Source organism: Enoplosus armatus, chromosome 15, assembly GCF_043641665.1.
Source record: "Enoplosus armatus isolate fEnoArm2 chromosome 15, fEnoArm2.hap1, whole genome shotgun sequence".
NCBI lineage: Eukaryota > Metazoa > Chordata > Actinopteri > Centrarchiformes > Enoplosidae > Enoplosus > Enoplosus armatus.
In genome coordinates, this window is record NC_092194.1 from 18,566,475 (window position 1) to 18,633,269 (window position 66,795).

General features: G+C 41.4%; 8 protein-coding genes across 12 annotated transcripts in view; 5 read left to right on the forward strand and 3 right to left on the reverse strand.

The window, feature by feature from the left end:
- The window catches only part of zfyve26 (zinc finger, FYVE domain containing 26), a 21,837-nt gene extending 14,564 nt beyond the window's left edge, over positions 1-7,273 (forward strand). The window contains exons 30-42 of the mRNA XM_070919857.1: positions 200-336; positions 677-897; positions 1,535-1,682; positions 2,260-2,469; positions 3,239-3,454; positions 3,877-4,074; positions 4,363-4,443; positions 4,574-4,701; positions 4,800-4,983; positions 5,545-5,604; positions 6,504-6,686; positions 6,829-6,879; positions 7,061-7,273. Of these exons, the coding sequence (XP_070775958.1) occupies positions 200-336; positions 677-897; positions 1,535-1,682; positions 2,260-2,469; positions 3,239-3,454; positions 3,877-4,074; positions 4,363-4,443; positions 4,574-4,701; positions 4,800-4,983; positions 5,545-5,604; positions 6,504-6,686; positions 6,829-6,879; positions 7,061-7,273 (2,030 nt within the window). The remainder of the gene's footprint in view (positions 1-199; positions 337-676; positions 898-1,534; positions 1,683-2,259; positions 2,470-3,238; positions 3,455-3,876; positions 4,075-4,362; positions 4,444-4,573; positions 4,702-4,799; positions 4,984-5,544; positions 5,605-6,503; positions 6,687-6,828; positions 6,880-7,060) is intronic.
- A 3,025-nt stretch (positions 7,274-10,298) lies between these two features.
- Positions 10,299-15,333, reverse strand: rdh12 (retinol dehydrogenase 12). The gene is made up of 7 exons (XM_070919791.1): positions 15,245-15,333; positions 14,499-14,617; positions 13,563-13,718; positions 13,350-13,454; positions 12,536-12,745; positions 11,899-12,088; positions 10,299-10,401 (listed from the first exon to the last, which is right to left on the reverse strand). The coding sequence occupies exons 1-7, from the start codon at positions 15,316-15,318 to the stop codon at positions 10,299-10,301; spliced, it is 957 nt and encodes a 318-aa protein (XP_070775892.1). The 5' UTR covers positions 15,319-15,333.
- A 954-nt stretch (positions 15,334-16,287) lies between these two features.
- On the forward strand, positions 16,288-19,651 carry vti1b (vesicle transport through interaction with t-SNAREs 1B). The gene is made up of 6 exons (XM_070920485.1): positions 16,288-16,396; positions 16,521-16,579; positions 17,373-17,570; positions 18,036-18,209; positions 18,512-18,573; positions 18,797-19,651. Exons 1-6 carry the CDS (start codon positions 16,300-16,302, stop codon positions 18,888-18,890), a joined length of 684 nt encoding a protein of 227 aa, XP_070776586.1. The 5' UTR covers positions 16,288-16,299; the 3' UTR covers positions 18,891-19,651.
- Positions 19,652-20,190: 539 nt separating this feature from the next.
- Positions 20,191-26,769, reverse strand: arg2 (arginase 2). 3 transcript variants are annotated; one of them, XM_070919741.1, is made up of 9 exons: positions 26,572-26,769; positions 26,392-26,464; positions 25,171-25,180; positions 22,904-23,104; positions 22,573-22,732; positions 21,767-21,861; positions 21,578-21,682; positions 21,305-21,441; positions 20,191-21,184 (listed from the first exon to the last, which is right to left on the reverse strand). In XM_070919741.1, exons 1-9 carry the CDS (start codon positions 26,683-26,685, stop codon positions 20,994-20,996), a joined length of 1,086 nt encoding a protein of 361 aa, XP_070775842.1. In that variant the 5' UTR covers positions 26,686-26,769; the 3' UTR covers positions 20,191-20,993. The 3 variants fall into 3 exon arrangements, with proteins under 3 accessions (XP_070775842.1, XP_070775841.1, XP_070775843.1); XM_070919740.1 differs by lacking the exon at positions 25,171-25,180 and having other exon boundaries at positions 22,904-23,078; XM_070919742.1 differs by lacking the exons at positions 21,767-21,861; positions 22,573-22,732; positions 25,171-25,180 and having other exon boundaries at positions 22,904-23,078.
- A 2,212-nt stretch (positions 26,770-28,981) lies between these two features.
- rbm25a (RNA binding motif protein 25a) lies at positions 28,982-39,062 on the forward strand. Of its 2 annotated transcripts, none has more exons than XM_070919738.1 (18): positions 28,982-29,098; positions 29,380-29,486; positions 29,726-29,775; positions 29,985-30,155; positions 30,552-30,609; positions 30,904-31,064; positions 31,170-31,364; positions 31,467-31,550; positions 35,115-35,389; positions 35,470-35,581; positions 35,722-35,811; positions 35,973-36,046; positions 36,142-36,292; positions 36,828-37,236; positions 37,329-37,633; positions 37,754-37,852; positions 38,051-38,098; positions 38,598-39,062. In XM_070919738.1, the coding sequence occupies exons 2-18, from the start codon at positions 29,381-29,383 to the stop codon at positions 38,688-38,690; spliced, it is 2,481 nt and encodes an 826-aa protein (XP_070775839.1). In that variant the 5' UTR covers positions 28,982-29,098; position 29,380; the 3' UTR covers positions 38,691-39,062. The 2 variants fall into 2 exon arrangements, with proteins under 2 accessions (XP_070775839.1, XP_070775840.1); XM_070919739.1 differs by having other exon boundaries at positions 31,470-31,550.
- A 1,092-nt stretch (positions 39,063-40,154) lies between these two features.
- On the forward strand, positions 40,155-43,950 carry slc39a9 (solute carrier family 39 member 9). 2 transcript variants are annotated; one of them, XM_070920555.1, is made up of 7 exons: positions 40,155-40,250; positions 40,480-40,588; positions 41,557-41,760; positions 42,231-42,299; positions 42,657-42,742; positions 43,090-43,224; positions 43,717-43,950. In XM_070920555.1, the coding sequence occupies exons 1-7, from the start codon at positions 40,155-40,157 to the stop codon at positions 43,948-43,950; spliced, it is 933 nt and encodes a 310-aa protein (XP_070776656.1). The 2 variants fall into 2 exon arrangements, with proteins under 2 accessions (XP_070776656.1, XP_070776657.1); XM_070920556.1 differs by lacking the exon at positions 41,557-41,760.
- Positions 43,951-48,066: 4,116 nt separating this feature from the next.
- Positions 48,067-59,318, forward strand: plekhd1 (pleckstrin homology domain containing, family D (with coiled-coil domains) member 1). The gene is made up of 14 exons (XM_070920915.1): positions 48,067-48,125; positions 48,534-48,707; positions 50,773-50,866; positions 51,028-51,117; positions 51,575-51,651; positions 52,362-52,453; positions 52,544-52,596; positions 53,056-53,150; positions 53,252-53,345; positions 54,258-54,466; positions 56,098-56,230; positions 57,378-57,522; positions 58,622-58,765; positions 59,161-59,318. The coding sequence occupies exons 1-14, from the start codon at positions 48,067-48,069 to the stop codon at positions 59,316-59,318; spliced, it is 1,617 nt and encodes a 538-aa protein (XP_070777016.1).
- Positions 59,319-63,309: 3,991 nt separating this feature from the next.
- On the reverse strand, positions 63,310-66,308 carry ccdc177 (coiled-coil domain containing 177). Its single transcript, XM_070921019.1, has 2 exons — positions 63,775-66,308; positions 63,310-63,394 (listed from the first exon to the last, which is right to left on the reverse strand). Exons 1-2 carry the CDS (start codon positions 66,306-66,308, stop codon positions 63,310-63,312), a joined length of 2,619 nt encoding a protein of 872 aa, XP_070777120.1.
- Between the last annotated feature and the right edge of the window lie 487 nt (positions 66,309-66,795).

Genomic DNA, 66,795 nt, shown 5'->3' on the forward strand with positions numbered 1-66,795 from the left:
TCTTTTTTTCCAGGCAACCATTAATTTATGAGGATTAAAAGCAGGATGTAGGATTGACCTTGTATAAAATCCTAATACATGCATTCAGAAAAAGCACACCTACCACCTGGAATATCCAAAATGCAGCTGTTCTCAAATCCGTAATGTGTAGAGACTCTAATGATGATCTTTCACCCAGTCTCTCTCTGTCTTTGGGCAGTGGCTGGAAGCCCTGTAGTCACAGAGGAAGCTCTAGATGGGATGCTGCATTTGCCTGAAGTGGTCCAACAACAGATCCAGCTCAGCACAAACCCTGCAGAGAACCAGCTGCTGCGGAGCGAGTTCTACTACGAACAGGTCTGGATTTGAACATTTATCATTACACAGGATCAGTCATTTTCAGCTCATTGCAGGCGACTTGCATGAAGTACAACAGCAGTAAAGCTTTAATAATCTTAAATTCCTGTAATGCTACTCCAATAAACATGGATTAGCGTCCATGCCCTGTAAATACATTCTTGTTACAGTTAATTGAATTCATGATTGAGTGTGAGTATAGAAAGCCTAAAGTTGAGATTATTTCTACCAAATTCGAATAGTTGGCAGAGCACTGTACTGTTATTTGGTTGTCTTTATAGTAGAATTAACCCAGTGAATACAGTAAAACTAATCAAGGTCTTTTGCTAAAACCTGAAAGGCCCCCAGTGCGTACCTCTGCGTAGCGGTCTTGTCTCTGCACAGTGACCAGACAGCCTGTGGCCATCAGCTCATCAGCCACTGCCGCTCTCTGTCTCGTAAACTGACCAATCCAGAAGTGGACGCCTGCCTCCTCACCGACATCATGCGGCAGCTGCTGTTCAGTGCTAAGCTGATGTTTGTGAAGGTGGGCCGCAGCCAGGATCTCGCCTTATGTGACAGGTAAGATGTACAAAGGTTGGAACATTTGTTCTTTTGATGGTGGGAAAGTGAGTGTGAGGCTACAACTAAAGATAGATATGAGTGCAATGTTGCCAGTGCTGTTAATCAAGTGCACTCTGTACATGTGCAGACCTGTGTGGGTGGACCACAGGCTTTCATTTATAGGCACAGAAGACATTGTGACATGTCACAGTAGGAAAAGCACACTAATAAATAATAAAATGAATGGTGGCTGAATTCCATTTAGCTGCTTCAGTTTCAGGGTCCTGGTATTGTGCATGCTGGCTCACAATCAAGCTGTCATGGCTTACTGGGACACTTGACTGGAACAGAGCCATCGTTAATGTGATTAGTAACAGAAGGACCTGTAGTCATTGATTTATTGTTGATCTAAAACATATTAATTCATTCAGCTTTAGTTGTTAACTCACCACATGAGTCGAGTTCACCAAATTAGGACGGTTGAGGTCATGCTCCCGCGTGTCACTGCTAACTTAGTGATCTCATGCACTGTAGCCACTATGGGAGGGTCTCTGACTGTCTGTGTGTCTTCCTTTATCTGTCTCTCACACGAACACACATACACTTGATTTTTCACACTTTTGCTTCCTCTTTTATGTATTCTCTGTTTCCACAGTTACATCAGCAAAGTAGACGTGCTTAAAATTCTAGTGACGGCCAATTACAAATATATTCCCTCTCTGGATGACATTGTGGAGACTTCTGCAGTCACACGTCTCCGTAACCAGCTGTTGGAAGCAGAGCACTACCAGCTAGCAGTGGAGGTGAGGCAGTTGGTGATTTATTTATTTATTTATTCATTTTTTACATTTATTTGTGAGGGTGTGCAAAAAACATAATCTCAAACAAAGAGAAGAGATACATAGAGCCAGATTTAGCTACTAGCTACTTTTCACCTCCAGTTACTGGGCAGATAAACACAAGCACTATAAACATACAATCCATACTAAGTGCCAAATACAAAGACTCCCATTGTCATGTTGCAATTGTACACCCAATTGCAGTTATGCAGTATAAACACCATCCCCACCCAGTTCTGTTTCATTGGTTAATGCTACTAGCAGCTACCTGCCAAGATTTCTGACTGGTGCTGCCATTTAGGAGATTCAAAGTGGATTATATTTACACCAAAATATTTTATAATATTGACCCTGAGTCAGTGTTTGGATCATAATGTCTTATCTTTTCAAAGTGGAAAAGTCTCTTAAACAGCATGCAGACCATCTAGGTGCAGAAAACCTGTTACCTGTACCGTTCGGGTTGTTCGAGTAGTGCGGACTCCCAGAAAATAAAATTCCATGGCTGTTCTTATTGTCACTGGTTGTTTGGTTGCTATGCTAGGTGTCTACCAAGAGTGGCCTGGACCCGGGCGGTGTGTGGCAGGCATGGGGGATGGCATCTCTCAAGGCCGGAAACCTTTCAGGAGCGAGGGAGAAGTTTGTCCGCTGCCTGAAGGCTCCAGTGGACCGGAACCAACTCAACCTGGGTCCCTTACTGCTGCAGGAGGTTGTCCAGCACCTGGAGACCAATGTACACCACACTCTCACCACGGTAGGAAGACTCATAATGGTGGCAGTCTTATTCTTGATCCAACTGGCATCACTTCTGCAGTAGTAGTCGGGCTGTATCATTTCCCCCTTTGCAATTACTGTAGTTTAACCTGCATGAGACGAACACATTCTCAAATTCTAATATATGACCGAATTAACATTTTTAACACAAGCTTAATGTTTTTCATGCAGCCAGTCACCAAACTATTCTGTCCGGACTCTGGCTTTTAGCAGAAGTAAATTCACATCTTTCTTAAAAACGTAGTTTTAAAATAAAATAATATGTATATCAAATACAGTTTCCACTTTTGTCCATGTATAAATCGTTCTGCAGTATATGCTGTAATAACACAGTAGAAATCACGTAGAGTTACTCCTCTGGAGTTGTACAGAGTGTGCGTGACTTCTCCACCCCCAGCTCTGGTACATGACACCGTAGGAATCTCACATGTATTGTTTGGTGCCAGAGGGTCTTGGCTGCTTCACATTGAGCGAAAGCTAATAAGTGTGGTTCCTATTGGCCAGAACAACGTGGGAGTTTCCAGTATACGTGCTTCTGTATTCTTCAGGAACTACTGGCAGTGGTTCAGTGACACCTGTTCAAGCCGACTTTATCATACTGTACTTTGGATAAAAGCACCACAACAATAAGCTTTATGTGGTATAATGTTAAATTATAGTGAATTACATGTGCACAGTGTTTCTATACTTGCTTCTGTGCACATATAAATTCTTGACCTTGAATGTGATGTCTGTGTGCTGTCCGTCAGTCTTTTGGTGAGGACATCTTGGCGTCCCTGCGGGAGCTGGAGGACGCCCTGTGCGAGGCTGGTCCTGTGGATCGACCAGAGGGTCAGACACAGAGCAGCAACCTCCACCAGGAGTGTCTCTACTACCTGAACACATATGGCACTCACCTGTCACTGATCAGCTTCTATATGCGTCATGACTGCATGACGGAGGCCCTGACATACCTGCTCAACAAGGTGAGGCTTAGTTTTTTCAACAAACATTGAAGACATTCAGCTGACGGTCATATCCTGAAAGACTTTGGTCTGGAGGTGTTAATTAAACACCAAGTACGTTTTAATCATTTATTCGATATGTAGTCAAATCTGGCAGGATGTCAGTGTTACTCAAACTCTGTCCAGTAAACAAGGTGACAGTGACTTTGGTTTACCCCTGGTTCACTTTTAATTGGGCAAAAATGGCGACAAAGTACACTTTAGTACTCTGTTTGTACCAAAGAAACAAGCTGTAGGTTGATCAAACCCTTAGAAAGGTTGAACAAGTAGCAATGTATTGAGTATATCGCTCAAGAACAGGAATTGAATAAGCTGACCACCGAATATGACTTCTTCTAAGAAGAAGAAAATTTAAGTATGATGTTTTCTACTTTATGGCTCAGGACTGCCCAGATGAGGTGTTCCTAGAGGGTGTGTTGCAGCCCAGTCTGGAGCGGGGACGTCTTGGCACGCTGCAGGGGATACTGGAAAAACTTGACCCCGGCCTGGAAACATGCAGCCGCTACCTCATCGCCTCCTGCCAGTTCCTGCAGCGGCGGGCATACTACAACACTCTGTACCAGCTCCAGCAGTTCATGATGGTTAGAGTCTTTAATGTTTATTTCTCTCTCTTTTGTTGAAAGCATTTTAGATTATATTTATGATTTGAAAGTGAAAAGAGGTGTAATGAGTTGAGATGCAACTGGCCATCAGCACGCAAAATAAATTTCCATTCAGACAGGCCTTTAGTTTACCATATGAATGTCCCAAAAGGGGCATCCTGTTGGTTAAGAATTTTGCATTGACATTTCTGTTGTGATGATTTTTTTTTTACATATAATGAAATAATGCCTTTTTAGTAATATGTAAAATGCTGTTTACCTGGACAGGACCATGTGCGGGCAGCAATGACTTGTATTCGATTCTTCACACATGGAGCCAGTTCGTACCTGCAGCTGGGAGAACAGCAGGTATATCTCTCTTCTTCTCCACAGTTATGCAGTTCGTAAAACTTGGTTAAAATCTCCTTGCTCATATGAGAAAGCTGACCCTGAACTTGACCTTAAACTTGACCTTGACCTTGACCTTGACCTTGCACAGCGCTGGTTGGTCAGAGCCAAAGAGCACCTGAGGACGTACCTGCAGGAGCAGCAAGGTCGGGGTGCTGGGAGGAGAAAGTCTCAGGTCAACACCTTCAGGAAGATGATGTCGTCCAGTGATGTCTCCAGGTATCTTAGGGCCTTTGTTTCATACATGGTTACTACCTTTCAAATAGACTTTCAGGTCTAGTTTTTTTTTTGGACGTCTCCTGTCTTATTTTCGTTAGGCACATGAACACAATTGAGCTTCAGCTGGAGGTGACTCGTTTCCTCCACCGCTGTGAGACTGCCGTCTCCTCCAAGGACCAGACCACCACACAGACCAGTACACCTTCCTCAAGGTCCCCTGGATCCAGCTCACCACCTACACTGTTTGGAGGAAGCCCCATGAAAGTTGAGGTTGCCTGCAAGGTGAGGTTCCGGTTGTGATTATCCCAGTACTTAACTTCCTGTACTTAAAAACTCTATAATCCACTTAATATAGATTAAATTAGTCAAGATGGCACGCTGCTTTACTGCTGACTTTATTAATTTGTTAAAACCCTGGATTAAAGACGTGCGAGGCATGTGAAAGGTTAATAAAACCCAAACATCTCTAAGCACACTGAATATGCTTTTAGGTATTTGTTTAAAAGGGATACACTCCCAGTTTCGGATGATATCCAGCTCTTGCTCCTGTATTATTTGAATGCACTTATTTTAAGTTGTTTTGGACAAAAGCATCTGCCAAATGAATGTAATATAATATAACCATCAGTTTTACCTGTTACTTATTTTGAGACCTTAAATATAGATGTTTTTACAAATGATGCAACTAAATAAGGAGTAAACAGTGTTGTTTAATCTGTTGAGCTTGGAAACGTCTAATTAATGGAAAATATGAAATGCTTAATTGGGATTATTTTCTGTCTTTCATGTATATTATGGATATGGATATTATCACTAACATGTCTTTAATTTGTATTATTGCAGGTGATGCTCGGAGGAAAAAACATAGAAGAGGGTTTTGGCATTGCATATAGAGTCATACAGGTATGTTGTATATGAGATGATCTTTGCCATAGTTTCTGACTTTACCATTTGTTTTTCCTTTCATCCTTTCACTGCATATCTCTGCCAACAGATTACATTTGTCACCATTGTCGTGGGAATTTCAGGAGGAAGGGATATGTTGTATTTTCCCAATACAACCATGTGTCCTTTACGCATCAGATTTTCACCAAAATTTAATCGCACTGTGACAAATTTCCCCTGTAAATCTAATCAGAATTTTTTAAAATATCCTGCCAACAGAGACAAAAGAACAAAAACACAGCCCTCTGTCCAGATGTAATGGCAGAAGTAATTAATTTAATTTTATAATAAAACATTTATTTTGATTTTGACAGGCAAAAACACTAAAGAATAAGCATTAATAATCATAATAATAATATTTTTATAATAATATTTATTTATAGAGCACTTTTCTGAATCTATGTTCCAAAAAACTCAGCAATGGCAGCAAAAAGATCATCAGGTTCATCATCATCAAGAAAATAGATACCAATAGAGTATAGGAAAAGAAAAACACATGGGAGCCCGTGTAAATAGGAGTGATGTGATCACGTCTCTTGGTTCACGTTAAAAGCCTGGCAGCTGAGTTCTGTACGGTCTGGAGTCCATCAATAGGGTTTTGGTTCAGGCAAGTAAACAGGCTGTTGCTGTAATCCAGGCGGGATGAGATGAAGGCATGTAAAATGGTCTCTGTGTCTAACTGATTAACTCACCATACAAAAAATGCAATCAGACACACTGAAGATACATAGTGAATTTTATGTGTAGTCACACATTTGCCTCAAAGGGCAAACAACATGTTTGCTAGTCAGTGGTTTTCCATTTAAAAGTGGATAAGTGTTTCTCTTCTCTTTCTTCTTCTTCTCTTCCTGCCTCAGGACTTCCAGCTGGAGGCCCAGGCGGTCTACATGCGTGCCGGCCAAAGGCTCGTCCGACAGAGGCAGTACGGAGCCGTGCGGCAGCTGCTCAAATGTGTCGGCGAATCGGGCACCGCCACCAAAAACGACTGCGATGCCCTCATCCTCAGCTGCGTCTCCATTGCAGATAAGGGACCAGCTGATGTGAGTGACAGAAACCTTTGGAAGATAGTAGAATGAAGATAGACGAGGATGAGTGTGCTATGATAACACATCAGGGCCGTGACGTGGCTCCATGTTGTCTGTTTGGTCATGACTGCTCTTGTTGTTCTTTTATTCGATTCAGGCCAAGGAGCTGGAAAGTCTCATTCTAGAGGCAAAGAGCACAGAAAGCAAGGTAGTGTAAAACTCTGTCTGCCACTATCATTGCTTTTTTACCAATTCTATCACTGTGTTTTCCTGTGCAACCAAACCAACAGAGTGATACTCTTCTCTGTGTTCATAGAAACATCAGACATTTGTTTAAAAGAAAAATCATTGATGGACTAATTCTCATCACATCACCCCTCTGTCCGCAGATCAAAGCCTACCTGTTGTGCAGTAAACTGCGACCGGCGTACCTGCTGGCGGTGAAGCTGGAGCCGAGCCGAGCCGGCCCGTTGGTCCAGGATGTCCTTCAGGCCGCCGAGGGAGCACAGGACTCTGTGATGCTGAATATCTGTCGGCAGTGGCTGTCTGAACACCACAACAAGTCGTCTCAGCAGCGCCAGGGCCGACCCAATGCCAGGTAAAGGCACAGTCGGCATATCAAGGGATTACACGTACGGCACTTAAAAAAAGATGAGCCGCAGATGAAGCGCAAATAAGAGGATCTGGGGTTTCTCACGTAACACTGTGTGGGGAGGTGAATGATTAGTAAGCGTTCAGATACGTATGACTGCACAGTGTGTGTAACAGGAGAGCAGCTGTTGCACATGTTGTGTGTTGTGCAGCTGCAGATTATTATAAGTAATATAAGTTTCTATTTCAGTGGAAACATCTAGAAACCCTGATGATCACTTCCTCTTCCTGTCTGTGAAACTAACGAATCACCACCGTGCTTTATTTTCATTAAATATTTTGCTGTTTTCTCACACCTGTACAGTATTTGGGAGGGAACAATGTTGCTGCACCAGAGTGACAATAACTGTTACATAACAAAATTCCTTATGGAAAAGTAAACCGGTACAGTCATTCTTACACATTATAAGCATAACTCAGTATTTGACTGAGATTAATCTCCTACCTCAGCCAAAAGGGAAAATATCTGTAACTGACTGGAAGGCCTCTGACAAATGTGTTTGTGAGTCTTTGTTTTTTTCATTTTCATGTCCTCGTTGTCTCCGTGTGTGTGAATAAGGTTTTTACTCAGATGTAAATGTAATGAGGTGTCCTCCGTCAAAAACGGCACAGGTTCAATCCTTGAAGAAACTGAAAAATGTAGCTGTTTACCTGTTTTACCTGATATTGTATAGCACATTTTAAGGCCAGCTTTCAGGGTATATTCCCTTTTGGTAAGGGAAATTAATATCAAATAGAGTTTAAAGTATTTAAGGGCATTTAAGATGATGTTGAGGAATTTACAAGAAACAAAAGTTGTAGGTTGGATACAGAAAGGGACCCACATATAGATGAACTTTAAGTAATTATCCTGAAAATCAACTCTCTCGTCATTAGTTTTGTCTCGTGTGGCTAGTTTTTATGTCTCATCTTGTGTCTCCTGTGTGCTTCTCACCCCTATATCTGTCTGAACAATATAAATGCGTAATGATTAACTCACACAGATAATCAGTCAAATCTGTTTTTTTTAAAATAAGGGACTTTGCCATATTTTTTTCCTTTGATGTGTAATTTTGGTTTTGCCTTTTTATTCGTACGCCCTGGCCAAGACAACCACTGTCATCATGAAACGTGTTTTCAGATCACTTATGTGAAGAAGCTGAAGCTGCCTTTTCAAGGATACTACAATGTTTATTTTAGAGCAACTCCGATTACATGGTCAGGAAGTACATCGTTATTTAGAGGCGACACTGTGTTGTTCTGTTGTCCTGCTTCCCTCTGCTGCACTAGTTTGAAGACTGACACAAGTGTTGACCGGCAAGAGATGAAAAGACTTTTGAGTTGCACGCGTACGACATTCTTGCACTCTAATCCTCCTCAACCCGGACTGTTGTCTCATCACTGCCGCACTTTATACGTAGTGAGTTTAAAAAAATAGACTTCTTTTGGTAAAAATTGTAAAATATGTAAAACAGTAACTGCTTTGATGATGCAGGGACTAATGATTTTGAAATGTGACTGATTTCTCCATCCCCTGTAAAATAATATGAAAATGAAACAATAAAAAAAATGTATTATACAAAAATATGGATTATTGAGCTCAATGCTGCCCAGTTTCTTGAAATGAAAGGAAAAGTTTTACATTTTGGGAAGTACGCTTATTCTTTTTCTTGCCTTTAGTTGGTTATGTTTGTACACTAAATATGATGCTACTGCCACCAGCCAGCTAACTTAGCTTAGCATAAAGACAGGAAACGGGGAAACAGTTGGTCTGGCAAACTGCAGATTGTGTAACCTTTGGACTTAGCCAGGCTAGCTGCTAGACGTTTTCAGTCTTTATGCTAAGCAAAGTTACCCAGCTGATAGCTTTAGCTTCATATTCATAATCATACAGACAGGAAAGTGGTATTCTAACTTAAGTGAGTAAGCGTATTTCGTAAAATGTCAAACTTTTCCTCCCACGGTTACACTGTGAATCTGACTCTAATTTCAACATTTCATGGCTTAAGATGACCTATTTCTCTGTTTTAATGCATTAATCCAGTTCTTACTTCGCTGATGGCATTTTTAAATTTCTCAAACTAGAATTTCAAAGGATTAATACAAGCACCCTTATAGTAATATTTCCGTTTATTTACATCATATGTAAACATTCAACTCTTAACATGAATGTAAGTGTAGTAAAAGGCATGTTTCACTTGTATAAAACACAGAATGTAAACTCTTGGCAACCTTGCATGTGAATGCTGAGCGGAAAACATGAGTGGGGAGATCCTTATAAATGTAAAAGGAATGTGCAGTTTTTGGCAGATGGAAAAAATTCTTTGAAAATATTGCAGTGGCATGATTCTTTCTCTGATTTGGTTAAAATAGAAAAACCTTCTAATAATCTACATCGACTACAATTATCACAAAATACATTTATGCAATTCAAGCGGTAATCATGGCTCAGACTGACTAGTAGTAGATAGCTTACTAATTGTTTTTATCAACCTGGAAACACAGTAAGAACCCCTGCAATTGTTTAGGAAATGCTGGCACAAAAGTCAAGCAATTTAGCTGCAAATTCTGGAGAAATCAAAAAAAAACACAATATTTGATAAAGATGCTGGTCATTTACCCTGACTTGACCCTTCACAGTATCCTACAGCATTACAATACATTAAGTTGCTTTTTTGCCTACACTGTATTCACATTGTGTCACAAAAATATAGAGTCAAAAAGTTATTTGTGGTTACATGATAATAATGTTGAGTGGTTTTGGTTTGAGGGGCTGTAGTGAAGCACCAAAATACTCAAGTTATTATAATGTAATTACTGCATTATTACACAAAAAAGCAACTTCACATTATAGTACCTCTTACAGTATTACCTGACTGCGTATTAGGTAAGAAACGCTCAAAGTACAGAACATCGAACCCATAATGAAATGAATGATAACAGAAAGAATAAGGACTCCTTTTTGAGAAGTGAGATAGATGGTGTTTAAAAATGTAATCAGTCCCACTCGATGCCAAGAAGCTCACAGCTGACGTCCCACAGTCTCCTCGCTGTCTCCTCACTTCTTCCCTGTGGGGCTACGAAGGCAGGGGTGCAGTCACTGAAATGAAAGGAGGGGGGAATGATTATTACATAAGGGCTAATGATGGTGTGAGTCATCACTCTGGGTGCAGTGATCTCATTTCTATTTGACCTTGTGGATGATAATAATGTTAAGTATCATCATTTCTTTTAACTGTCAGCACTTTGGGAAGGGCAGACCCGGGCAGAAACAAGGAACTGCTTGTTTACAGGTTTGATTTTTTATAAAAAGGGGATAGCTGTGCTTGTAGGATTAGCAAAATCAAGGTTAGCTGCCTCATATCTGTCTTTTTTTGCCCTTCAGTGCATTTAAATTTCCAGTAAATTAACCAAACTGAATCATCACTTTCTTCTGTGGTGACTTACAATGATGCTAGACACAAGTACAAGAAACTAATAATAAGGATTGTGAAAAGCAAAAATACAGATACCCTGACAAGAGATTGAATAATTAGAGCTGAAACATGCCTTCCCCCGATTTTCAGTGGCTCTGAAATCCAGAGGGTAATTTCCCCACATCATTTCAGAAAACCCCAATATGAAAAGTTTAAAATATTGAACTGAACCAACCAGCTATGAGAGTTTACATTTTATAGACATGCTAGTGGAGTGTGGCTAGGGGATGGCACTGTCGGCCGCTCGGTCCTGAAATATTTCAACAATGAAATCTGATACAGATAAATTGAAATGTCTGGACAATTATTAGATGGGTTGCAATGAAATTTGGTGCATTCATCGTGTCCCCCTCAGATGAACTTTTCATCTAACCTCATTTACATTTGTCAAATTCTTTGGCTGCAGATCTAACAACATTCCCATCAGCCTCTGCTCTACTTTGCTTTTTTAGTGCTAATATGCAAGTGTTAGCATGCTAACATGCTAAACTAAGATGGTGAACATTATACCTGCTAAATATTAGCATGTTAGCATTGTCATTGTAAGCATGTTGCCATGCTAGTGTTAGCATTTAGTACAGCCTTACAGAGCTGCTAGCTTGGCTGCAGACTCTTAGTCTTGTCACTCTTACAATGATTCCTATTGTAAGAATGATTGTAAGGGTGTAACTGTTAACATTACAAGGAATATAAAAGGGGGTGAATTCATCCATAGCTTGGCTCCACATCTTACATGCCAGTCCATGTCTGTCTAACTCACCCAGCAGGGGGACTCACATTCCTTCCCTTTCCCCTCATTTTCACGAGTACATGACAAAACAATATAAACAGTCTAATCACAAAACCGTGTTGGAGTCATTGGTGTAGATTAAAGGTAACAAATGTTCCTCCTTTGGTCTTAAAGGAAAGTTTTGAAGCTTCTTTAATAAAGAAGTTGAGATCACATTACCAAACGGCTTCTCCAGGAACACATTTGTTGCACAATTTGATACCTCCTGGCATACTTCCCTTCAGCTGTTAAAATATAACTGTTAATAACTCCCTGTGAGAATAACAAATGGGGAATTTGCATCCCAGTCTTTGAAGTAAACCAAACACATCTCTAGCTTGTTGTCACCTACCTGAAGTGTTTCCCAGAGATTGAGTGCAGTTCGTCTGCCACAGCACAGTAGATGCTGGTCTGTGCTCCTTCCCGTGGGGTTTTTAGGAACGTGGAGAAGATGGTGAAAAATATCGTCATGAGGGTCGAGTGTCTTGTCAGGTCGGAGTTCACCGTCCCCGGGTGGACTGAGTTCACTGTCACGTTGGTACCTGAGAGAACAACAGATCTAAGTCACTTTCTAACCTGCAGTACCAGGCTGATTATTGGAAAATGCTGTTGTTTATTATAAATTGCCTGAAATTGAGCTCAAGGTAAAAGTTCCTCTGTGCTCTCTTTTACTTTTCTTCAAGATAATTTAATTCCAATTTTGTAACCTGATGTTTTAGGTACATACTTCTTCTTCTTCTTCTTATACTGAGCAAATAATAATGGGTGTCACATTTTAGAGCAGAGCTCTTCATTTACTTCCATGATTTTAAACTTCATAAACTTTTTTGCACTTGCTCTTGAAACACCAACATTACAAAACAAAAACTGGTTAAGACGAGTTGCTGTTTGTCTCCCTCCTACTCAAGACACACAACATCATTAATGTTTTGTGTGTGTGTGTGTGTGTGTGTGTGTGTGTGTGTGTTTATATGTGTGTGTTTGTGTACCTTTGAGTCTACGTGCCAACTCTCTGGCAAAGAGCACATTTGCCAGTTTGCTCTGGCAGTATGCTAATCCGCTGTTGTAGCTCCCCTGGCTGTGAAGGTCATGAAAACGGATCCAGCCGAAGTTGTGTGCCAGGGACGAGACCACCACGATCCGGGCCGGCGCGCTGCGCTTCAGCTGCCCGATCAGGAGGGACGTCAACAGGAAGTGACCTGCCAGAAGTAAGAAACACATACAGTCAGTGCTGAACACACACAGTCTGTGTTTCTGTAAACTCTCTTGATTATTAGCATTTATTTACTATAGTATTTTCTGGGTGAGCAAGAGATCCTGTCAACCAGACTTAATTAAGTGTAAACCTTCTTCAACTCATTTTATTGCTAAAATTGTATTTTCACATTTTCCATATAAATGGATAGTTGGCTACAGTAAGAAGCATTAGAGAGATGCGAGAGAAAACAACAGGCCAAAACTAAACAAAAATATTAGATATTTGTTAATAGCGATGGCTTCTTGTCATAGCAGAAAATGTCATAATCAACCACATTTAACTCACCACTAATAAAAATGATGCTTGTGAAATGTGAATGGCTATTATGTTCCCAACTCATCTACAGTATGTCCTGATATGTGGAGTAAATAAAATGTTAGGATTGGCAGCCTTAACATCAGAAATGTTTGCTTGATTAGGCTGATTAATTGTGCACAAAATGCCCTGATCCAAAGGATGAATCAATCAGTTGATCCCTCATGTTTTCAGTCCCGTTTAAGGTTTGATTTCTTCACTGATTCCAGTAAATTTCAGCTCAGTCTTACCCAAGTGATTGACTCCGATATGCATCTCAAAGCCGTCAATTGTTTTTGTGTAGGGGCACATCATCACCCCGGCGTTGTTGATGAGGATATGAAGATGGTTGACCTCTGAGGAAGACAACAAAAAAAGTAACGTGACAGCTGTGATACCTGTTAAACACGAACAAAGCCGGGCTGTGGGTACATGTGAGTATCAAACAGCTACTCTGTGCTTACCTCTGAGGAACTTCTGTGCGAAGGCTCGTATAGAGCAGGTGTCTGCCAGGTCGAGCTCTCTGACCTCCACTTGTGCTTTGGGGTACGCAGCTCGTATGCTGGCCGCAGCTTCTTCGCCCTTTTCCACATCTCGGCACGCCATAATCACCCGAGCCCCTGTCATGTGAAAAATAAGCAGCAGCTAAACTATGAGCAAAACAGAAACTACATGAATTCATAGCAGAGAGGACAGAGGGTGTTTCTGTTGGTCTGTGGTGCGTGAAGCTATTTATTGAAGGCAGTCTCTGGTTTAGGCTTGTTGCTCAGTGATGTAGGATAGTAGTTGTCATAGTTAACCTTAGGCAAAGCTAGAACATGGCAAGGTCAAGTATTGAGCTTTAGGGTCTTTGGTTGACACTTAGGATGATATTTAATTCATGCTATGGTCTTAATGAAGAGCGACACATTGACTTGAACTAAACACAAAAGATGCATAGCTGAAATGCACTGGAGTTGTTTGATACTTGTATACTTAAATACAGTGAAATACTTCCCATGTAATAAAAAGGTGAGCCTTATTTTTGTTGAGAAATGAAATTCCTACAGTAAGTTCCCACCAACATAGCCAAGGATCAGCCCTAAAGGCCTAAGGCAATAGATGTTTTAATGTAACATAGACACTTATATAACACCTTTAGTAAGAGCCAGTCGGTCTTTTATCACAGTGGACATTTTGACTTGTCCTAGTAGGAAAAGCACAGGTTACTAATGTTACTAATAACATTAACGATGGCTTCGTTTTATTCAAATGTCCCAATAAGCCGTGACAGTGTGACAGTGAGCAAGCATGCACATTACCAGGACCCTGAAACTGAAGCAGCTAAATGGAATTCAGCCATCATTAAGTTTTTTTTTTTTACTGCAACAATTCAGTATTATCATTTACTGAAAGGTCACCTCGCATTGCCATATCCAGGGCAGTCTCCTTCCCAATCCCTGTGTTGGCTCCAGTGATGAGGACTGTCTTCCCATCCAGGCCGGCTGTGGACATGCACACTCCTCCTGCTGCATATTTTCTGTTAATGCACAATGACCACTGATTAACACCAGAGACACTGAACAACAGAAGACACTTGAATGACGAGCAGCCCCTTCTGCAGGCGGTATAAATTATGTCCTCCTTGGGATTGGACATATGGACACCCTGGCTTAATTATTCATAGAGAAACTTGGATAATGAACAGTACAGAGCGTCAACTCGTACGACCCACGCCACTGAGCAGGGCCGCCCCATAGCCAATAGCTCTGTTAGAGTAATGCACACAGATATAACTCCTCCCACGCTCAGCCTCCTGATAGGCCCGAGCAGCTCAGATGGAAGACTCCCGGTTCATCTCTGTGCAAAAACTCCCACAGCTCCATCTTTCTGTATCATTGATTTTCTGCTTAGAAAATCAAGTCAGCGTCGTGTGAAATAACAGGTGATGGGCAAAGAAAAACCCTTTAAAATGACAATCAGTGGGGTTAAGTGGTCAGACTTATTTTTAAAAGAATCTAACTGAAGCTCATCGTTTGCATCAGTGCAATGTAATGCCCTGTCAACCAAGTAACAACCTACCCGTGATGTGTTAAACACTGCATTTATATGAGAATTAATGAGTGTATTAATAGCTAGTTACATTAGTGTATTAATTGCCGCTTACCGTATATGTGGTGCGAATAAAATCACCAGTAACGTCACCACTCCGAGGCCCGCGACAATTAATAAAAGCAACATCACACCACGGATATGCGCTTTACTGTCTCCTCCAGCAGGATGCCACTGCTCTGTGGCAGAACAGCTGATGTCAAAGCATAAAGGGGTGCAGAGCGTAGCACCGCGAACGGAATCATGGGATTGTAGTTTTTATAGCCCTGGTCAGAGAAGAATTGAGGATTAGACATGTGTATTATTTTTAAATGCATTCAGTGTAAATGTATTTATTGTAGTATGGCAAGACAAATCCTGTTATCCCAGGATATAAACAGTTTGGGGGAATTGTATTATTGTATTATGATTAATATAAGTAGATTTCATTTTCTTTCTAATAATAGCTATTAATTATTTTTTGCCTCCAAGAGACCTTATGATACAAATGCTTTTAGATATAATGCCTACCAAGAACAACACAAGCACTGAAGAAAAAGGAAAAACAACAAGAGTAAAGCAACAATAACCATGAACAAAAACAAAACAATAATCACACAAATATATAAATAACACAAACACATACACAATAAGTCTATGTTCAAGGTTTCCACGTACAAGTAAATAAATAACTTTCGTAAGTAGTAGTAGCAGCAATAGTAGTGTTTAAAACTCGTTGAAAACTCACTTCCCAGAAGGCACCGTGAAAGCTCTCCGCGTAGTGCCTGAATAGAATTGCGATCGGGGTGCTTTTCAAGTCTTTTTCACCGAGATTTGTCATTATTTTAGTAAGTTGTATTCATATTGGCAATCTTGTATTTAGTCTGTTTTATTTTTTGTAATTAAAAAAACCCCAAACAAAACATAGTTGTGTTTGATTTTTGGTCTGGAGTTTCAGGAAGTGGATCACGAGGGCCCATTATGCGGAAAAGTCTCGGGGATGTGATTATCACCAAAGCAAAAACTGCTAGATTAACAGCTCGCACTCGTGACTGTAAATAGTGCCGTATTTTACAGGAAAAGACAAAGTCGATTCTCAAGAAAGGGCAGCTGAGCTAACGTTAAAGCAAAATGTCGTCGGAGGAATTCGAGAAGTTGCACGAAATCTACAGATCGCTGTACGATGAGCTCAAGCTAATGCCAGAGAGAGTTCTGAAATGTCACGGAGGTAAACGGTTTATATTGTCGTTTCACCAGCTAATGTTAACGTTAAGCTAACTGCGTAACCAAAGTAAACCCTCTGGTGTTTTGCTTTTCTGTGCTGTAAAACGGGAACTTTGTTGTATCCTCAGAGGAGAGGAAGAGGATGGTGAGAAGCTTCGATGAGAGGCAGGGGGAGGCGGAGGAAGTGGTGAGCTGCTCTCCTGTTTATGTGTTTTTGGAGGTGATATCTGCTAGCTACGAACTTTAATAAAACATTATTGAAGTAAACAGCTTCATGTAAAAATTGCTGCAATCCCTGCATTCATTGCCTTAGTTAAAGTACCAAATATTATCAGCAATATGTATCAAAGTCTCAAGAGTAAATGCACTAAATTAAAAAGAGTAAATCATGTAATATGCAGAATGGGTACTTTTTTGTTACACTCACTTACACTTATTAGGTATAAACTAATGTAGTCACATACACAGCAATAAATCCCACCTTCATGGTAATGTTCAGGTTCTTTAAACTGTGTTAGAGAGGTGTTGATTCAACTTTATAGTCATTTTTGGAGGTTGTAGTTTGTTGAATCATCACCTCTTAGTAACAGTTTCAGAAGCTAGATAATAAAGATTAAATTATTTTAAAAAATGGTGGAAGTGGAGCTAATTTTAGCTACTTTATATGCCGTTGGTAGTTACATTTACAACAATGCATCATCTTTTATAAACTAAAATATATTTTATGTTAGGAATCATTCTGTAAAGTAAATATAAACAATAGCTAAAAATATTTCCCCTTTGAAATGCAAATATCATGAACATGATTTGACAGCTTTATACATCAAGATATCACTATAACATTTCCTAACCCAGTAGTTACTCCGTCAGTGTCCTCTGCATGGGTATGTCATCGTTATTGTGTCCACGAGTACTTTACGAGAAAGATGTTACCTCTTTCTCTGGAATAAACACAATACAATTTTATTATCTGTCTCCAGTTACAAGGAATGGAAGAAGAGCTGCGTGCTGCCCCTTCCTCTCACCGAAATGCTATGAGTACAAAGCTGCGTCTCTACCGCCGGGATCTGGGAAAGCTGCAGAGGGACATGAAAAACTCTGCTCCTGGCTTTGGTTCTTCTTTCCAGCCAGTGGAAGGAAGTCATCAGGGCATCTATTCATCACAAAATCAACAAAGTGTGAGTGTGGGGCTGTGGACTGCTGGTTGAGCATGGTGTGGGGTATATATATATATATTTTTTTTATTCCTGTAAATATTGGCTGATTGTACAATGTGACTACCTGCAGAGACATTTCCAGTGTAATTACAAGGACATTTAAAAGTAGGAAATGTTTCAGCTATCTAAACTATGAATAGAAAATGTCAGCTTTGGTTGTCAGTCTCACAGATTGAAAGAAAGAAGCTTGCGTCTCTTTTCTGCTTTTTGTAAAAATAAATTCTGGGGAAATGCAGGAAAACAATAAATCGATTAAGCAGAAGTTTGAGGAAAAGTTGGCACACTAAGGAGGAAATTTCACTTTGAAATAAACCTTGTGTTCAACAAAACATATTGATATCTGAGGGAGTAAGAGTATCTGCGAATTTATTCTTTTTCTTTTCTCGTTTTCTCTTCTTCTTCTGTCATTTTTGCCCACCTATGCAGACACACCTGCAGTCCCAGAGGGCCTTACTACTCCAGGGCACAGAGTGTCTGAACAATGCCAGCCAGAGTATCGAACGAAGTCAGCGCATCGCCAATGAGACGGAGCACATTGGCACAGATATCATCGAGGAGCTGGGAGAGCAGAGGGAACAGCTGGACCGCACCAGAAACAGAGTGAGCTGTGAATTGTTATTATGCTACTCTACGAGATGAGATTGTGCTGCTGCATTACTTTTAATCTGCTATGGGTAGATATTGTATGTTAGACATTTTAGTCACTTGATTCAGTTTCTTATATTTTATTGAATTTCTTAAAGTTAAACTTAGTTTAGGGAAAAAATAGGTGGTACATCTCAGGTTTGGGTCAATATGAATTATATTAGTTGGATATTGGGAGAAGTAAAAAAAAAACAAAAATGAGTTGTTGTCAGACCCTGATTTTGTTAAATCTATTCTGTCTTTTGTTTATGTTGTAGTTGGTGAATACTGGAGAAAACCTTAGTCGAAGTAGAAAAATTCTTCGTGCCATGGCACGGCGGTAAGTGAGGTTATTCATTTAATCTTGTTCTTTTTTTATTAAATTATTATTAAAACATGGATTTGGTGAAAAAACGTTTTTCTCTTGGCAGTCCTGCTGTATTTTACTTAAATGTGATAAAATCATTTACAGTGAAAATTTCATGAAGTATGATTTATGTCTTCTGTAAATGCTTGTGGAACAATGAGCCTCTGCTTATTGTCGTTACTGTTTTGTCTTGCAGGCTGGTGACGAACAAGTTGCTGTTAGGTGTCATCATTTTAATGGAGTTGGCCATTTTAGGTGCTGTGGTTTATCTGAAGTTCTTCCGACGATGAGCAAACTACCATCTGAAAACAGTCTTAAGTTCTGGATCCAGCGCAAACCCAGACTCTCTGCATCTGTCTCCACTGACTGTCCAGTAGCAATAATACTGTTCTGCTGCATTCAGCCATCGGTTTCTATGAGTTAAAATCAGGACGATGAGATGGTTCAGTCTTAAAGTGACCTTTACTGAGAGAGGATTCTGCCTGTGGGAAGCTGAAGTTCATTTGACTGGAAGTTTGAACTTGTTAATGGACCAAACCTACAGAAACTGCATGGACAAACTGTGAACTGGGATTTGCACTGTTAATGCCCGTGATGCCCTGCAGGAAGTGTGTGCTGGCTGCTGCCGCCCTCAGAGATGAATCTCTGTAAGAATTTATTGAAGCCTGGGTATGTTTAGATTCTCCGGTGACAGTACTTGTGAAGTGTTACTGATAGACGTTGGCGCAGCAGTTCTGGGTGGTTTATAAATTCTCAGATTGGGATACTCTCAAAACAATTGTATTGTGCGATTATCTTTATAAAACTAAACAACAGTATGCGATGAAACAGTTGAAGCTATTTTTGTTGTGTTGTCATGCCCTGAGTTCTGAGACCTGATGCCAAATTTGGCAGTCAGAGGTGTGAGTGGAAACTCTTAATACATGCAATGTTCTTAACAGTTAATAATGTTGTCTAATCACTGTATAACACAATCACTGTTTGAAGTAGGCTTCAGTATTCGTTATTTGACAGTCCGCATATCATTAAAGCTAATCTTCTGCAAACCTCAGTTTGCATTGTATCTGATATTTCCTTGGACGGCAGCCAAACTGGCCAAAGTTAATAAAACATCCGCTGTGGAGCTGACGTCACCACAGTTTGTTACTGGCTGAAGTGCCAGACCAGGCCATGTTGGTTCTGGGTAAACAGCATCTGTTACTATTGAATTCATTCTCAAATAATAGGTGATAAGGTTATTTTTAGTGCCGTGTTTTTGACGAGGCACATCTGCCACAATGTTTTTCTTCCGCATAGATATCATGCCTTTGTGGCGTGATGCCAAGTACGAAAACATGTTTGGTGACCTGCTTGTGTGGATCAGGTGGCGGGTGAGGCCGGGCCGGGGATGGGATTATCATCAAAGCAAAAGTACTCGATTAACAACTCACAGTTGACTGTAATTAGTGTTGTATTTTACAGCAAAAGACAAAGGAATTTCTTTCTCAAGAAAAGGCAAAATGTCATCGGAGGAAAGAAGTTGCATGAAATCTACAGCTGACTGTATGATGAAACAAGCTAAGGAGGAAATAAGACACCTGTACACATGAGAAAAAAATGTAATCACATTTATGGAAGACTAAAATATAAACTCTTTGTTACAAGGACAAAAGTCATTTAGTGGCCACAACAAGTCAAACATGGACCAAGCATTAGATCAGTTCAAGCTTAATTATGCAAATAGTTTTTGCCAGCATTTGAATCAAAGCTGGATATTAACAGTTTTCAAGCCAATTGATACTGATGTAGTCAGTATAAATTTATACACACAGCCATTCTAGTATATGTACTAGTAGGTTCATTGCGAAAATACAAAAGTAAGAAAGAAAATACAGTAACCACAGCTGGTCCAAAAGTGCACACATTATTACTAGTTTTTACTAACTGGCACAGCCACAAAACAAAGTTGAGAGTCTGAGTCACGTTGGACTGTTGACTTCACACTAAGTCAAACTTGGTTTATCATACCTCTGAGGCAGGTTCATTCTCTTGTAAACCAAACACATAATAAATATGTGGCCACTGTTCTCTAACACTTATTACATACAGGAGCAAAATAAGTTAGTATTGCTGTTTAAATGAATAGTATTCCCATCGGCAAGTGTAGTAGTTTCTAAATTATGTCATTGGCTTTTGTCTCAGCAGTATTAATGTGAGCTTTCTCCTTAAATCTCTAAAGCCCTTTAGTACTTTTATGAATCCAGACATCGTTTTGTTTTCATCATTCAACACAACACTAAACAGCAAAGAGATGAGAACAAAAACTTAAAAAGTCAGCTACTATTAGATTCAGTCTTTGTTTGCGGAATGCTCAGGGATAATATTGAGAAAGTTCATCGCTTTGCTTCATGCTATCAGAGGCGGAGCTGCTCTGTGTCGTCCTTCACAGGGGGAATCTCATCAATGGACACGTGAGCGCCCTCTCTTGTCTGTCCCAGAGACGACGCGATGACGTTGACCGCTAACGAGGCGGTGGCCTCCACGGCTTCACGGTTGGCACCCAGCACAGGGTTTACCTCTACCAGGTCCATGGCCGACAGCAGACCTGCACATCAACACATTCACACACGTTAGACACAAAAAAACAGACAAAATAAGGTATCTGTCACAGCAGCACGAAGCTGTCTATATAGGAGGTTGTGGCCATATTTGTAGTCATCTGCACCTGTGTTATGGATTTCCTCTGTGATGTAGATTCCCTCCCTGTAGGTCAAACCTCCGTTCACTGGCGTTCCTGTGGCCGGAGCCAGAGACGGGTCGAATGCATCGATGTCATAGCTCAAGTGGATTGGTCGCTGTTTTCTGTTCAAGAAGGTGAGAAGTGTGAATTTAAGGTTCACTTCAACTCAAGACATGGTACATCAAGTAAATGATATCAATCACACAATCACGTTAAAATGTTTAACAGTAAGTGAATATCATAATCTGTAAAAGATACCTTGCCAGAAGATGGTCAAGAGTGACTTCCATGACCCTTTGGATGCCTAGTCTGTCGATATCCCTCATGGTAAAGTACTGGATCCCCAGGGTCTTCAGGATGTGGCTGTAATAAACAAAACCAAAAACATCAGGATCTAGTTTCACAGTGCTTACATGTTGTATATAGTTTGTGATAGTATGCACTTACTGCTCTCCTGGGTCAACGTCCCGCAGCCCAATGTACACCAGGTCCCTTGAGGACAGGAATGGCTTCATCCAGGAGAACCCTGGGATATCTGGCATCTGTCGTGGACAGATAATATGGAACATATACGTATGTAAGGACAGAAAAAATATATGACTGTTAACATTTCTTGTTGGAAAGTCACAGAACTCATTCTGAATATTCTGATCATGTTTTTTTGTTCCCGATCAGAGGATTTTAATATCGTGTATATATACATATATTATCTGCCAGCCAAATCCATTTTTTTCCTTCCTATTACAACTGCATGACAAACTGAGGCTACAGTAACATTTCCTTAGAATACAGTAACAGTAGTCATTAATCAGTTTGAGATACAAAAGTATGTAACTTCAGTATCTCTTCAAGTCTGGGTGCTCCCATGTAGGAGGAGTTGGGGGGCCTTTACATCTCTGAGCGCAGGGACCCATCACCTCATAATCTGTCCTTGTTTGCATAGGAGGAAGTTCTGTCAGAGGGGTGACAACTTTGTTTTTCTGAATCAATAAATGAGAATCTAAAGCCACTTTTAGTTTCATATTGAAAATGATTCAGTTGATCACACCGCTCCTTCACCAGAACATCAAAGTCAAATATGATTCTGAAGACACGGTGCACATTAAAATGTCACTTGCATGTATTAACTAGTGTCCTTTGCTAAAATACTGTCAAGTCGTGTGAACTAAACAAGGTCAACCGATACAAAGTGCCTGAAATGCAAAAGATCCCGTGTACAGTTTGTTTTATTGAAGCCTGATATTTCTCCTCACCTTGTCTTGCAGCTCTTTGAGCATGAATGCCACAGGCTGGCCGTGGAGGTTCCCTGATGGAGAAGTCATGGGCGTATTTACATCTGCATGAGCATCAACCCAGATGAGACACAGGTCAGGACACTGCTGGGCATGGCCTCTCACTGATCCAATAGCAAGGCTATGAAAGGAGAAGTGACAGTCATATAAATATCTGCTGTTTATAGCGTATCACTGCAGGAGAGTTATAGCATTAACACTTATGGCAGAATGATGTACACCTAAATAGTAGGTGCTGTTCACATATATTACATTATTATTATTATTATTATTATTATTGTTATGCAGTTACCTGTGATCACCACCCAGCATGACAAGGGTGTGCCCAGCGCCGACAGCTCTGCTCACTGCGCCAGCTATTATCTTATTTGCTCCACCCACAGTGCGAGGGGACTTTACATTCATGTAGGGTTCGTCCTTCTCAAGATGGTGGAAGTTCAGGTCGCCAAAGTCGTGGACAGAGTAGTCTGAGGAACACAACAACAACAAGACGCTGCCATCAATTCAAGCACTTAATGCTTTTAAGGCATTTAGTTGGGTCACTCTTTTGATGAAGTTTACGGGGACTGATTGAGCAAGGGTTTCACACCAGGACATCTGACTGTTGGATGGACACACACTAGCTGTTGCATGGATGGAACCTGCAATCTGTTGGTTCTGGACGGTCTCTCTAATCATCAGAACACTGTCCTGTTGTCTGTTTTGAAGGAGCATTTGTGCTTTGAAGACTGCAGGTGCCAGTTTCAGTTGAAAAGCCCACATAATCTGTAGCTTCTTTAGCATAACTTGACATGCAACTGTCTACCTTGACGTCTGAGGAGGCTGACTCATTCGATGCCAGTGAAACATTAGTGACAGAGCACTTTCCATTTGTACCATTTCCCACGCCAGCTCAGGTTTCAGTCACTGCAGTTCGCCCTATGCTAGGTGGCTGCAGAAGTAAAGACCAGAAAATTTCCACTTAGTTCAGGACACAGACTGTGAAGTAAACAAGTGATGTGATCTACCATATTGGGGGTTCATCTGGCAATGCGAGCCTTGACGGCAGTGTAATGTTACTCTGCTGATCTAAGGGGGACCAATGAGGTTCAATACCATTTGTAGACAGGACAGGAATAGCCCTTGTCTTGGAGCAATCGTGAGCATCTATTGCAGGACAATTCAAAACGTCTGTTATAGCAGCAACAGGCTGCAAGTTCAGCATCTGTTTACTGTGAAATGCAATGTTATAGCTTCAAAGTGTACTGTTTCCTGTAGTCCAATTCTTAAGATTATTATTTTGATTATATGTAGGATTTTCTTTTATTGAGAGAGATTGTACAAACGGACTGAAACCCTGAGAGTGTAAAGATTACCAGATGACTTGGCATCGAGTTCAGTTCGGGTTTGGTTTCACACGTTGACATAGCAGCTGTATCTTTTTTCACTGCTGCCAAATTGACATCAGGCCACCAGGAAGATGACTCCTCGCCGACTCATTGCCTTCAACTTCAGCAGACTAGGGGCATTTCTCAAACCTCTGATTTCAAACTTGAAGAACATTTGATGTAAAACCCTGTAATTACAGTAATGTTAGTTCTCAACAAGCAAGGGTGTAATTTCCTGTCATGAATGGGGTTTTTAAAAAATCATGGTTTCCCATCCAGCATTATTATAATCCCAATAATGAAAAGAATTACCATAATTCTAAATTTCCCGTGCTTCACAATATCTTTTGCATAGATGTTAGTGTCTGAATAGTTCTTAAATTACTTTCAAAATATACCAGGATCAGCCAAAACATGTCTTTCCTTAAAAGAAATGACGAATTGGACACTGGAAACAATCTGTATTTAAAAAAGTTGAAATATGTGGAACCATGTGTAAATATATTTTAACCTATTAGGTGTATTTGACCGCCACGCACTGCAGTAAAATACATGTATACATGCAGTAATAACTGTGTGTGAACGTATGCCAGCTACAAAAGATAAAAAGATGTCTCAACTTTGGAAATACTTCTGCGTGAGGATGAGGAGGGTTGTGCCTCTTACACAACGTCTGATGTTTACAGCTGATGAGCACATGTCTGAGACCAGCCACGCTAGGATTACCAGTCAAATGCTGTAACTCTCTGGGTCTGTTGAATTGACTACAACACAGGAACAGCTATTACTGCCCTTATCTGTCACACACCTAGATTACCCATTGTATGAAGACTCGCATAAAGCTGCCATTAACACCGAGGAACTCAGCACGGAGTTCATAGTGACCTTGTACTCCTGTCAACTGTGGAATAACGATAGTAGATTTATACTCCTACAAGTACAAGTAATAGCCTACAAGTAAAAGTATTTATAGATTTATAGCAACCTTATCAACCTTGCCAAGTTTTAATCTTCTGTGGAGTCAACAGGCTCCCCTTGGCTTTAGACTCTTGGTGTGCCATCCAGTATAACGTGACCTCCTCATAGTTTATGGTATTTTTCCTTTTCTTATTGTGTAATTACACTATTTTGTAAGATAATCCTGCATACAGTAGACTTCTAGGTGTATGATAATTATTCATTTTGACACCACCTTTGGCTCACTGTCATTATCTTAATCAAATACAAAAAGATGAATTATTAATAACAGCCGTAAACGATAAAACAAATGATAAGTTAAAGCCCTTATTACTTTATTGTACCAAATAGCATTTTGTATGTGCTATGGTGCCATTTTAATCCTCAGTGTGTCCTAGTTATTTAAAAAAGGACCACAGATAGACTTTAAGTAGCCTAGGCCGACTTTATAGTGACCTTATCATACTTAGTGGTATCTTTAAAGCAGGCTATCTTTACATTATTCCTGTCGTGGCTGTTGCTGTAGGACATTCCTTTCTCTCAAATCTCCTTTGTTACGCATGCATGGAATTTGAAGCACAATGCGACCTCGTTGACCTGCGCTGTGAAATAAAGATGAGGTTCTTTCCGCCTGTGGTTTCCTCTTTCATCTCTAAAGCAGCTCTGCCTGTCCCACTGCAGACAGCAGGCGCCTCCATTGAAACGAAACAAAAAGAAGAAAGAAAAGAAAGAGAGTTGTTACAGTGGGGCTGAGTCTGTCTGCAGTGACGACAGAGTGGAAATAAATGAGCCATCCGCTTCCTGCGCCCTTCCTGCGCATGTGCTGAGGGGCGAGACGGAACCAGGCATGTGGCTCCCCCGAATGGAAAAAAGAAATCTCATGCGTGGTGCAGAGTTACCACAGAGTCCTCTGATGTGTCTGTGTTGTTTCACAGTGACCCTGCTGTACTTGACGGTGTTCTTGCTCCTGCACGGCATCGCGTTAGCGGCTGTTTGTGGTCGCCATTACTTCATCTTTATAATATTCAGTGAGGCTATTCTTGTATTGTGCCTGGTTTGCCGTAGAACTGCTTGCAAACATATACACAAAACAAAAACCCGCATGTTTGAGATGTACGTTGCTCAGTGGATATTATGGCAGTTTATCATATTTACAGAGATTTCATATTCTGCTGTATCACTATAATATTCCTATTAACATGCCGGTGAGCGGATGTTGAGAAGACAGGAGGATCTTATTGAGACTGGACTACAGAGATCACTCTGTGTGCTGGACTAACCTCTCCAAGGCTACATGTCGCGTGTTTATATTGACTGTCTCCCTGTGATGTAACAGGCTGGCAGAGTTAAATTAGTCTTTATGCTGCTCGGGCGAGCCGGCAGGTTACACCCATCCACTGTTACATAACGCAGCAGCACCGGCTGCTCCATTATTATCCCCTCTTCCGCCACCTACCTAAACCGGAGAGCCTCTCGATGAGCCCCGCATCTCTGATGACTTTAGGGCCGTGCTCCACGCCTCTTCTTTTCTGTCAAACACAAAAAAAGGGATTAAGTTAAGTCAGTGTCGAAGGTGTTGGCCATGAGGTCATAATAAAAAATAAAAGTCCTATTATTTATAAAACGCTTTTCTTACCTGTCCTCTTGAAAACGGAGCGCCCAGCACAGCCACGGACTGAGCTCTGCTTTGCTGGCAAGTGTGGCTGAGTTGAGCCCTGAGGAGACGGAACAGAGGTCCTTTCAAAGCCATTTTTCTTTTCAAGAAGTACAGATTCGACCCAGTCCGAGTCAAACCGACAAGCCGACCGACGAGTCTGACGAAAGCTCTGTGAGATGTTGCGCTGGTGGATACTGTATGTGGCCGCGCTGGTGCAAGGGGCCGGCTTTATGGCTCCCGAGCCTACTTAATATTCATGAGCTGGTGAATAGAAAGACTGCTGGTGGAGATTATCACACCCTAATTTATTCACAGAAACATAACGTGTCTTTGAGTATTTCGAAATGATTAGTGATGCTCAGCGTAAGTTTATAACGTGTTATAAAGTTTATTACTGCCAGTATATGTATATATAGCGTCTGACGTCAGGTTGAATGACACACCTTCGGAGTAGCCAATAGGAAATTGCGAAATAAATGGGTTCGCCCTGTGGGCGTGGCCTGCGCGCTGATGTCGGCCAAGTGCCTTTTTGAAATGTTTGTTATGAAGCGTCGCACCGCGGTCTCATCCAGGTGGAAATTTCCACAGACTCAACCAAGCGGGACTGATACGTTTGTTTACATTCTAGCGTTTGGCCTGGATGTTTGTCCACACGTGTTCCGTCCAAAACATATCGGATTTCAGGTCAAGACGAAAACGCAAAACAACCTTTACATCTTTCCATATAATATGTAGGGTACCCTGACAAGTGTCTGTCCTAGGGTCCCGCTATCATAGTGCAAGAATTCGTATTCAAAAAGAAGTTCCTATACCACCATTTATTAAGCCACTTAATTAAACGTACTTAAGTATTATCAGCAAACTATATTATTAGCTATTATTAACTGTTATTAGCTACTGACTGTTTATCTGGTCGAGGTAGAGCTAATTGTAATTACTTTAGAAACTGCTGAGTAGTTCATAACGGTGCAATATATTCACAAACTCATGTTTTGTATATAAAGGGTTTTTGTATTCTTATGTTGCACCAGAGAGACTGACGAACAAGACTTTTTGTTATACTGGACTTGTAAGATATAATGACCATACAGTTGAATTGAATAATCTTCATCTGCAAAGTAACTTGTCACTATAGCCTTACATGAATTTAGTGGCGCAAAGTAGCACGGAAACACTACAGCTAGGGTTAGGGTTACAAGTTGCTCAAATGTAATTTATCACTGTAGCTGCGGTCGGCAATGATTAAACCATATCCACCTTATCTGTAAAGTCTTACTCGTGGTTTGGTTTTGGTTTTATTCTGTCATCAAACAACAAAGCGTTCTTGCAACAATAAACACAGTAGACAATATAAAAACACAGATACAACCCAGGGACACAGATTCATTGTTTATGTATAGGCAAAGACTAAACTAACATGGAATAAAATAGATCTTAAGACACTTTAAAAGAAAAGAAAATAGTCGTGAACCAATTTGTTATTACTTAGCTATATATTTCTAGACCCTTAACCGAACTCAGTGGTTGCTGAGCGACACGGAGCCGACGTCATCAGTCTGTATTACTGGTCGTGGCGCATTCAACGGCAAGAAAATGCCTGTCTGAACAGACCGGGGAGGAAAAGGAGGGCTCTCCCTCTTTCTGTCGCTCGCTCGCTACAAAATAAAGAAAAGTATTTGGCGCCACCAAGCGGCGTGAAAACGGAGAACACAGAGAATTTAATAGGAAGCCTGGGATTTACATGCCCTGGTTACGGCCTGTCAGGCAAAACTTTGTGTGTGGCAAAAGTGAGACAGTGCGAGAATCTGCATTCCAAAGTGCGCTTCTTTGAGTTCATGTCGGCGAGTTTTTTTAAGGCAAATTGTGCGACTATAACAGGCCCTCTTGAAACTTTACAACAATTTGTTTTGATCTGAATGAATCGGCAATACGTTATTGCAAATATTTTCCAACCTTATGTTTCACTCAGTCAACCGATCAACCAACTTTCTTTGTCACGTGTGTAGATATAAGGTGCAATCACCGTGAAATATAATTGTATTAATCAATTGACACTCTTAATAGTAAAATGACTACAGATACAGAAAGGTTGACTAGAATTTTGAAGTCCCTCAGAAAAGTTTGTCCACCTTAAGGGCAACAGTGGTCATTTTCATTTGCAAATAGCTCCTGTTATTAGCAAATCACTAACGGGACAAAGTGTGCAAAGTCCGCATTGCCAGCATGTAGTGGAAGGTCTGCCTAGGAGGCGAAATGAAGGGGAAAGGGCGCTCTGTAGCCTGAGTGCCTGCCTGTCAGACTAAATTTAGGGCAAAGGCAAAAACCATTCTATGCTATCCCATGATTCATTTCGAAAAGAATAGGTCCCAGTTATTTGTATCACCGGTGACAATTTTAACGCTAATCCGTAGCGTTACGCTTTTCTGTTTACCGCATTTAATGGGCTTTTATTCGGATAACCCATAGTATTATTAGACTCTGGTTTTTATTTTAGACATTACTACAGGTGAGTAATTCCGTACATGACCGCTGCAGCTAATGTGAACTAGCAAGGCCACAGTATGTGTTAGCTAGCTTAAGCTAATTTAGCTAGTTAACGTTAAACGTGGAGGATGCCCACTTTTCGATTGAGCAGGGCCAGTTCAGTCAGCGGTCAGTCGCGCTGTTCGTGTTAAAAATGTAGTCAATACTGTGATGAGCTTGACATTGCCCAGCTTAACCCTGAAAAACGTCAACAATGTTTCCTTCGTCTCGAGTTGAACATCCTCTCTCCTCTGTAAATTTCAGGATGTCCTACCCTCCTCCACTCAACCGCCAGCAGATTGGCATCCCGCAGTTACCTCCCAGGATCCCACCTCCTCAATATGGGGGATTTGCCCCGGCTGTCCCGCCAGGTAACGTTATTGAATATGTGTGTGGTCACATCAGCAGTAACGGCTGTGTGTTTGTAAATCAGGCTCTGGCTCCCTTGTGTGATTTTTTTTTTTTTAGTATTGGCACTCAAAGGACCCGAGGGAATAATTACATTTTGAGGTGTCAAGAGTCTCTGTTTGTTCTTGTCATTGTCAGTGGGTGTGTGTAATTGCATGCCTCCAATACATGGTTTGATCATTGTATTTTGTTCTATTTTCAGGTACTCCCATGATCCCGGTTCATATGGGTGTAGTGACCCCCACACCCACAGTGAGTCAGAAACATGACTTCCTTTTGCATGCCAATCAAAGCATCAGCTGTTCTGCATAACCTGCCATAAACATAAACAGCTTAGCTCAGTTCATGCAGTTTGTTTTTGGCAAGTCTGCTGTTCAAACGAGTCAGTATAACGGACTTATTATCAGATTCTTGTACAGCTTTTATTGTTACTCTGAATAAAATGTAATTTGATGTTGCAGGTTCTTGTCCCGACTACAATTGCTTTAGCGCAGAAGCCGATGCCTCCAAAGAAAGACTCAGGCAACATCAGAGTCAAGGACATCGAGGACAGTGGTGGCCCCACCACCACTGTATTCGTAGGGAACATATCTGAAAAGGCATCTGACATGTTGGTCAGACAGCTTCTAGCCGTGAGTTGACCGAGTGTACCCTCCACACCTGTTGTTATTCAGCAAACCTTCAAATGAAATTCAAGCTACAAATATTGCAGTGGTTTTGAAAGGTAAAATGATATACAGAAACTTTGATTCAGCAACTTAAACCTCCAACACATTATCAAGATAAGCAGCACAGTGTATCGTATCAACCCAGTTTTACAGAAAAACACTTGCACAAGGCCGACATCACAGGTTTTGATCCGCTGCTCATGGCTCGTCACAGGTATCCACTGATCCCCGGGGAGTACTGTCTGAGAGATGCACAAATACTGTTATGACAGTTTTCTTATCATTGATTGATTGATCATTGATTAAATGTCTGTGATGTGAAATTACGTAATTCCTTCTTTCTGTTCTCTTTCGATGTAGAAATGTGGTATTGTTCTGAGCTGGAAAAGGGTCCAAGGTGCTTCTGGAAAACTTCAAGGTAAAAACAAAAAGGGCACAACACATTTAAGCCATCTTCATGTTACTGTACGTGGCAGTCTCGAGACTCTAGATACTACTGCTACATTAGAAAGTCACTGCAATCCTATTAGAAAGTATTCACCCCACTGTACTTTTTACAGCATTGAATTACAGTGGATTTAATAACTTTGAAATTGAATGTGAAATCTACTTCTTCTCTATTTTTTCACTGCAAATATTTGAAGTTATCAGGTATTTTGTCATTGTTTAACATCTGTGGACTAACTTTCTTTCTGCTCTCAAATCCTGGAAGCTTTTGGGTTCTGTGAGTATAAGGAGCCTGAATCCACACTGCGAGCCCTCAGACTTCTGCACGAGTTGCTCTTAGGTGATAAGAAGCTGTTGGTCAAGGTAGATGCCAAAACCAAGGCCCAGCTGGATGAGTGGAAGGCCAAGAAGAGGAGTGCCAATGGGGTATGCTGTTCACCTGCTAAATGAATTGAACATTTCTGTTATGTTCATTTTGCTAAGTTGGGTTTATGAGATTGTTTCTCCCATTTCGCTGCCTTTAACATATAGGGAGCCAGTGGTGGGTCAAAGAACGGGGATGAAGATGAAGAGGAGGTTCTAGATGAAGAAACCCTGCGTCGGGACCAGGTTGTGAAGGGGGCAATAGACGTCCTCATCCGAGAGTATGCAAGTGAGCTCAATGCCCCCTCGCAGGACCCTGACAGTCAACCTCGCAACAAGAAGCGGAAAGAGAAGAAAGAGGAGGTACTGTTTGCTTAATGTAGATGTTCTGTTTTGTAACTTTATATACAGTAACTGCTCAGTACTTAGTGTGTTTTTTTCCTGTCTTTCTCTCCTTTGTGTAAGGAGGATATCAATGCCATGGAGATGGAGGATGACAAGAGAGACTTGATTTCCAGAGAGATCAGTAAATTCCGCGACACACACAAGGTAATGTATCAAACTGCTGTTATTACTCTGTGATTTAAGTTTTTGAGAAGAAATCCTCCACATTTGTAATTAGACATTCCTCAACAGCAAATGGAGCTGCAATTTACATAATCTGTGGAGGTAATCCCTCCATAAGACTGTTCTGTTAGTGTCAACCATAGTATGGAGGTAGTCTGTTAATATATAGATCATTTAGTGAAATTCAAACATTTAAGGAATAGAAAGTAGTAGATGTTGATTCAAAGATTTTATAGCATCTATTAAAGGCTTAATTCATAATTAAATCATACTCAAATACTACATCAACCACTCGTAGATGGCTTTGTAGTATCTGTCAGTATTTCCAAATTGGGCAAGAGTTATCATTATTCATAATACTGATTTGAGTCTTTGAGGTTTCAGCTCTGCACAAGCTAAAGTCATCACACAGAGTGCATGGACACAATGTTAAATTCCATCTAAAGCTAATCTATTGATTAAACCCCACCAATGTGGTAGAGTTCATTTGGTGACTAGAGCAAGATGAATCTCAGAATCTCAGCTTTGGAAAAAGTTGCGAGGATAGGATGTAAGTATGATCTTTCATTTCTTCTTTACTCATGTTGGGCGCTCCCTTCTGGAAGGTTTGCAGAGGGGCAACTGGCTCTCAGTTCACTTCCATTATTTTTAATTACATGTGGACTCAGGGAAACAAAGTGCTACTGGTACTGGAACTGGAACTGGGATGTTCAAATTGCTAGTGATGTCCAAATGTTGCATGTTGTACTTGCAGTCAGTCAAGTTTTAGAAGGCCGGGCAGCTCAGTGAACCTCTGCAGGTCCTTAGATGATAAATGATGTGTTTGAAGAACACACACACAGACTGAATGAGCCTAACCACTGCAGTAGTTTGAACTGCAGCCTGTAGTGTTACTAAAGTAGGGAGCGCCCCTCCACAGCACTCTGTGGTCTGAAGACATACAAGGTAAGTTCTTGTATTTGTTTTTTCTCTTATTTTGTTTTCAAACACTTATTTACTTTTTCTTCCTTCTGTGTCTTAGTGACCCCATTCCTTTAGTTGAATAATGAGAGAACAAGGAAATAAATAACATAACATATGTCCCAAAACTGCAGGTGCCTAAAATGAATAAAAAATAGCTTAATACGTCAAGGTGACCTTTCTTAAAAAAACACAATAGGTATCAGATGCCAAACAAACTGCCATCAACAAAGAGGAACTCAGAACATCAAACTTAACAACAGGGAAATGTCAGACGTAGAGTCAAAAATATGAGGTAGGAGGTTGACAATTTCTGTTAATTTGCATGCAATTTAATACAGCCTACATCTGTGACAGTGTGATTTAGTTGTTTTCAAGTGGTTTGTTTCAAACTAGCCAGCAAATCAGTGATTTTCTATAAATGGAATTTTAGAACAAGAGGTAAGTTTTAGGACAGAAAAAAAGTTAGAAAACAGGACAATACAATGAGAGCCAGATAGTTAACTGACAACTTGTAAGGTACTGTAAATTTCCCAGATGCGTCAAAGTTACAAAGCTAAATTACAAAGTAGAACAGGTAGTTCAGACCTCTTCCTTTCCTTTCCTCCTTTTTGTTTTTGTTTATCACTTAACAGCTGTCAGACCCACATTTACGTTTACTATTGTAAACCACCCAAGATGTACAGCTGTTAGACATTTATTAAATCAGTTAGAAGACTGTTTGAACTGTGGGCCCGACTCTGTTAAGGTTTTATATATAATTTATTGGGTTGGAGAGGCCAAAGAGATGCCAGAAGACAACCGACAGGTAAGACTGCTTCACTAATTTCCTTGTGGCAAAATGGAATACAGTATCTGACTTGTTTCAGACATGAATTTAAAATGTTATTTATGTGGATGAGCTGTTATTAGATAACAGGTATCATTTGGACATTTTTCCTGATTATTTTGACTTTACACTTGACCTGCTTTTCCTCCCACACGTAGCCTGTAGGATGTGTAGGGGCAGAGAAGAGCTGAAACCGTAGTTCATCACCTGTAAGTTGCACACCAATAGAGTACATTCCAGATAAGCTGGACAAATATATGAATCATCAATAATGGAAATTTGCAAACCTCAAAGGTGCAGTTTTTGCTCAGTGGGAATAGATTTGGTCCTGGTGTTGTACACAATTCCTGGTTTTTCTTTGACAGATCTCAGCAAAAAACATTTTATCTGCATAAGTAGTATCATTCCTCAACTTAAAATTATTTTATGCTGTAAAAAATGTTTATACACTCGTTCCCACAGAAGATTACAATGTAAATGCAATGTAAAATGTCTGCAATACAACCTACTCCCAGCTCCTGGGTCTGTCACTCTGCTGTATACAGAACTCCCGCACTGCTGCAGGGGAGCCCTTGCATTGCAGTCTGTCACTGCTCCGCTGTGTCTCAGACCATGACCATGTAGAACACACATGGGAGCTGATTATGTAATTCACTTAGTTGGGCCATTTGCAACGTTAAGCTTGGGCTTGTTTTAATCCACTTGGCACCCATAGGTAAGACAAAACCTGGGTATATTATAGTGGGGATCTTAAGTGTATAGTTAGAACTTAATGAACTTGTTGACCTAATGGTTCGAAGCTGATTTGACACTCGGTGAGTACTTTTTATCTTAAGTGCTTTATATTAACCTAAGTGTGTTTGTAGTGTGAAAAGCCCCATTTCGAATTACTCCCCGAAACCCAAGGAATCATGCAAAGCTGAGTGCATAAAACATTATGTTAATGTGTGTTGAGACTAAAGATGTTACAAGGTCAGTCAGTACCACTTGAACCATATTTACATGGTGGTGCAGTGTCTCTCGCATCAGGTCAAATCTGTTACTTTTCGTCATTTGCCTGAGTGCACATTGATTTGGAAAGTGGGCGGATAGGGGTTTGACCAACACGTATTTGCCTACAGCTGAATTTTTATTGGAATGACCTCTTATTACATCAGAGCATAATCTCAGATCACCATAGAGCACATAGTAACTGCAGAGGACGAGTTGACCTGTTACATATGTGATATGTAATAAAAAGGTAGGGCCGAATACTGGAGCCAGGACAGGAAATGATCTGTGCACTTACATCACAACACTTTGATGTAACAAAAATATAATAATGTAAAGGTTTAGAGCTAAAATGTGCTGATAAAACACCAGAAAGGTTTTACTGGTAGATGGTTTTCACTTCCACTCCCTCCTTAAGCACAGATTCCCTAAAACGTTTAGGTGTTTTTCAAGCTTGACCTGCAATTTATGGCCTTAAGTAAGTGTGTCCTGAATTGAGATGTATCTACATTAAACCTGCTCAAGCAGCGGACCACTCTTCCTGGAGGAAACGTCAGGGCTAGGAGGACTTCCTCACTTGCAGCAACCAGCCTCTCCAAGGCAATGATTCATGGCAGTATGTGAGCATGTCTGGCCCAGGGAGTCAAAATCATTTTCAGTATCATGTGCGGATGACCTGTGTATTTATGTATTTTAGTATGATCTTTTTTGGTATTGAGAATCTAGTAACACATTTTTTCTCTTTTCTTCCTGTTGGGCTCCTGCAGAAACTGGAGGAGGAAAAAGGAAAGAAAGAAAAGGAGCGACTGGAGATCGAGAGGGAAAGGAGAGAGAGGGACAAAGAGCGAGAGCGCGAGAGGGAGCGCCGCGACCGCGAGAAAGAGAAGGAAAGGGAGAGGGAGAGGGACAAGGAGCGGGAAAGAGACAGAGATCGCGACCGCGAACGGGAGAGAGATCGCGAACGGGAGAGGACGAAGGAGCGAGATAGGGAGCGGGAGAGGGAGAGGAGTCGAGACGTCAGTGAAGATCGCAGCAGATCGAGGTCAGTGGGAGTCCAGTGATGTCATGAGAGCCAATAATAATTAAATTAGTCTAACACTAGTAACCCGTTGTCTCCTGCAGAGAAAGGACTAGAGATGATAAAAAACGAGACCGTGAAGAAGATGAGGAGGATGTGTACGAACGGAGGAGACTTGAGAGGAGGCTTAGAGACAAGGAGGCAGCTTACCAAGAAGTGCGTATATTATCTCTCCTGTCATTTTGATTGATTAAACAAAAGTTTAGATAATTGCACACAAAGAAATTTATTTAATAACTTATTTGTTTATGTCTGACTTAGTGATGGATGAATTATTTTTCTATATCTTCTTAAAGCGTCTGAAAAACTGGGAGATCCGGGAGAGGAAGAAGGCTCGTGACTACAGCAAAGAAACTGAGAGGGACGATGAGAGGCGCCGTGAAATGGTATACATGAATGCATACCACACCAGATCAAGTTGTTGGCAAATAGTTATTGCCATTGGTTTTAGACACTTTTTGGGAACAGTTCAGGCTGTACTGAACCCCCTCTGATACACCCCTAATTTATACAGATAAATTAATTGTGGGTCTGTGTTTAAATTCAGATGAAAGAAGCCAAAAGACTGAAAGAATTCCTTGAAGATTATGATGACGACAGAGACGACCCAAAATACTACAGGTGAGTATCTTGATGCACTTTTAGAAGTGTGAGGTACACTACTTTCGCTTGTGTTTTGCATTTGTCATTCTTTGACTTCTTGTTCTCATCTTCAGGGGCAGCGCTTTGCAGAAGCGACTGCGTGACCGGGAAAAGGAGACGGAGTTGGACGAGCGAGACCGGAAGAGGGAGAAGGAGGAGCTGGAGGAGATCAGACAGAGGCTTCTGGCTGAAGGTCACCCTGACCCTGATGCTGAGCTGCAGAGGGTGAGTCAATGTGTTTACGTGCACTTAAGTAACCCGGTTACACTCTGCTTTCTCCAGTTTGCTGATTTCTTAACATGTCATGTATATGAGAAACCTGGTTTCCGTAATCAGGGTAGGGAGAAATCAGGAGAAACCATTTCTTGAGCACAATTTCTCCTGGAGAACGCCGATTGCTCTGCCACACATACGAGTAACCGGGTTTCTAATAAGCTTGTACCCCAAAAAGAACCGATGCAGTATCCTCTGATGCATAAGAAAGCTTTGGATGGCATGATTTCAAAATAAGTTAGGGGGAGAAATCTTGATTACTGGCCTGCTGCATGTATACGTGACTTTACTGTGCATTGTTTGTTTTGTAGTAACATATAGTAAACTCAATTAAAGAGTTGTCTGCCTCCTTTTTGGTGTTCAATCAGTAATGATGCCGGTGCGTCTGTAAAATGCCACCAGTCACCAAATATTGATTCCTGACATAAATGAAAAGTGCTCCTCAATGTGAGGTCATGGTTCATGGTCATATCTGTGTGTTGCGTAGATGGAGGAGGAGGCAGAGCGCAGGCGACAGCCTCCTCTGAAGCTTGAACCTGAGGAGGACGCGAACCAGGAGAAGTCCCACAAGGATCGGGATCGGGAGAAGAGAGGGTCAGGAAGGCCCGCAGAGCCGATGCCTCGAGCCCCCCAGCAGCATTCAGACGACGATGACGTGGAAGGGGAGGAGGATGACTACCACGACGGTGAGGACTCTCAAGAGGCCAAGCCGCAACTCAAACCCATCATGCGACCAATCACTACTGCTCCCTCAGTGTCCTCCGCCAGTGGGAACGCGACTCCAAACACACCCGGCAACGAATCTCCCTGCGGCATCATCATTCCAGGCGAGAACACTCCTGAGGTCCAACCTCCAGAGGAGCACCGGCCCAAGATTGGTCTGAGTCTCAAACTGGGTGAGCACACTAACAAACTAAGGACACAGAGGGATCTAACTCTTTAGTGTCGCTCTTCTGTGCCTGAAATAACGGGTGTTTCTCTTCTCTAGGTGCCACCAACAGTCCCAGCCAGCTCAACGTTGGAAAGCGAAAGAAGCTGGCGTCCGTGGAAAGTGTTTTCAACAAGTTTGATGATGAGGAGGCTGATGAGCAGCCTCGCAAGAGGAAACTGGTTCCACTGGACTACGGCGATGACGACAAGAGTCTGGGGCTGGATGGGGCAGAAATTTCAGGGGCCAAAGGCAGCATCAACACAGAGGAGAAACGCAAGCACATAAAGAGCCTTATTGAGAAGATCCCAACAGCCAGGCCTGAGCTCTTCTCCTACCCTCTGGACTGGGCTATGGTGGACTCGGTACAGAGCCTCTGGCTGCTCTTTTGTTTTTATGAACTTTATACATTTTATAATATTCTAAAGGTCGAAGAGAGTGTAGTGATTTAATATTCTGTCGTTTTCTGATTGTTCTTTATGTAGACACTGATGGATCGCCGCATTAGACCATGGATCAATAAGAAGATTATTGAATACATCGGCGAGGAGGAACCCACGCTGGTTGATTTCGTCTGTTCAAAGGTTTGTGATTATTTCTCTCACTTGAGGAAATTCTTCAATCAGCTGTATTATTTTCACGCTGTTTATACCTTTAATTTAAAATGCTGGTTCCCTTGGAAAACATGAAAGCTTCTGAATATATTCATTAGTAATAGTCATTAATTTTTGTTTATTATTATTATTATTACTTTAACTGAATGTTTTTTCTTTTCTCCTCAGGTGATGGCACACAGCACCCCTCAGGGTATTCTTGATGATGTTGCTATGGTAAGTTGAAATTGGTTCTGGATCCAAAGTCTGTTTAAATGCATCTTTTATGGAGGTTACTGGTTATTTGAACTTCATGTCATCACTTGTTGAGCTTAATTTCAAATTTTTCCTTGTATATAGTTAATTTATACTAAAAAAAAACATACTGGCAAGTTATAATAACAATATAACACACCAATAAATTAGTTTGTTACTTTACCTTTTGAAATTGGCCAGTATTATTTTCATATAATGTATGAATTGTAATAACTCTGGTGATCTCTTAACTTAAACTCTAGCACCATCAAGTCAAAATTTTAATTGACCTGCAAAACTAATGACATCTCCATTAGCCTGTGTTTAGTGCTATGTAGTGTAGCATGTTTCCAAAGACGGTAAACATGGTTAACATTACACCTGTGTTGTCATGGTGAGCATGTTAACAGGGGGACCACGTCAGATAGATTTGTTGAGCTGTTGGAGGAAAGGTTTGTCTAACCAACCTGTTTGTGTTTAGGTTCTCGATGAAGAAGCAGAAGTCTTCATAGTAAAAATGTGGAGGCTGTTGATATACGAAACAGAGGCAAAGAAGATCGGACTGGTGAAATAAAGACCACGTCTCTCTGTCTGACTTCCTTAGCTCGCAGTTCTGCCACCTACAGTTTTGTGGTCCTGCAGACTGTAAACGTGTCTATACACCCCTCCATTCCATCAGCAAGGAGCTGCTGCCTTGTGTGTGTGTGTGTATGTGTGTGCGTGTTTGGAAGGAAAAGCCTGTGAACAGAAAGGGTTTGCACAAACATACTGCATGATAAAACTTTGGTTGCTTTTTTTCCCCTTTGTTGATGCTGTTGAAGCAAAAGACAGTCGCGTTTCACCCATCTGTTCTCCAATATGTTGGACACATTCTGCTTTGATTTACTGTCGTCATGTTGAGGCACTGCTCCATTGTGTGAACTAATAAATATGCTTTTTTAGAAAATATTGTTTGTCTTTCTTTGATGTGTCACTATTTTATTTGTTTAAATGCAGTTATGCTGAAGAAACATATTCCTCCTCACTGTTTTTATGTTGTTTTGTAGGTTTGTTCTGTTGCTTCTTAATGGGAACAACAGGGACACTCTAGTTATATTTGTCACTTAACGTCTGTGATGGTCTCCTGTTGAGTTATGTAGAGTTTTTGTTTCCTCCAAGGAGTATTTTTATTTTAACAATTATTTTTTATTCTTGTGAAATATCACATTCATTCAAGTTACAATCCACATAAATATATTAAAACATTTTCTTTGTTGAATACTTACCTTTTTTAATGTATTTATGTATCTGTTTTATATGTATGAATGCCTCATATCCAAGTGCAGTTAACTTCAGTCAATAACTTTACTCAGCTCCAGTTGGACATTTAATATTAGCTGAAGTTAAACAAAGGTGATACCAATATTTTTTTAGATTTAAATTCGACTGTGTTCAGGCCACAACAAATAAAAAAAAAATGAATAAATAAATAAAAACTATTTAGTTCCTCCTCTCTCCTCCTCCAACGAGTCTCGCGGATACGTGGCAGGTTTGCCTGGACAGGTTGAGAGGACGAGTTGTGACCCGGAAGCACTTTTCATCGACACCAAACAAGAGGATGTTCTGTTAGCCAGTTGTGTTAGCTGCTAACCAAGTCGAGAAGTTGCAATATTATTGTTGACAGCTGCATGTGGAAGAAGCGATGCGGCGTATCGGATGTTTGCAAGTGAACGTTAACGCGTCAGGATTCCGCATTTGTGAATTTTGAGAGCCCGGCAATTACAGAAGCTAGTTAGCTTAGCCTAGCAAACGTTGTCGAGGCCAGGGGCTGCAACGTCTGTGTCTAGTTAACGTGGATGTTTGGCAGCGAGCTGAACTGGCACCAACGGGACGCGACGTGTATTAATTTAAAAGCTACTGTTGTTAACCGACAGCTGCTCGGGGCATGTAATTGAAGTTGACGAGCACGAATAAAAGTCTGTGCTAACGTGTAGCTAAGAGGCGGTTGGTTTTGATGGTTTAGCTTAGCAGTAGATTAGCCGAAGAGAAAAGTGCAGTCATGGACGATTTTAGCTCAATCAGCCTGCTGTCTCTTGCGATGTTGGTGGGATGTTATGTAGCCGGGACGATACCTCTAGCAGTCAACTTCTCAGAGGTAAGTCTGTGACGAGAAAGGCTTTGAAAAAGTGCTTCCTGAAAGCTTGCACGGTTTGGCTAACTTTGGCTACATTTCCAGAATTACAGGGAGGTAAAAGTTCACATCTTTTAATCACAAGTGCTGATTGTCTCCCATTGTTTTTAGGCCCTATGCACACAAGATGTCATGTCGATTATCTGACAACATTACAGGCTTGTGCTGAAGGTCTGTGACTCTGTTTCTCCAGGAAAAGCTGAAGCTGATCACTGTGCTGGGAGCAGGGCTGCTGTGTGGGACTGCACTGGCTGTTATCATCCCTGAGGGGGTCCACGCACTGTATGAAGAAATCCTTGAAGGTAGAGTTCATTAAAACAGTGTTTCCTGAGAGTGTTTCCTCTCAAAGTTGCATTTCATTATGCGTAAGTCAGTGGAAGACGGCTTTAATATTAGTAAAGCTGCAGCTAACAATTATTTTCATGAGTGGTGAATCATTAATTAAACAATTTTGCAAAGAGAACATTTGGCTTTCTGGCTTGAGTATTGACTTTACAACAATTATTTGATTTTTCCAATTTCTTTTCTGATTAATTAATCAGTTGACTAGTTGATAAGTTGACAAATAATTTCAGCTCTCAATTAAACGTCAGCTAACTTTACGCCTCAGGGATAATTCACTCGTTGTCAACACTGCTTTCCAAGTACATATACACAGTACATATATTAAAAACAATCAATGAGACAATTGAAGCACTTAAACAGTAGCAGCAGTCTGCACTGTCCAGATTTCAATTTGAAAGCCTGTAAACTAGTTTGTTCCCTGGTAGACTGGTCCAACTGGTTCCAGATAGTGTCAGATACTTCTTGAAAACAGCTCCCCGGTGGCCTCGGGGTTAAAGATGCTGACCACGTAATAAAAATGTTCATTCATTTCCTGTCAGTTCTTCACTCTAATAAAAGCAGAAAATGCCCCCAAAATTCTTTGATGTCTTTGGCTCTTTGTCAGAGCTTCAGACGCCTTCAGGTGTGCCACAGGCCAGAAGAACACCTGCACAGAGCATATAGACATAATGTAATATGTAGAGATTTGCCTGTGTAGACTGTAACAGAGTCCTTTTCAAACAGAACAAAGTTCACTATGAGGTTAAGTACGACCAGTTGATGTCCGTTTCTCTTATGTAACAAACGTTGTCAAACACAGTTATTTGTTTTGTGATCATTTGCATAGACACATTCGTTGGCGTCTCTGTAGCTGTAAGATGTAATCAGATGTGTTAAGGTGTGTTTAACACTCTTTTCTGTTCTCTCCTGCCCTGTGTCTCTGCAGGTGGACACCACAGCCACGGCCAGGTTGGAGCCGTGGAGGTGTCCGAGCCGAAGGGTGAAGTAGACACAGCCCTGAGTGCCAGCGGGAAACATGAGCACAGTCACGAGCAGCTTCACGCCTGCATCGGAGTGTCTCTGGTCCTGGGCTTCGTCTTTATGCTACTCGTGGACCAGATAGGCAGTTCTCATGTGCACAGCACTGAAGGTCAGTATTACAAGGGACGGCAAACACAAATATTAAAGCATTTAAACTGTCGCTGGTGTCTTTGAATTGAACAGTACACAGGTCCAGAGTGTCTATGTGGAGACTTAGTTTGTGAAAATGGAGCTCGATGACAGCAGCTTCGTCATTAGCCTCATCAAGTGCTAATCTTCTCTGGGAGAAAATTGTTTTGTTGAATTAGACCCAAAACACCCCCAGATGGCTCAACTGCTAATTCTGTTTTCCCAGATGCACCCACGCTCGGCACCGAAGAGTTTCAGAGCTTTTTGTTTGAGGAGCTAATGCTCCGCAAACTGTTCACAAAGTCTGCCAACATGTGACACCGCACGGTTCTTGCTCACTGTGGAGATGCAGTTCTGTCATTATCACTCGGTTCTACTTCTATATGTTTCTTAAACATGTAAAGATGTTGCAGCATTTTTCTGACCTGTTGCTTTTTTTGTTTGGTTTAGATCCAGAGTCAGCAAGGGTCACCTCCTCGAAGATCACCACCACCCTGGGTCTTGTGGTCCACGCTGCAGGTAGGCCTGTCTCGTGTCATGTAATGATGGTACTAGATAAGACTTTCATGGTAAAATCTTGTGCATGACATTGTGTAAACATTTACTGACCTTTTCTTTTACTTATTAAAACTGTTATTCTCTGCGTCCCCTAAGTTTACTTGATCAATGAGTGAATCCCATTTTAAACTGAGCTTGCTGTAATCTAGAAAATGAAAGCACAGAGGTGATTATTTAGAGCGTTTGAGCTGCAGTAACAGTTTCTGTCGTACCTTTCTTTATTTTTTTTTACAATATCTGAATCAGAACTTTGTAAACGTTGTCATACTAATGACCAAATATGAAAGTTATCTCAGCAACTCTGTCTTTTGTCTCCAGCTGATGGGGTGGCACTCGGAGCTGCTGCCTCGACGTCTCAAACCAGCGTTCAGCTCATTGTCTTTGTAGCTATCATGCTGCATAAGGTAATAATGGTTCATATCATGTATAGTTATTGTTTATATTATGTGTCTTTATGGGATACGTATATACAAATGAAACTCACGTAGCAGCAGTAGAGCTACAACAACTAATTGATGAGTGGAGTTGATTGACAGAAAATGAATTGCCAGCTATTTTGATTTGTGAGAATTAGATGCTTTTCTTTGTCTTATTTGATAGTAAACTAAATTTTTGGGTTTTGTTTGTCTGAGAAAACGCCATTTGAAAACAAATTGTGATGGACACTATTTTCTGACATTGTATAGACCAAAGGATTCTTTGATGTTATTGTAAATGTGAACCTATGTGAACTCTGCTCTGTCGTCTGTAGGCCCCAGCAGCGTTCGGCCTGGTATCGTTCCTGATGCATGCTGGTCTTGAGAGAAACCGCATCCGCAAACATCTCCTGGTCTTTGCCCTGGCAGCCCCCGTCCTCGCCATGCTCACCTTTTTAGGCCTCAGTCAGGTAAATATTGAAAACTCTGTTGTTGTTTTTGCAGCATTTGGAGCTTCATAATGGAGCTTTGGACCCATGATTAAATATTAATCTTCTAATCATCTTTTTTTTGTTTTGATGAACCACCCAGTTTTTTTTCAGTGCAACCAAACAACTCTCTCCTTGAGGCAGGAAGTGCATTTCTCACTTACATTAAAGATCGGTGGTGAAAGAGTGTCCAGCCTGAGGCACAACAGCAGTCATCCTCTAAGAATGTGTTGAATAATTAAAAACAAAATGCCTCAGTGAAATGCCAGTCAGGGTTTTGTCTTGAAAAACCAGTATGGCTGGTGAGACTTCAGGATTCTCTACAAGAGACATGTTTTAGATAAGAGAGACATTTCATTAGCCATAAAAAAATTACCAAAAAATAACATCAGAAAGGAATTGTTTCTTGGTGGAACACATTTTTAGCTGTTTTGCATTTTTCCTCACAGTGTTGTTTGTTTGTTCCCCTCTCAGAGCAGCAAGGAGGCCCTGTCAGACATCAACGCCACGGGTGTCGCCATGCTCTTCTCTGCCGGCACCTTCCTCTACGTGGCCACCGTCCATGTCCTCCCTGAGGTCGGGGGTGGCGGCCACAGCCACGCTCCTAACGGAGGCAACGGAGGCAAAGGACTGAGCAAGGTGGAGGTGGGAGCTCTGGTGCTGGGCTGCCTCATTCCTCTGGTGCTGTCCGTCGGTCACCACCATTAGACCCAGAGCTCAGGAGGGATTTAAGACGAGTGTACAGGGGAAAGAAGAGGAAACGGAGACTCCAAACATTGTGGCTCTAAATGTCTTATTGCGTGTTGTCTGCTGATGGACCTCGTGGAGCAGACTGGTGCTCGTTGCGGGGACGTCTTATCAGTCGAAACTGACCTTGAAACAGGGAACGAATGATGTTAGGGAAATCAGAGTTGCTACAGCGACAACCAAGGCACGTGACGACAAAGTTTTTTCTGACGACGAAACATCTTAGAGCTGCTGTATGTGTCCATTTATTCCACCAGAAATCTTTTCTAAGGGAGGCCAGAGGACTCTTTAGCACCACTTTAGTTTGTTTACATCAACGTGGATTTTTCAGTGTTGCATCATCGTGCTTGTTCAAAGAACCAACCCTGATTTCATGACAGTGATGTTTTACAAGATGGCAGTTGCACAGTGAGATTTAGACGGTCCTGATTTAAGCCTGCGATATCAAGAAAGCAAACTCTCTTTTATATAATTGTACAGAGTGTAAATCTCTTAGCAACAATCCAGATTGATTTGAACCTGATTTTCAAGTGCCATATTAGCAAGTTGAAACGGATACCTGATGAGACGGCGCCAGGAGGACGTTCCAGTTTGTAGAAAACGTTCCTGACTCATTTTCTTCCCGACAGAGATCTTTTTCTCACAGCTAACAATGAAGCAGGAGGAGACATCGGCCCGAATAACCAGCCAGATGCTCCTAACAATTTCTGCTTTGGTTAGTGAGTTTGTCGACCGAGTGGAGGTTTGTCCTGGTAGAAAAATCAGTTGTGACAAGCAGTTTCTTGGCCTGATGGGAAGCCTGACTATGATGAATACTGATGGTGTGTCTCGACTATAAAACACGCAAAGATTCATGGAGTCCTGCGAAAGGAAAAGACGCAACCAGCCTTGATGTATCACAACATGAACTGTAACTTTTATTTTCATGGTTTTAGTTTCTGGATTTATTTCTGTTGTGTTTTACTTGGAGAGTAATTATAAATAGAGGTTGGAGGTCTGTATAGCGTTGTCTTAAGTGATTGTATAGGGTGTTATTACGCTTATTTAGAGGTGGAGGTTATTTCAGCAGCTCTGAATGAATGAATGATTTGCCTCAGAGGGCATTTACTGGATCAAAACGTTTAGGGACCATCGGCTCAGGAGAACAGACATGTTGCAGATCCTGTGAGGAACATTTTGAACAAAGCTTTTTTTTTTTTTTTTTTTTAATCATTTAATTGATTTACCCCTCGTTAATTAATCATACCTGAGCAATAATCGTGAAAAAGGGGCAAAGTCACTTCTTCCTCAGGAGTGGAGTTGAGTCTGAAGTGGGTACAGAGGGTTTGCCTTCATTTTCAAAGCTCTTGTTATGTCGAGTACACGCTCTTGAACGCAGCCTGCCCTGGCATCCCCCATCTCTGCCTCAGTACCATTAAAACAGTAACAGGTTCATTCATTAAAATGTAAGTAGGCTGCTCCCTCTTCTATCAGGACATGTGGACGTTGTGAGTGTTACTGTATCACTGTGCCTGCTCGCAGCAGAGCGCATGTGTATGTATATGTATGTAAGTATGTATGTGTACTGTACAGAGTAACAATCATCATGATCTCTTGTGTGAGATGGAACTGCTCACTCACAAATCCAATTTTTTGTTTTTTTAATTTTGATATTTTGGACATGGACGGACTGTTCTTTACAGTACTGACGCACGAGGCTACAGGCGGTCTCTGTTTTATGTATAAATTGAATGGTTTTACACAGAAACCCACGTGATGTTTCAGGCGCCCTTGCGTGATTGCGAGAGAAAGGGGTGGGTCGCATGCAGACCAGCAGCTGCATGATCGTTTTATTTTTTATGGGACGCTGTATGTGTGTCCAAAAGGGACACCCCACCCTCCTCGGGCATGTTGGAGGACAACCCCATTATGTGCCATTTCATCTTCCTGAACAGTGTTGCATCAGAATCCCTGCTGAGATTTGGCATTTCATGTTTTCCCATCCTTTAGAAAGAAACCGTTTTAAATGAATTCAGGGTCCACTGGTGTTTGTGTTTAGGGCTGCAATTGTTTGGTCTAAAGAAAATTGGGTAAAATTGTTCCCAGAGTCCAAGGTGAAGTCTTCAAATGTTCAACCAACAATCCAAAACCCCAAAATATCCAGGTCACAATCATAGAAGAAGAAAACCAGAAAATGTTCACATTTGCGAAGCTGGAACCCTTGAAATCTTGCTTGAAACATTACTTAAACAAGCTCTATATATGTTATGTGCATGATTTACCAAACTATATTTATTTGGGAATATGCCAGCCTTTGAAGCCCCTGAAAACATGGTTTAAAATATTTAGTGTTTCTCTAAGTTAAGAAAAAACATCCTTTGCAATTATTTATTAAGATCTCAAAAATCTGCTTCATCGGGACTGTGTGCTTTGATCCGATTTGACTGACAGGAAACAAGCCACTGCTGTCACAGTTTGATTTGAATGTTGTTGAACTCTGATTGGTCAGTGGAAGGACGTGACATCACCTTTTACCCACTTCAAACCAATGAGAAGAGCTCAAATCTCTCATGTAAAATAACCAAAACTGTTTTAATTTTGTGTTCATGTAAGCGGATGAAGGAACAATGGCTGAAGTAGTTATACAAGTTAAAGTAATAATGTAGTTCAGCAGGTTATTATGTACAGTAAGCTTACCAGTGGAGAGAAGTGAAAACTATGTGTCTCCAAACTGATGATTTTGAGTTTGTCAGATAAACTAAAGGATTAAATATTCTTTCATGGGTTGAGAGCGTCCTCCTACTTCTTAAAGGGAAGATTCTCATTTTTTCAAGTCTGCCGTAAGACAATACTCATATGTCCATATGTCCTGGACAGTGAAGGAGTTATTGGTTACTGTTATTGTTCCTTCTCTCCATACTCAGTTAATAGATTCAAATGTAAGATAAGACTCAGTAGGGGGTATCATCCAAAGTCTTTGTAGTACAAAATTCTCTTCAAAAGACTTTGGAAGATACCCACTTGATTTGTCTGACTCAGACTGCGAAAGCCTCAAATTAGCTTCGGCTGAACTGTGTTTTTACATTGAAGGACGACTGCAGATGTTATCCCGTTGGCTCAGGACAGAAATAATGTTCATAATGTTAAGTGTAGTTTGTCGACATGACTATCATCCTTACTAATGTTAGTTAAAGTCAAAATACTGGACTCTGATTGGCCGACAGCACCTGCACTGTGAGTCGGGCTTGAATCTGAGGTGTTCAGTGGACAGAATCACATGTTAGAGTCTTGCACTTGATGAAGAAGATCTTACATATAAATGGAGAACATTCAACTATAGAAACCCTTTAAACTGCCAGATATCTGCAGGTGGAGTTTGATGCGTCCGCTCGCACGCAAACAGGGAGAGACGGCGGCACATGTTGGGGCTGATTGGAGGTTTCAGTTTGGATCAGGAGAGTTTTAGGATCTGTCAGTGGGGGGTTGGAGTGTCTCTTTTTATTTCTATTTTCTGTCATTCCAGATGAGTCTGCCTTATTTCCATACTTTTGATTGTGAAAATCAGTTGTAAAGCGACGTGTTTTATGATGACTAAATTAAAGTTTTTTAACCGGTGAAGTGTTTGCTGATGTTTTTTTTGATGATTTGAAAAGGTAGCAGGTCAGTAACATTTGTGCCTCAGATTTTAACAGGTGGAAGTGAACTTGATTCTAGTTTAGTTGAAAGCAGTTTTCATCAAGAATGTATAGATTGTTACTGTTACTTTTGTTCACATTTTTTTAACAAATTGTGGGACTTTTCTGTTGAATTAAATGTTTAAAGGCTTTTCTACTCAGACAGGACGTTTTACTCGGGTCTCTGCAGGCTCATGCGTTTCTCTGTTGAGGCTGAGCTGTCAATATCTTTATAATCTGCTGTCCATCCACCCTGACACATGTTCTGTAAATTAATCTGATACTCACGATGCTGAGCTGCATGTTAACCACTCTGACTCTCCATCCTCTTTACCAGCAGTCGTGCAGCCACGCCTCTGCTGCCACAGATGTTCTCCTAATTCACTGCTGGAGTAAACGGATGGAGGGAGGGAGTGATGGATGAATGGATGGAGAGTCCAAAGAGTTCATACCTGCCAAGAGCTGGAGACTGCTGCTTGCTGCGAGCACAGTAATCTGAATAACAGCTTTTACTGGCTGGAATGTATTGACCGGCTTCAGATTTAGCAACTCATTCCTAAAGCTTCCCTCCCCCATCGCCTCCCAGTATCCCTCCTCTCCCTCCCTCCCTCCCTCCTCCTTTCTCTCTGTCATCCCTGTTTTCATCTCCACTGTGCAGTGCAGTCTGCCTCCAGCTGATGAGCGTATTGGCAGCTGCATCATTCCACCCCGCTGAGTTATTGGGATTTGTTTGCTACTTTTCCAGTTTTGTATTGAAGCTGTCCCTGCAGCTGTACATGCACCTCAGTGTGTGTGTGTGTGCATGTTATTGGGTTAATTGTTATTGACTGATTGTATTGTGGTTCATTTTTTTTCATTCTGTTGGTAGTGTTGTTTGCTCCACCTCCCTGGGCGTGGGAAACCAGAGAGCATGTTCTCGTCTTCATCCAGAAACTCTCTGTTCTCGCCCTGGTCGTCCATGGAGCAGTCGGACTCTGAAGCGTTGGACATCAGCACCAAAGTGCAGCTGCACGGGGTGCTGTGGAAGAGGCCCTTCGGACGGCCATCGGCCAAGTGGTCCCGCAGGTGAGAGTCTTGAGTGCTTTGGGTCTTTGTAGTTCTAAATGTTGGTCTCTGCAGCTTATAAAACCTTGTCAAAACCAAAATGAAATCTTTTTCTTTAATTTTCTTCTTTGTTCTGGACAAAAATGCTGATTATTGATGATCGTATTTTCCTTCCGAGGATGTCAAAGAGTGAAAAAGTGAAAAGTTGCTGTAATGTATTTGACAAATGAGTTTAGAATACTTAAACTGACCATTTATTTGACACCTCAGGTATAAAATATTGCTCTACTGTTATTACAGAACATTTTTTTACAGCAGAAGAAGTGATACAACTTGTAGACTTGATTGCCTGTATTCCAGATGTAGAATAATTAACTTCTCTCCTTCCAAAATGGACATTTCCGATCCAGTGCTGACATGTTGTGTATTACAGGATTGCTTTATATAACGACAGGATACACTTATCCACGGGCGTTTCCACATCCCAGTGTCAGTGTATCCTGAGAGGAGAGTATATTTGGATGTTAAAATGCCTGGATTGGTACCTTATGTCATGATAATGCTCTTAGTTTACATAACAGTTAAAACGACAATACACAGTGGATCCAGAGAGTCCATTTGCAGCACACTCTTTCTAACCTTTCCCATTTGCTTGTGTCATAAAGGTCCAAAGAATTTGGTTGTTTTTCGCTAAATGCTCATTTGGGTTTCCGTGCCAAACTGCAGACGGTCGAGCTCAGCGGTTTAGTGTGTTTTTTGTTGTTGTTGTCACCAGCTTAACAAAAAGCGACAGTTGTCTGAAACAAATCTGCCGACCAGTCTGACCCTCAGAGAGACTTTAAATGAGTTCAGTCATAATGTTGCAGAATATTTAACAGCCTCTCCTGTGGGTGAAATTAAAGGGTCCACTCCGCTGATTTCAAACATGAAGGTTAGTTTACTCGTCGTGAAGAGTTCTGCTCAGTCCGTCAAAGTAGCTGTATCATGTCTGAGAAAGTAACCATGATGATGCCATCAGTGAAAGATGCTATTGAGTTGCATTGTGGGAAATAAAGGATCCAGCTGGAACTAAAAGTCAGGATATCTGCTGCAGAGAATTTGACCATTCTTTATTAAATCTGTCCCCCAGATTAATGGAGCTGCAGTACTCAATGTATTCCTCCAACTAGTATATCAAGTACTTGCTAATTTTAATTTAGTCTCTTTTTGTATCAGTTAGATTTTAAGTCGACTTGATGCACATTAACAGGACATGAATATGACAAGCAAATATGTAAATATGTCACCGCCCATCAATGATGCAAACAACCCCTGATCCAATCAGTAACCAGATGCACTGTCCCTCCAACATTATCTGCCAGTGAAGTTGCAGTGACGGCCTTTCAAAATTGAAATTCTAATTTTGACTTATAAAACTTAAAGACCAGGTTTTCAAAAGTTATTACAGCATTTATTAGCTCAGTCCAGGACAACTGGATGTTTGTGTGTGTAGCAAATCTCTTCTCAATAAATGTTGTGTTTTATGTAGTTACTGTAGTTTACATTTAATAATTAGTTCCTTTTAACTACACATTTGAAGACGAGGCAAAAAATGTGTCAGCCCTACATCTCTGTTATTAGTTGGGTAAGAAATAAGAACAAAGAGGATTCTGCAACAAAAAAAGTTTATTTTTCTAATCTTTGGGGGGTTTTTTTCCTCATGAAGTACTGTATTAGATATATATATGTGTATATATATACTATAATTTTACCTTTCGGTGCCTCTGAAATGATTCAAATCAAACAATCTGTAAAGGGAAAAATCTCTCTTATATTTAACTATTATATATATATATATTATATATTATATATTTAATTGTGCTCGTGGACATGCAACCCATCATGAGGGGTGGCAAGTGCTGCTTTGTATTAATGGGTTGGAAACTAATCACCAAATGAACCACTGAGATAAAACTGCAGCAGTATATGCAGTAAAAAGCAGATCCTCACCACACAGTTCTGCATTGAGAACATCGGCAGACGTTGGTTCCTTTCAGCCCCACAGGATTGACTCACTGCTGCTTTCATTGTCTTCCTCGGTACAAAGATTCTTCATCATCAAAGACAGCTTCTTGCTCTACTATGCGGAGAGCGAGAAGAGAAACTTTGAGACCAACAGGTACTTCAACATCCACCCAAAGGTGAGCGGCTACATCTTCTCTGCACACCTGTAAGAACATGAAGGACAGGGTGGAAGAGATAACTGAATAACTACGTGTTTAAGGCACTTTTTGCTTTTATAAACAGAAGAATTATCCAAAAACAACATTATAAATAACGGTGTGATGTGTTTCTGTCTCAGGGAGTCATTCCTCTGGGAGGATGTGTGGTGTCTGCTAATGAAAACATGGGCATGCCCTTTGCCATCGTGGTCAACCTGGAGGAATTTACTGTAAGACCACAGTCCTGTCTCACAAACTTTTCATCCATTACTTATTTTATCAGCCTTGCAGAGGTTTAAAATATAATTTTAAAGACAGATCCAGGCGTAAAGTTGCAGACAAACAACATGCAGCAACAAATTAATGCAGAAATAATAATAATAATAATAATATGCAACATTTAGTAAGTACACGGTCACAGTTGACTGTATGAGAAATCAGCTTGCAGAGCCAAAGCTGAAATAGCTAAATTGTACTTTTATAACTGTAATGATGTGAGAAATCAGCCTAATGCTGCAACAAATGGGAGTCATTATGGAGTGAATCTAACTGCACACTGGGACACAACTGTGTTACATTGATTTTTACGATCTCAGCAGCCCAAAGATGGAAATCCACAGTGTATTTTACAGCCTGAAGCCTTTATTGACAAGTTCCTAATGTAAAATATTGTATATCCGTCCCCAGGGTACCGTAGTCCTGGCTGCTGAGTCTGAGGAGGACCAGGTCCAGTGGATGGAGATGCTCATGGAGTCAGGGAAAGTGTGAGTATTTGACTGATACAACTTCACCTTCTAAATGTTGCTCCTCCGAAGGAATAACACATAAAAAAAACAACATTATTTAAGTTTCTGTTTGTATATTAAGACAATTCCAGAGTTGCTAAAGAGACTTTAAGTAGTAAATGTTAGAGATAACAGTGTCACAATAGCACATCATGAATGACAGTATCACATCTGTAATAACCAAAGCAACAATGTTCAGACAGTTTCTCAAGAAATGACGTTGCCTTTGTCAGCTACAGCTGTTAACAACACTGAGGGTCTACCGTCATGCTAGCAGCTCTGTGAGGCTGTACTGGCACAGTAGTGCTTTGAGCTAAATGCTAACATCAGCATGCTAACATGCTAATGTTTACCATTTTCATCATCTTAGTTTAGTGTGTTAGCATGCTAATGTTTGGTAATTAGCAGTAAACACAAAGTACAGCTGAGGCTGATGGGATAAACTTTTGACCTGATGATGGTGCCAGATGAATAGTCTGGGGATCAAAGTTAATATAATTCATCCTCTGTGGAGCATGAATGTCTGAACCAAATCTCTCGACAATCCATCCAATAAACGTCCCCTTCATAGGGGCTCTCGAGTCTGAGGATCAGACTGCTAGCACGGCTAAAAATGATGGCAAACATCTCTGTACGTGCTCAGTGTTTAAATTGACCAATCATCCCGTTTTTCTTAAAATGTCCAACAGCACGTGGAAGAACGCTCAGCTGGGGGAGGCCATGATAGAGAGTCTGGAGGCTCAGGGGCTGCAGCTGGCCAAGGAGAAGCAGGAGTACCTGGGTAAATATGGGGAAAGTCACCTGAATCAATGAGCTTTTTAAAGGTTTAACAAACAGAGGCAGATTATGTGAAATGTTTTTCTCTCTCCAGATAAACTGATGGAGGAGACCGAGGAGCTGAGTCATCAAAGAGCACAGAGGGAGGTGAGGCCATGGTTTACTCCGCTGGCATCGTCGCATAACAGCAACAGCATGTTTTTACTTTCTGTGGAAAAGAATTCGTAAAGAAGTTGTACTTTAAGTTTCCTGGAGCTTAAGATGGCTTCGTCACATGTCTCGTTTTAGTCTGACCAATAGTCAGAAATCCAAAGATATTCAGTTTCCAGTGATATAAAGCAGAGAAACACAGCAAATCATCACACTGGAGAGGCTGGACCTGGAAAATTATTGAAGGTTTTTGATGAATAAATGATCTAAACTTTAATTATCAAAAGAAATTGTTGCAGAATAATTTTCTGCCAAACAACTTGTGTTGCTCTGCTCTCGTATAGCAAAATCTTTTTCAGCCAGCTAATATCTTCGTTCATCCTGTGACCTGCGTGATCCTTCAATCCGTCACTTCGTCCTACATAAATGTGCTAAACCGGTTGTGTTTGTGTGCAGGAGCTGGAGCGTCTGAACCTGGTCCTGGAGGAGGAGAAAACGAAGTTTGAGGAGGTGGTGCAGGAGCTGAAGGCAGAGCAGGAGCATATCAAACTGTAAAAACTCAACTATTTCCTCTTTATATTAATTGGCACTGACTACACTGTACAAGCCTGTGAATGAATGTGATTTGTTTCCTGTTGTGTGTTGATGGCAGAGACCTGGACGGCACAGCTCAGTCCCTCAAAGGTGTCGAGAGTGAAAAAGAAGAGCTGAGCAGTTTAACCGTCATGCTTCAGAAATCCATTGAGGTATGACCAAAAACATTAAAATGTTAGCGAGGTCAAATAAAAGCTATAACAAGAGTAACTTATTGATGAGTTTGACAGGACTCAGATCATGTAATGTTACAACTGTTGATGGAATAAGTTATGGAACAAACCTGTGAGGTTGACAGAACAAAAGTTAGAATTAAAGGAATAGTTCAACATTTTGGGAAATTTGCTTATTTGCTTTCTTAGATGTGAAGATCAAGACCACTTTCATATCGGTCTGTTAAATATAAAGCTAAAGCTGGTTAGCTTAGCTTAGCATAAAGACTGACAACAGGGGGGGGGGCATCTATTTTAGCTTGGTAACAAAATCCTTACCAGTACCCCTAAAGTTCACTAATTTACATGTTATATTTCGTTTGTTCGCCAGGCAACCGGCGGAGAATCCAGGAAGTCACTGCTCCCGGCCAAAAAACAGTCTGACATAAAATCCCCCTAAAAGTACAAATGTTGTTTTTGTGGCAATTTAAAACAAGATATAACATGTTAATTACTGAGCTTTAGAGGTGTTGGAGCCCCTGCTTCCAGTCTTTATGCTAAGCTAAGCTAACCCTTCCCCAAAATGTCGAACTAATACTTTAATACAAAGAATATTGACTTTTTACTCAGAATATCAAAATTAATCTAATCTTGTTAACGTAGAAACTTTGTCTTTCTTTGTGAAGTCTTAAATTTTCATAAATGTAATAACTAAACTCAAAATATGTATGTATATACAGCATAACTATAACATATAGTTCAATATACGTATGTCTCTCATTCACAAATTTGCATTTTGGCTGAGCTGCTGCATCTGAAGACCATTAGTGATCGATGGAAACAACTTGAAAGGAAGTTCTTTTGGACTGAGTAGACTCTGAGGGATCTGAACATCTTTGTTTTGTCCTTCAGGAGCTCTCTCAGGAGAAACAGCGAACCTTGGAGCTGCTGGGGGTGAAGGAGCTGAAGGAGAAGGAGGCGGAGGCGGCGGAGGAGAGCTCAGCCTGCAGGAAGTCTGGGGACGGGGAGGATCCCGGAGACGTGGACCTGCTGCAGGACCTGCGACACATCGAGGACCAAATGAAGATCCTGCTGAAGGAGAAGGATCTGGCTGACGACAAGTGAGTGAGACCAGCTTCAGACTGGGATTACTGGTTTGGACCAATTATGTGCTACAGACTTTTCATTTTACTATTTTGGTGATTTTAACTTCTTCGCTTGAACTTTTCAGTCAGAAAGTCAGAAATCTTTTAAAGAAGTGTTTACATTTTCACACACAAATGATATCCAGTATAATATTTTAACACTATATTACGTGTCGGGGTCACATTAGTTCACGGGCTTTCTAAAGGGTGAAACACTCCAACCTTTCCAGGGAACCTCTATGCTAATGGCACAGAGGATGTAACTACTGGTGGAAATGTGTATTGATCCCTAAACAACCAGCCCATTGATCCGCACCAGTAAGTGGGATATTACAGGCAGCTGCTATTGACTGCGTAGCACTAATGTTCAGTTACGAACCCATAACGTTGTGTTTCCACGAGCCTTCACCCTCCTCCTCCTCTCAGCCATCCACTGTCTGACACATACAGCTGCAGCTATATGGAAAAATATACAATCATAATCTCACAGAATAGTTTTCAAACCAAATGCAAAATAAAATAGATCCTCACCTGCAACAAATACTGGTTAAAATGTTCAGTTTTTGTCGAGACTTAAGACTGAAGTTGTTTGCATGTTGACTCAAATCTATAATATGTTTGGAGGCAGTTAAATTCAACTGCACTTTTTTATTGGAAACACATATCTTTATTTTTTTACTTTTCCTGATAGGTGTAATATTTTGTCCACCTTATTTACTTATTGAATCGGAAAAGGTGCAGAAACACCTGACATGCTGTCAAGATACAACAATACCAGAAACAGGACTTTTATTGGATTATTACATTATAATTTATATGATCATTTTCACATATTTTCACATGTTTCTATTCTATTATTTGAGATCTCAATCTGTCATGAATTTTGATATTTTAATAGATTTTTCTATTTTGTCATGATAAAATAATATATCAAACAATAATACAATAAAACCTAATAGATTTTTGTCTGTTGTATCAAAACAACAACAACAACAAAAAATCATGAAGACATTCAGGTGGTAAATTTAACAGTTGGATTAAGAATAAAAGATATTTTAAAGAACATCAGATATTCAACTTAATAAAAAACTATTTATCTTAAAGCAGTAGTTCGACGTTTTGGGAAATATGCTTATATAAGCTGTGGCTAGCCTTTCTCCACCAGCATCTTTAAAGCTCACTGATTAACACGTTACATCTTGTTTGTTAAATCTGCACACACACAAAAAACGGCGTCTAAAATTACAATTTTCTTTAATACCACGTTCATAGAAAGTGTACTGATGCTAAATGTCGGATGTTATGTGCAGATAAAACTGGTGGCTCTGAGAGAAAGTTCTGTGGTTCCTGTTTTAACCTTGAAATGACATTACAGGTGTGCATTCATCTGTGTCCTGCAGAGCTCAGTGAGCACAGCGGGGCGGCAATCCATGCAGTCCTGACAGGGAAGGGCAACTGACGCTGAAAATCCATAACTTTCTCTGCAACAAAACTTTTAAAAGCGTTTAAATAATGGCAAAATCATTCAAATGGATATGCACGACGTTGTCTGTGTTGTATATGTGTGTGTGTGTGTTTCCCTGCTTCACTGTGTCTCTGTCGTTCAGGCTCAGGGAGAAAGAGCAGCAGGCTAAAGTCCTGCAGCAGGAGAGGGAGTACTACTCGTCTCAGGCTCGGGCGCTGCAGCAGTCGCTCTCTCAGCTCACTGTGGACAAGCAGCAGACCGAGGCCGAGCTCAAGGTAACGCAGCGTGACACGGCAACAAAACACGACTGAAAGTCACTGTAAAGGTCACCGCATTAATCAGCATTCACACGATAAAAGAGTGAAGAGAGGAGGAACAGTCAAATGATGAAAACACAAACTTGCTTGTCAAAGTGCTCTAGCTCAGTTTCTCCAAAGTGGTCTAAAAACAACTGAATGAAGGGAACTTGTTAGCATACTTTACTTTGTAATTTACTTTAATTGTAACAACAGCTGAATATGGGCGAGTTTTATATGTATTTCAGGCCTTTAAAGCTTGACTTTTGAACAAGGAATGGAAAAGGGTACATTTCCATTCCTAACACCTCTGTTTCAGCGGAAGGTTTTAAATGTTTTTAATGATTTTTATATTTTATTTATTCAGTTTACTGTTCAATGATATACACTGAATTTTGTTTCTCAACATGAAGGTGTTGTTTCAAAGGCTTTGAAAAACAGCCCCGTTTTCATGTGTCATGGTGCATTTTTCAGATAAACAAATGGGTTTTTAAATTAGATATTAATCTTAAGAAGTGGGAGAATTTTTTTACAACCCACAAAGGAACTTTTAATCCTTCAGTTTATGTGAAAATTTCTAAATCACGATATTGAGTCTAAATAGTTTGAGCCACGTGTTTAATTAAAACCTCAGTATCATTAATGGTAGCGGTCGCTCTGCTTGTACAAATAACTCAGCTGAGTGTTTTTGTAGAAACCAGCTGGATGTCTCTTCAGGGGGCTCATCCACTCACATTTATTACTGAATCAGGTCCGTGACATCTTCAGGGTGGCTCAGCTGCAGATCCTCCTCATCTTTCACACCCGGTCTGATGAGCAGAGTCTCTCTTGGCATGAAGAGCTGACATCACATTACATTTACTGGAACACAAAAACCTCATCCTCCTCTCTTGTCCAGTCTCTATATGAGATGACCCATTTCCTCTTTGCTTCGTATCCGTCTCTTTCTCTGTTGTTTGCAAAGTACAGACGAGTAGTTTAAGATACAACGTGTTTACTTCTCCAGGCTAATACTCCAGATAATGTAGTTAGTGGAGTTTTTACAGGCTTTATATTGATAATGATGAGCTCACAACAGTCAATATTTTGTGTATTTCAATTCAAATTCACTTCCCGGGTATCTCAGGCGGAGATAGAGTCCCGGGTGGAGCTGGAGAAGAGACTGAAGCAGGCTGAAGAGGCTCTGCAGGACCTGGAGAAAGGCCTGAACTCACTGGACCGCACCAAAGAGGGAGACGAGAAGATGAAGGGGGATGTGACTCAGCTGAGGAGTAAGTGCATTTACTGATACCTTCGCATCTGATGTCAAATATTTAACGTAATATTTTGTGCTGTAAGAATGCATTTAGTCCACAGGGAGCTGTAAAAGTCAGAGAAGCTGAAGGGATAATTGTGATTTTTTTCCTGCCAGAATAGTGAATGGACTTTGGTGTGATGACAGTTTCTATACTTGAGGATCTGACACCTGTGTGACTGCCCTCCTCTGGACAGAGTTTGTATTACGTGTTGATCGTAGGAGAAACAACATCATAGAAACCAGTCAAAAATAATGAAACATGTTTTATGTTCTTGAGGGAGCCATCAGAGTTTTATGAATTCCACAGAAAAAAAGTTTTAAGCTTTATTTTGTGTAATTTATTCAGTAGAATTTCCCTCAGATAATTAAATTAAAGGGCTGCAATATAGATTCATTTTTTGGTCTGTAAAATGTCGTAAAATAGAGAAAAATGGCTGTTTTCTCTGTAATTTCTCAAGGTGATGTATTCATATAGTTATTCAGTTTACTATCATATTATGACAAAAAAAAAGCATTCTTTCATTTTTACATGAAAAATTACTTAAATGATTCTCAAAATATTTGCCACTAATTTTCTGTTAATCAACTAAATGCTTCAGTTCTACAGAGGTTTTATTTATAACAAAGCACCATATTTTATAAGCTCTTCATGTGTTTTGTGAAAATCTAAATCTGTAAAATAACTGTAGTAATAGTGTAGTAAAAAGAGCAATATTTCCCTTTTGAGATGTAGTGCAGTAGAAGTATAAAGTACCTCAAATTTGTACTAAGGTCACATGATGACACCATTCTCTGAAGAAGGCTGTGAGACAAAGCTCTGATAGAAAAGAAATTGAACTTTGCATTTAGAGTTTTTTACCACAGATCGTAGAATTTGTTTTGTCGATCTGTAAATTACTGATAATTATAATTCTCTCCACTAATATTCACCTTATTACTCATTTCTCAGCAACAGAAATCTGTCACATGCATCTCTACGATCTAATGAGTGACTGTGGCGCTGATACCGCGAGCATCCTGTGTGTGTGTTTATATGTATATATGATGTGTTCATGATGTGTGTGTTTAACCAGGATTCTTTGAGGAGTGTATCTGTGCAGCGGAGATCGAGGCGAAGCTTCCGGCGATAATGAAGAACGCTGTGTATCTGCACAAAGCTGCTGCACGCAGAATCAAGAGCTGCCGGATCCAGAGGAGAGCCTCCAGACGCCACTGGTGTAAGTCTGAGCATCACAACACACACACACACACACACACACACACACCGGATACATGCATATTTTATGACTTTATATATGTTTTCCAAGGATTTTAAAAATGTATCCAGGCAGAGTGCTTGTTTTAGTCTGACCAACGGTCCAAAACCAAAGATGTTCAGTTTACAATGATGCAAAAACTGAGGAAAAGAACAAATGGTCACATTTGAGAAGCTGGAAGCAGAGAAAGTCGGGCATTTTTGCTTGATGAATGATGATTATCAAAATATTTGTCAATTGATTTGTTATTAATCAGTTCAATCAGTGGTCGCCTGTCAGTACCTACAGCGTCATATTATGATCATTTCTTCTACGTGATTGTTATGTTCTCCACATTACTTTTTGCTGCGTTACAGTAAAACACTCCAAGTCTTTTGCTGTCGCCAACGCTGACGACAGCAGCATGGAGGAGCTGCGGGAGACGGCCCGACGACTGACCTCCGACAGCAGCTTCAGAGAGAGTGTGTATAAGATCATCACTCGCAAGGACGCCACGAACAAAACAGAGGACTGAGAGAGCGAGAAATGGTCCTTAAGTTTTACCTCAGTCCACACACTGGGCGGTGTAGAGATCCTGATCCCAAACCATTAAAATACTGTAGATGATTGTACACAGAAATCTGTTTGATGGCATCTGTGGTTTTAAAACTGTACTGAGAACAATCAAACCGAAGTTGAACAGACACTGACTAAAACCCATTATAAACCTATTATATGTAACATCTCTGGTTTGTAGCCCAAACACTTCCAGGAACCACAAGAACTAAACTCAGGAGCTGAGAGTCCCTTTGCACATTCCTCTCTGTGTTTCATTGTGTCAGCCCTGCAAACTGAACCATCAGAAAGTTCCACCATCAGAGGACTTTTTGGGAACTATTATAAAGAAACTAAGATTTAGTTCCTGGTTCCTCCGAACAAAATGCAGAAAAAGTTCCTGCAGTGGAAACCTATTAGTTTAGTTCCTAGAACTGTTTGGCTAAATCAAATCTGAAGGTTTCTTGTCGCCCTTTCCTGCCAAAGAATAACTATGATGTTAAGTGAAAACTACTTATGTATGTTAGGAACAGCTGTTCTCTCAGTAAGGTACTATTGTACTACAGTGTCCTAATCAAGTGTTAATCAGGTATTTGAATAAAACGTCGACCATATGGGACTCTGGACTCCACCTGATGAGACGCCATGATGTTACTTGACATTAAGAAACACAGTAACATCATCATAGATCAGTCGGCAGTGTATGACTGTAGCCTTGTACCCCGAGTTTCTAGTGTTTTCACCGTTCTCTAAAACAAAATACTACTATAATAGATTTCCAGTATTCACACAACGTTTAGCAGATAGCACAGATAATGCAAATCCATCTTGTAAAATGTTTGTTTTTATTATTCTGGTTTTGATTGTATGCACAGATTGTGTCCTTCACTTTAACAGAGGTTTTATGAAAACAATGATGGAAACACAGATGTGTCTGATATCAACGTGACCAATTTCATTATTGCTACATATGAAAATCTGTCCTTGAACAAGCAACTCAATGTAATTCACTGACGCAAGCATTTTATGATAATGTACAAATGATAACGTAATCACCGGAAACGATACAGAAAAGAAGCCCACATGTCAGGGGAAGGTAAGAGGGAACATTATGGACTGAACAACATGCCTTGATGCTAATAAAGCTGTGTTTGAACCTTGAACATGTCGTTTCATTTATGCAGGCTGTAGGCTCATGTCTGACTTCCTGTTCTCCGCAGCACAACAGATGGCACTGTGACTAGTTTAAAATGGGCAAAAACTCTTGATGTGGATGTTTTTGTTTTCCATCAGAGAAGAGACTTGTTGTGTTTTACACTTTGATAAAGTTCAGTGTAGGAAGAAAAGTTCTGTCACGAGGATTGTAGGGTTACATCAGCAGCTCACGTTCATCACCCAGACCTGCAGCAAATACAATAAGAGCGTGATGACAGTGAGTATCAACAGCTGGAGGGACACAAGTTATACTTTTTTGCTTCATGTGTGTAATTACACATCATTATAAATGATTACAGCTCCGTCATACCGTGTAAAAGTATCACACGTGACGAACATGCTTCATATGAGGAGTTATAGTTGTCGACAAATACATTAACACCTAAAAGTGTGTTATTATTAAGGGTTTATAAACTACAATGCTAAAAAAATGTGGGTTAAAACAAAATGACTGAAAGACTAGAGTGGAAAAAGGATTAGAAAGGACTATAAAGGGTACAAATTGATAAGAATTAATACACACAAAAGATTAAAATGTACATATTGTACCATGTTTAACATCAGTACAGATGATCATGTTTACATCTTTTTCAAAGAAAGTCAACTTTGCTGTTTTTGTTCATTAGTCAGTATAAAATAGCTTTTTCTGTTTTCGGTGTCATGATAAAAGTAGTTTTTACTGAACAACTGAATGAAAAAAAAAGATTGCGGTCAGAAGTTTACTGCAACTCTGACACGCACCTTCAATATGTAACTGAAGGCATTTAAGACACTCCTGAAACACAACATTGACTGTGTTTAGTGTTTACAAGCATTGTTGTCGAAGAGTTAATATCGTGTGCGAACAAGATACTAACTCATCTTTAAGGTGTCGTATAAATCTAAAGATAATGTAAAAGCAATGAGCCACTTCAAGCAGTGAAGCGCAGCCTCTTGTGGTTTATCGCAAAATCAATTTACTCAATGCAAAATGAAAGATTAAACTACATTTCACAATAAGTGCAGCTTGAGCCAGAGTCATTTTATACAGAGATAGAAGATAAAATAAAATAAAAATTCTGATTAGATAGGTAGATCTTGGATTTTAGATAATCCACTTAATCTATTTATTAATGATAACGATGATCATTACAGTGTCTACTTCAATAGGAAGAGTTTAAATCCTAATGTTGGCATTATTCAAAATGGTCCACCAACCAGGAACCACACAGAACCACTAATTTAAAGCGCTGCCTCGCTTCCCTCAGCCTGTCTATAAGCACTTCGAGCTCTGACACGCAGAAATAATAAATGCCCTTCTTGTGTGTCTTTGATGTAATTTTCCAGTAACTGTCGAATCTATGCAACAAAGTTAAAATCAGATTTTCTGTCCTAACTTCATTCAAAAGTCTGCAGGTTAGCTGTTCCTCTGATCCACTGTTTTATTTTTTAAGTAGAATTATAATTGTACCTGCAGATCTGTGGTTTACTGCGATGAGTCTACTGCAGCTTTTGTGATGTTACTGCATTTTAATAAATCCTTTTCTAGATTTCAGTTTCCAGTCACCATCATAAGCACCTACAAATCTGCCATCTCATCGCTCTAACCTTACATCACCTCCCCACGATTATCTGGTGGGAACAGCGTGGCTCAGTCAGCGCCATAAGCCTGTCGGTCCTCTCTGCTGCTCTAATGCTGCATTTCAAATTCATTCTGGCTTTTATCTCAGTAGTTAGTGACCTTAGCAGGTACCAGACATGTGACTGTCTGACATGCTCGGTCTAGTCTACTTCCTGGCCACAGATTTGCTGCAGGGACAGAGGACTGACTTTGTAGGTGAAGGTTTTTAAAGGATTTCTCCCTGAATGAGTGAAGAGGAGGAAGAGGAGGAATGCTGCAGTAATTTCCTGCCGAACACAGATGTTAATGTAACAAAGCGACGGCGATGTTTTTCCAATAACGCCCTGCAAAGAAACAACCAGAACGAGCCAACAGCTCTCCACAGGCAGCCCCCTCATATTCCCACGCACTCTCTCTGCTCAGTCACCTTTCGCTGCTCTATCCTGATTTCTATTGCTATGGCAACGGCTACATCTGAGGGCAAACACCCATGTGTATCTCCCATTTCTTTTTTTTTTTAATCTGAGAGATTGGAGGATTAGCACAGCCAGAGTCCTTTAAAGCCTGTTGTTGGCTTGTATGTCGGCTCATGAGTAGATGCATTTTTTTTCCTTCTCCGCACTGTGAAGTCGGGGGTCAGTGTGATCAAGGGTTGTTGTGTGTGTTGTCTTTTAATTGCAAGCGCTGAAAGGCAACAGCACATAATAAAACAGAAGGCATTGTGTAACCTGTAAAAGCAAATAAAGACTCGTACCTGTTGACCTTGACTCGGTCACCAGACGGCTGTGCTGGGAGCAGATCGGCCGCGGGGGAGTCAAAAGGTGGCCGTCTCTCAGAGCGCTTCACTGTTTACTGTAATCTGACATGAAGAGGAGAGACAGAGGGAGTCCTTGAAGGGAATAAGAGGGAGGAAGACCGGCCCTGCTGCAGGAACTGGCGTCCTCTGATGCTTCATCAGCACCGAGCTCGTGCACACGGCCCTCCTGTGCTGCAATGTCAGCGGTTAGGTACAGACAAGTGTCCAGCCCCGGGCTTTACTTCCATGCTATATCTAGCTGTGTCACAGTGTGTGTACAAAAGGATCCCTCGTTTGCTTTGGGGGCTGGGGGGGGGTCTAGAACCATTTGCGTTAAATATCCCTTAAAGCGGTGCTCCCTTAAAAGCCTCTGCAGTTGTCATGGAGTTGTGCTTCCTGGTAAACAATGACTCTTTTCATTCCCGCACAGCTTTCAGTCCAGTAGCTGAGATGGACGGAGCAGAGGGCGAAGAGAAAGAGAGAGGAGGGGTTGTGTTGCTGCACAAGGCAGCTCTCTCTACGCTCTCATCTAATATGAAGTCTACTGTACGTCCCGAAACACGCTTTACGGTTCATTTATAACAGCTGATATAGTTTGTAGTCTCGTTACATCCAGATACAAAATGATTTGGTTTGCTTTGATAGGAATAAAAACTGATGGTCAAAAATGTAATCAAACCAGCCGATGGGTGAAGATATGAAAGGAGAAAAAATAACACTGTGGGACTTTATGGGAAGAAGGGTAAAGCTGTGGAGCGATGAGGGCCACAATGAAGGCAAGAGCCAAGCACATGACCAGAGTCCACAACAAAGCTATGGGTTTATTTATCATCCATGCTGGCTTTGAGTTGAGCTTCCAGAGCCATTTTATCAAACGTACGCATGTTCGTCTCCTCCCGCACTTTGTCTCGTACATGAAAAGAGGCCCGGGCCACAGAGCGAGCGCTCTCCAGCACCGCCCTCTTCTCCTTGAAGATCTGCTCGCTCTTCTCCAGCTTCCTCTCGATGGACTGGAGCAGCTCCAGGCGCCTCTGCTTCTCCTCCTCCTCCACTCGCTGCCGGTTGAGCCTCTGGAGTCTCTCCTTCTCCTGCCGGGTCTGGATGGCCCGCTGAGCTTTCTCTTTGGCTCTCTCCTCGGCCACTAAAGCTGCCTGTTGGGCTCGTTTCTCCGCCTCCTTTACGCGAGTTTCCAGGAGCTGCTGCTGTTGCCTCTCGCGCTTCTCTGCCGCCTTGCGTGCTTTCTGGATCTGCTTCTCCTCACGCTTGGCCTTTTCTTTCAGCTCCTGCCCTCGACGCTCAACTATCTGTTCATAATTCTCCAGGGAGCGGCTGAGCTTCTCCTCTGCTGTCCTCCTGGCCTCCTCCCTCTCCTCCTGCTCCCTGCGGGCGATCTCCTGTCTCAGGGCGGCGTGACGTCTCTTCTCTGCTTTGTTCAGACCTCGTCTGTCCTCCTGGGTCTGGTGCTCCTTCTCTTGTCTCTTCAGCTCGGCCATGGTGAGCTTCTCCTTCAGCAGCAGCCTCTCCTGCTCCAGCATGGCCGCCCTCTCCTCCTCCAGGGCCTTTAGGTTCTGTTCCTGAAGACATTTCTTATGCTTCTCCTCTCGTGCTGCCTGCTGTAACTTCAGCAGACGGTTGCGCTCCTGCTGCTCTGCAAGCTCCCTCCATCGCTCCTCGTTCTCCTCAGCCTGTCGCATCTTGGCGGCTGCTGATTGCCGTTCCTGCTGGCTGAGTCTTCGCTGACGTATCGACACCTGGGTCTGCCACACCCGCTGGCACTGAAGCACCGCCCGCTGCTTCTCTCTGTCCTCCTGCTCTCGCCGGAGCTCCTCCATTCTGCGTTCACTGTCCCACTGAAGGTGAGCCACGTAGCGGGTCTGACTCATGATGTCTTCCTCCTGGTATCTGGCGAGCATCAAAGCTGCAATCTTGCGGTCGCGCTCGGACACGGCCTTCAGACCTCGACGCTTCACCTCCTTCACTATGCGCTCCACCTTCTGTGTGGTCTGAGGAGAGTGGCTCAGGTCCCCGAGGCTGAGGCTGCGTCCCATCAGGGAGTTGAAAGTGGCCATAGTGCGAGCTCGAGGACTGGAGACTTTAGCCCAGTGATCCCGTACACCATCCCAGCTGTAAGAAGAGGAAGCACCTGACTCTGAGGAGGTGCATGTAGTAGTGGTTGTGGTGGTGGAGGTGGAGGAGCAGACGGGATCCATCTTCCTCTGTAAGGACTCCAGCGAATGGCTTTTTCCTCGCCCCTTGGAGTGAAATCCAAGATGTCCGTTGTGCTGAATGAACGGTGGTCCTGTTATGCCATTCAGAGGCGTCGCAGAGCTCTGAACTGCAGGCTTTGACACTGATGATGTTAATGTAGAGTTGGCTCTAGGGAAGGACGGGGGTTTTGGTGTTGATCTGGGGAAAGTGTTTGAAGATTTACCGCCTGAAGACTTCCTGACTACTGGTGGAGGGCCGGACGAGAGCGGCCATGTGGTTTTTACTTGTTCAGACGAGGAGGACAAAGGGTGCTTGGCAGATCCATGGAAACCACCCTTGGAGGATGGAGTAGAGGTTATGGGACCAGGTTTTGATGACTTAGGGGAGGTACTAAGACTGGAGGTGGGAGCTTTAGATAAAAGAGTGGTGCCAGTTTTAGAGGTTGGTCCTGATGCTGTGGCTCTAGAGGATGCTCCAAAGTCAGGGGCTGAGCTGGAGGTCACCGGCCCAGATTTAGGAGGCTGAGTGGAGCCAGAGGAGGCTTTGTGCTGCTGCTCCACAGAGGAGGATGACGCACTGCTGCCGCTATTGACTGTCGCCTGCAGAATCCTCCTTTTTTCCTCTCTGACAATCCTCTCCCTCTCCTCCCTGCACTGCCTCAGTTTGGCGTTCCTGTCCCTCTCATAGACTTCAAACAGCCCTGTTGCAACGCGCATGGAGCGGCCGGGGGCCTCCCGGGCGAAGTCAGCCAGAGGGCGGGTAAGGAGCTCCACAGGTTTGACCCCGCATCGAGCACACGCCTCCAGAGAGTGGGGGCTTGTTAACACGTAGCGGCTGCCCTCTGCGGCAGGTGAGTCAAAGTTGTACAGGTCCAGGTGCAGTTTGGGTGACAAATCTTTGTCTTGAGTCTGTGGCTGCTGAGATGGGGCCCCCTGAGAGGCGGCGACTGGCCCCACCGATGATGCAGCGTGGCAGGGGCTCGTCTCAGAACTGCCAGTGGGCGGTGTCTCAAAACCGGCATCCCCATCCTCCTCTGTTGTCGTGCCATCGGCCTGGTCTGGCAGTCGGGGGTCTTCAGTGGCCACAGCTGGTGTGTTGAGCTGTGGGCCTTTACACTTATTCTGCTCCTCAGCCTCCGAGGGGTCGACCATAGTTGGCTAATGCTGCAGGTAGAGAAGAAGGAGGGGGCGGGGATCGATGTAGTGAGGGGGTTGAATATGATATGTGAGGGAAAGTGTATAAAATAGTGGGAAGAGGTTTCAATTAGAGGATTACAGCATTCAGTCCAGAGCTTAAGAGAGATGCAGTCTGTGGGGGAGGGTCACAACACAGGTTCAGAGATGCATGCATGCATGCATGAACACATATTCATGGACTGATTTTACACCAGATGAGACATTTTCCCTTCAGGGAAGTGACATAACACACTAAAAAACACCACAGTCCTCTAATAGAGGGTCTATTTTTGGCAGAGTTACTAGGCTGAGAGAATTTGATTACTCATAGCAATATTTTTCACTCTACATCACACAATCAACCTAGAAATACCTCTGAAATCATTCCAGGTCCTGTGACATACATTATTAACCAGTTGATAGTAGGAGCTTGATCTGAGATTCTATCTGGTAAACAAGCCCT

What these genes read in the sequence shown, in the direction of transcription:
- rdh12 (XM_070919791.1), bottom strand. Translation starts at nt 15,318, where the DNA reads ATGTTGCTTTTATTAATTGTCGCGGGCCTCGGAGTGGTGACGTTACTG. An exon ending in TTATTCGCACCACATATACG is followed by an intron (nt 14,618 to 15,244) that starts GTAAGCGGCAAT and finishes GTGCATTAACAG; the next exon opens with AAAATATGCAGCAGGAGGAG. An exon ending in CCTGGATATGGCAATGCGAG is followed by an intron (nt 13,719 to 14,498) that starts GTGACCTTTCAG and finishes TTCACATGACAG; the next exon opens with GGGCTCGGGTGATTATGGCG.
- vti1b (XM_070920485.1), top strand. Translation starts at nt 16,300, where the DNA reads ATGTCGTCGGAGGAATTCGAGAAGTTGCACGAAATCTACAGATCGCTG. An exon ending in AGTTCTGAAATGTCACGGAG is followed by an intron (nt 16,397 to 16,520) that starts GTAAACGGTTTA and finishes TTGTATCCTCAG; the next exon opens with AGGAGAGGAAGAGGATGGTG. An exon ending in CTTCGTGCCATGGCACGGCG is followed by an intron (nt 18,574 to 18,796) that starts GTAAGTGAGGTT and finishes TTTGTCTTGCAG; the next exon opens with GCTGGTGACGAACAAGTTGC.
- arg2 (XM_070919741.1), bottom strand. Translation starts at nt 26,685, where the DNA reads ATGGCTTTGAAAGGACCTCTGTTCCGTCTCCTCAGGGCTCAACTCAGC. An exon ending in TCAAAGAGCTGCAAGACAAG is followed by an intron (nt 21,862 to 22,572) that starts GTGAGGAGAAAT and finishes TGTCCACGACAG; the next exon opens with ATGCCAGATATCCCAGGGTT. An exon ending in CTTGACCATCTTCTGGCAAG is followed by an intron (nt 21,442 to 21,577) that starts GTATCTTTTACA and finishes CTTCTTGAACAG; the next exon opens with AAAACAGCGACCAATCCACT.
- rbm25a (XM_070919738.1), top strand. Translation starts at nt 29,381, where the DNA reads ATGTCCTACCCTCCTCCACTCAACCGCCAGCAGATTGGCATCCCGCAG. An exon ending in AGGAGGCAGCTTACCAAGAA is followed by an intron (nt 35,582 to 35,721) that starts GTGCGTATATTA and finishes ATCTTCTTAAAG; the next exon opens with CGTCTGAAAAACTGGGAGAT. An exon ending in TGGTCTGAGTCTCAAACTGG is followed by an intron (nt 37,237 to 37,328) that starts GTGAGCACACTA and finishes TCTCTTCTCTAG; the next exon opens with GTGCCACCAACAGTCCCAGC.
- slc39a9 (XM_070920555.1), top strand. Translation starts at nt 40,155, where the DNA reads ATGGACGATTTTAGCTCAATCAGCCTGCTGTCTCTTGCGATGTTGGTG. An exon ending in TCATGTGCACAGCACTGAAG is followed by an intron (nt 41,761 to 42,230) that starts GTCAGTATTACA and finishes TGTTTGGTTTAG; the next exon opens with ATCCAGAGTCAGCAAGGGTC. An exon ending in TAGCTATCATGCTGCATAAG is followed by an intron (nt 42,743 to 43,089) that starts GTAATAATGGTT and finishes TGTCGTCTGTAG; the next exon opens with GCCCCAGCAGCGTTCGGCCT.
- plekhd1 (XM_070920915.1), top strand. Translation starts at nt 48,067, where the DNA reads ATGGATGGAGAGTCCAAAGAGTTCATACCTGCCAAGAGCTGGAGACTG. An exon ending in TCGGCCAAGTGGTCCCGCAG is followed by an intron (nt 48,708 to 50,772) that starts GTGAGAGTCTTG and finishes CTCGGTACAAAG; the next exon opens with ATTCTTCATCATCAAAGACA. An exon ending in AGACCGAGGCCGAGCTCAAG is followed by an intron (nt 56,231 to 57,377) that starts GTAACGCAGCGT and finishes CGGGTATCTCAG; the next exon opens with GCGGAGATAGAGTCCCGGGT.
- ccdc177 (XM_070921019.1), bottom strand. Translation starts at nt 66,308, where the DNA reads ATGGTCGACCCCTCGGAGGCTGAGGAGCAGAATAAGTGTAAAGGCCCA. An exon ending in AAAGCCAGCATGGATGATAA is followed by an intron (nt 63,395 to 63,774) that starts ATAAACCCATAG and finishes CGTCCATCTCAG; the next exon opens with CTACTGGACTGAAAGCTGTG.